Raw genomic sequence first — 70,546 nt, 5'->3', positions numbered from 1 at the left:
TTTTTTTCTTTCTTTTGATGACGATGCACTGCACATGCCTTTTCAATCTTCCTTGGTGGGAAAGGACTTCCCAGATGCCAATGTCTCTAATTGAAAATGATTTTAAAATGCTGCCAACATCAAGGAGGCAGTGTGGCTTTCCAGCTCATTTTAAAACATCTTGAAGAGATTTTCCATTCCTTACCCTTTCCACGTACCACTTGTTTCAATACCCCAGGGCAGGGATATATTCTTTCTTTATTTATTAAAAGAAGGGTTGTGATAAGTTCCACCTGCATCTGGTACTGAAAATCCACCCTACTTGACCTCAAACCTTTTAAAGCATCACATGTTCAAATGGATCACAAGACACACATGGTCTGTTTGCGAGGTCCCTCATGGACCAATTTCTTTGTAGCTTTGCTCCCTGCATTCCTGAATGCGTGTTGTAATTTATTATCATGATAAACATCAGGTTGTAATCATCTTTGAAAAGGGTTCCCATATCTCAGATACTTACACAGAAATTAAGCAGTCCTCCTTCTCTTAGGTGGAATTGTAGAAGGCAACTGGATCTTTACTAACAAGGTTTCTAGCAGAAAAAGTCTGTAGGGTCATCTGTAATAGGAACCAGATGCCTAGCCCATGGAAATTATGTCTTCAGATCTGTTGCAGTATTGCACTGGAAAATACTGTCAGGGTAGAAAGCAGATTCACAAACAGGGAAAACACACACATCTTTGGATGAAGCTCTTTTCTAAGTCCAGAGAATAACAATGATATAGTAGCTTTGTTATTGCTACTACTAATTACAACAACATGGCATGCTCTCTGTCAGAAAATTGCATCATGTTCTGCCCTTGGAGCAGGGTAGGTGCAGTGATTCACTGCCTTCATCTGAAAGCAATGAAGACAGACGTACTCGTGTCATTATTACCCAATATTTTTTTTTCTTCTTTTGGCCTCTCAGTTCCTCACTCTGACATGATAATAGAGCTCCTCGAGCTCAGTACCCTAAGCACAGCACAGCCAGGATCAGCAGTTGTGCTATCCAAGACTGAATCTCTGCCCCAAAGCAAAGGCGTGCTGCCAGAATTTGAGCTCCCATCCTTGTGTCCCTCTGCCGTTCACCCTTTCTGTTTCTGGCTGCTCCAGTACACTCCATTTCCAGTGCTTATCCCTCCCTGCACACAGCAGGGAACATGACAGAGCACTGAGATTTCACTGGTACCTGCCCCAGATTTCAGCACCCAGAGGGAAAGCAGGTGATGACTTGAGTTCCCTACTGCCCACGGCTTGTGTTGGCTGCTAGGGTATCAGGGAATTTTCTAGGTTACGCCCTCCTGGTGCTAGACACAGCTTCGTTTCTGAGAGGAGTACATGCTGTCTCTGCTGCAGACGTGAGATGTTGCATTGTGATTCAGAGCTTGCCTGCCCATGTACAGCAAGGCTTGAAACCTCTGCCTGCACTTCTAACTGCGCCAAACACATACACTCTCCTGATGCCATGTGTGAGCAGCTCAGTGTATCAGCTCAAGCCCATGCTTGCTTTGAGGTGAGGATTTTGTCAGTTAGAGACAGCAGTCACTGTAGTGACACCTAAAATGAAGGATTTTTTTGCTGCAATATTGGACTGCAAGTGAATTAGCTTTGTGGTTTGCATTTGAGACCCTTTCTACTCTTCTAATTTTCCCAAGTTCCTTTCAAGCCACTTTAAAACTAAAGCTGAAGAGTGATATTGGGTTTGAGGTTATTTGCAGAGGAATAAAATATACTTTTAAATGAATCAGGGAGTTTGATGTCAGGTAAATCATAAATGCATAAAATATAACTCGCACCCCAATGGTAATGGATATTTAAACAACAAAGTAAGCTTAAGGCTCTCAATTTTGTAAAGTATCTCAATATATAATAAAGATATTTTTCAGGCTGTTCAAATTTCTCTATTTTCATATGAAACACTTCAAGGAGATTTTAAGGTTATGTTACACATACACAACTAAAATTTTATGTTTTATGTATAATGTCAAGGAAGTTTTAGGTGTTATAAATGAAAGAGTTTCACATTAAAAAAGAAATAGAAAAAAATTAGTAGCTGCGCAATTTCTCAGTTAATGCCAGTTCCCCCAGAGCTCCCGGGCTGAGATCCTGAAAAGACTCTGAGCTGTGTAGAGGAGAGAGCTGCCAAGCCTGCGAGTCCAGAACAAAGAATGTGCAAGCCCTACTTGCGAAGCGGATGGCATTTGTTAGCTCTCTCAGCAAAAGAACAGGGTAATATAAACATTAGCATATGGTTGTAGGATTATGTAATGGTGGAAAGATCAAGAAAAATGCCAAAAGCAATTTAAAAATTGGAGCCTACAGTATTAACCCAGCCACGCTGGTACAGCTGGAATATCACCTGTTTCAAAAGCCCAAAAAGTTCAAGTTAATAATCCCCTGTAATGTATTATTCCTCTGTTTATATGCATGTGGGTTAAATGCTGTACACACATGCACACACATCTTTGGGTTACATGGCAGTAGCAATATCCTGACTTCTCCAAGTTTGAGGACATACTTGAGTCGACACCAGAGTAACAGTAGTGCTTTTGCATATAATTAAGAGTTAAATTGTTCGTTTTCTACCTGCATGTTCTGTGAAAGCAAAGAGCACCCAACTCCCTCAAACAGCCTGTCCATCCTGCTAAGCACAGGGATCTCAGAGACAGCCCCAGTAACTGGCAGTCAGGGTGATGCTTTGCCAGCAGACAGGCATCCCAATGCTGAAAAACAAAGCCATCCAGGTGCATAGCACACATCCACTGAAAATCATAGCATTAGTAAATGTTTGGAGGAGGTAATGTATACCTTCTGCCTCTTCTCCAGGTATACGTGCTTTTCTAGGTTATGTCGTATCTCCACCTCTCTCCCAGTTAGAGCTCAGTGCTCCCTCTTAAGAAGTTTCCTCTCTGTCCCTGGACAGGCATACACAGACCTGGTACTCTCCATGTCTGTCTGTCTGTCCGTCTGTCTCTAAGGATCTGCTCACTCTTCCTTTCTCCCTCCTTCCTTCACTTTGGACACTGTTCTCCAGAAATGTAGGTAGCAAGCCTCCAGCCTCCAAGTCTATGCCACTCTGCACATGTTCCCTCCACTCCTGGCTCTTCTCACAGGTGCCTTTAGAGTTCCTCAACCAAACAGGCTCTGCCCTAGGTGCCTGGAAGTGTCTCGTCCAGAGGAAGAAAGCAAGCATTCCTGGGAAAGAAGGCAGAGAAGGGCATACAAGCATTACCTGCACTCTTGAGGACAGTCCTTCTGTGTTGATGCTTCCAAATCTCTGCCTCCTTGCTCCTCTTCTCCTCACCACCCCCTCTGCATTTCAGCTTGCAATGAGTGACGTGTCCCTCGTCATTTCCCTGCTCTCCACATTTCCACAGCCTTTCCTTGGAGCCTCCTCCAGCTGCACCTCTCCTACCCCTCCCTCCCACTCCTGCAAGCTGGCCATCTCCCCCACACATGGCAGCCTCGTGGGAAGGGAAGCCTCAGCGATGGAGTCCCTTCTGAAAGCAGCCCAGCCCACGAGGACGCCCGTATCTCTTTGCCCCTGGTTCCTTCTGGGCAGCGCTCAACCTCTCCGGCACAGCTGTCTGACTTCTCCGACTAGTCACAGTTTCCACTATGCAGTGCTCCTCTCTGGCTGCTTGAACCCTCCAGCCATCCAGCCATGAATTTGCTCACCACGTTGTTCCTGCCTTTTAACAAACATGCCAATTAATTCCCTGCTGATTAGTTCATTCCCGATGCTCTCTGCCAAATCTATTTCTGGTGGAATAAACAAGGAGGGATGAATCGGCGGCAGGGTTATTATTTTTTTCCCCCCTCCCCCTCTCCCAGGTCTGTGCCTGCCAAAGCAAACAGGCTCAGGTCTGGTCAGTGCTTGATAAAAAGATTCCCAAAGAAATAAATGCAAGGTGTTAATGGGATGATTTTTGTAAAGCAGGAGGTGGGACCCCGAGTCTGGTCCCGTCTCTGTGTCAGACTGACATTTTGCAGTGGTTCGAGGATGTGCAGCCACCACGGTGGTGGCCCTGAGCAGCACACCCAGGCTCATTACTGGACCTACCAAGGCATTGCTTGCAAGTGCCTTGGCCAAATCTGCATTCTTCCTGATATTACTTCTCCAGTATCAGCTGGCAGCAACGCCCTCTCTGCTTCCTGATCAGTCTATTCTTATTTAACTCTGTTTTCCACTGCCAAAACGTCTGCACTCGGCAGTGAGAAAAAAGATCCTTTTCCACAGGGCAAAGGACCGTCCAGCTGCTCAGAATAAAAGCCGACATCCAGAAATGAAGGAGCAAGAGGCTGTGTGCAAGCGTTACGGAGAGGCAGATCCCCAGCTGGAAGGGACTCGGCGATGCAGGTTTACCCAAGGTGAGGAGCCGATTGGCAGGAAAGCTTAGTAGCATCCTTCTGAGCACAGCCTATCAACATCGCTCACCACTAGCATTTAGCCAGCCATTTAATCCCACTCAAGACAGAGTGCCAGCCAGGACTACAGAAAAGGATATCTACATCTCTGACACCAGACAAGGACAGCTCAGACCGCTTCTGCCCACCCCAGTCCCTCTGGCTCTGTGGCAAGGAAATTTCTGCCTGGTTTACAGAGCCTTGCCACTGAAGCAGCGGGATGCTCATTTGCAGAGTTATAAAACACCATTTTTCTAAAGCAGCCCACAATATGAAGGCTTAGCATAGACCAGCCTCAGGAGGAACTGGAAAGCTATTTTGTCAGGGCTCAAACAAGCAAATAAAATGTCCAGGCAACAAGAAAATAACCCAAACAATCATCTGTCTCCAGCTGTTCCCTGTTTAGCACAGGGCAAACACAGTCCGGTCATGCTGCTGTTGTAGCTCCTTGAGAAGAGGAAATGAATTGTTGTGGGACAGGGTGGGATGGGGACAATGGATGAGTGCAAGAAGCTCTCCAGGGTGTCCACATGGACACCAGGGCCCAGCTGAGCTCTGAATGACCCTGGTGGGAAACTCACACAGGCACATCAGTGCAACCTGAAACACCCCAAACACAGCCTGTGCTGGGGAAGGGTGGCAATGTGTGCATGATGTCCTGGTCTCATGCTGGCAGCAGCTCTTGGGGTTTGTGGAGGGAAGGAGGACCCAAGGGAGCTGCAGCACTTCCTTTCTCTGCTGCCTGCCGTGTACCTTCCACATTTCCAGTAATGTGAAAAAGGAGCACTGCCCAGCCCACCAGCACCAATGTGCCATCACTGCAACGAGCTAAGCAGAGATCAGGAATGTTGTTAATACAACCAAGCAACGAGAAACACCCCCCCCCACTTCCCCATTTTTTTTTTTGGAACATCTCTATGACTGTGTTGTAAGCAACCGCAGGGCGTTTAATTTGATCTCCTCTCTGAGGACTGCCACTTTCAGTTGTTTTTCTAAACTCAAGCAGCCTCAGTCTGAAGCTTGCTTATAACATACAAACCGGCTGCTGCATGTCTGTGGGTCTCTCAGGCCACAGAAGAGCTCCAAGACAGTTAAATCCCTCTGGCAAGAGCAACACCTGCAGAAACATTTACATTTATCTCCCTGGACCCTAGTCCAGCCTGCAGCCTTTGGGCAGGTGCAAGCTGAAGGCAAAAGAGGTTTGGATCCCTCCTTCCTGAGGTCCGACAGCCACAGCAAGAGCTGCTCCCACATCAGTGCTCTGGGCATGGGCACCTGCAGCAGCGCTCAGACCTCCCATGCCAAGGCCAGGTGTTTGCACAGGGAGTCCTGGCTGTCAGAGGATGCCTCAAAGACCAATGGGGGCCACAGGTCTGGCTCTGCAGGCCTGCAAATCACTTCAGAGCATGGATTAACCAGGTGTTATCTAGCCAGGCTTGTTAGAGGGAAGAGGGTGACTCCCAAGGGTGCATCAAGATATTTTGCATCAGAAACACCCACCATTTCTGCCCCCATGGCCACACACAGGCACACCACACAGCCTTGGGGCTCCACAAATTAAACATCTGCACAGCTCCAACTATCTTTTGGCCTGTTGATTATGCTGAGGAGGATTCAGGGCTGGAACTGGTTTTAATGCCTGGGCTCATTGAAAAATCTCTCCACATCTGCACTGCTTAAACTTGCCTGAAATACTCTTGCTGTAGGTACCAGAAAAAGTGGAGTGTTTTGCACCTGCTAGGAATGTTATCGCCACTTTTCCTGTTTTGACTTGCTTTTATGGTTTCTTCCTGTTAGCTTTCACTGCTTGATTGCACTTTATTTTGTTGTTTGAACAAAAATTTCCTATCTATTGCAGTGTCTGCTCCCATGTGAGTTCCCCATCCTGGAGAGACTCAGCCAGGTACAGGAGGAACAAGGATGGTGTTCCCAGCCGTGCCCACATAGCCATGGCCAGCCCAGCAAATGAGAAGGGTAGGACAAGAAGAGCAGGTAAAAGCATTAGCTTAGCACACATAGGAGTGCAAAAATACCGGGTATTTCTTCCCTCTGGACAGCTGAGAACAGCTGCTCCAGCTGTTGTGTGCACCTCCCAGCTGGTTCTCCGTACAAGAGTGAGCCAGGCCTCCATCACAGCACAGCTTCCTGGCTACCACAACTGACTGGAGCAAGGGGAGAGATACATCCTTTCTTAAGTCTCCCCTTGTCACCATTTCCTCCACATTCTCTCACAGGTTCTCAGAACTTCCTTAGGTGGGGAGGGTGCCACCAAGAAGCCAAAGGCAGCTGTGCGTCTCTGTCCCCTTCAGCTGCCGAGCACACATTTGATAGCCCCTAAATGGCTGCAGCAGGAACGGGGACTTTCCCCGTGGCTGGCCACGTCAGCTGTGCGTGGCTCCCTCCTTTGGGTGGAGAGGGCTCAGCAGGATCCCTGAGGCAGGCCATGGCGAGTCTGTCTGCATCAGACACCCAAAACACACTGCGTGCTGCAGGCTGGAGCTGTGGGACAGCTGGCTGCCAGGCACCTCCTAGAGAAGACATGACATGAAGGGCCATAAAGTGGCCATAGGGCCTATCAGACCTTGCAACACAGAGTGGCAGAAGGCGATGAAGGCCCATACCTGGCTGGAGAGCAGCTGGTGGAACCTGTGTCGTATCCATTGCTCCAGCTCAGCCAGAGAAACCCACAGATGCAGAACCAGATAGGACATCCTGGTGCCTATGAGACAGGGGTGTAGCACAGAGCTGTCCTTATGGTTGGTGTAAACTCCCAAGCCACAGGGGTGCCTGCTGCCTTCCTGGCAATGAACTAATTTCCTAAAACAGCACTAAGTACCTAGGGCTGCCAACGACCCCACTTCACCACACATGGGAACCTGCATGCTTGTTCTGTAGGGTCAACAGACCAGGGGTGAGCTCAGCAAGGACTCTCCCAACATCACTTTCCTTGCCATGAAATTCACCAACCACTCATGGTCCTCCTGCTCTCACAGCACTACTTGCTTCCTCTAGCCCCAGCTGCCTCTGCACCTACCCTGCAAGAAAGAGTCGGGCCTAGCAGAGCAGCGGGAAGACTGCCATTGCTGCAAAGAGCTCACAGAAGCTACATGTGGCACTATCACTTTTCAGTGGGAAAGATCAAAAGGTCAGCCATCAGCTGCAAAGAGGGAAGAAAATCGGTCCCATTTGGACCCATGCTGAAGGCAGCTGATGTTGGAAATAGACGGCAGGATCAGCAGGGACACACCAGGCCAGCATCTGGCAGCTCCTACAGAGGAAAAAGGGCAGCACTTACCACTGTACAGAAAGGGCAGCACTTCTCACTTGTGGGACATTCAGTGTAGGTTGGTCCGGTGGCTAAAGATGAAGAGAATTGAATAAAAGGACCTCAAGGCAGGAGGGGGATGACACATGGCCAGTCCCCAAAAGAAATAAAGGAGGAGAAAAAAAAACAATATAGCTGCAACCTGGTTGCAGGGTTAGAATGCATTGTCTGGGACTGCTGCACAATGCAGCTGCCGCCGCACATCATTTTCCTGTTGCTGTCCAAGGACATCACCCCTCTCTGTTCACATAGACTGACAGTGAAAAGGTAATGCAAGAGGTGACAGTGAAAAGTCTTCCTACTGGTGTGTCATCCATTTTTGAGTCAAGTGCAAAGTATCCTGCACTGATCATCTTAAGCTTGGATATTGCTACAAATTGTGTAGTCAGATGAATAATGCATACCCAAGCAGCAACTTCAACACACCAGCATTTCAAAGGACATGGGTCAGGTCAGAAATCAGGCATCCAGCAGGGCACAGACAGCTTACCTCAGGCAGGGAGAACCTAAGCAGGACAACAAGTGCCAGTCTGGACAGAGAAGGCTTGCACAAGTGTAATACTGATGAGGGGCTTGCAGCTGCACATTTCCAAGCTTTTTGGCTTGTAACGTTTTTCTAAAAAACAAAAAGCATTGCAAGCCAAAGCTCTCAGAATTCTATGCTTATGTCCCAATATCCCATTTTTCAGCATTTGGCTTCTTCAAACTGCTTTGAAAAAAATAAATAACAATTCATGTAAAAGCAACATTCACATAAATGGATGATTTATTTGCAACTTCAGTTTTATTTTCACAGCTTTTTGATTGATATTAGTACACTTGACAGGTCCAATTTATATGCAAATCAGTTAACATTCACAGTCTAAAGAAGAAAAACTTCATTTTTCATGCTTTGGATATCATTAAACTCTCTGAACACTTTGCTCAGCCAGATGTTCCTCAAATGCATCAGTTTTTGCTGCAGATCACTTGCCCTTGCTATCCATTAGGCTCACAGAGATCTCAGGGATTGGGGAAAGAGACATTTTTGTGGGTATGCATGAATTTAAGAGTGGGTTATGCTGTACCACAAACACACGAGCACTGTAAACTACAGGCTCTTGCAGTGTATGTGTGTGTGCCTGATGTTAGAAGACCACAAATGAGGACAACAGATTTTCCAGTTCCCAGTTCTGGCTGTTTTCTCTTGCGACCTTGCTCCCAAGTCTAATTGGTGCCAGAAGCATTTTCGTAGAAAGAGCTTTTCTGTAGGACAGTTCTTGTCCCTGTATATCACAAGATTTTCTAGCTGAGACTTGAAAAGCATCCAGGATGTCTCCTGTAAATATTGACATAGTTACAGGATCACTATGGCTCCTAAATCAAAAACTGGAGGAGGGGAAATGGCAATATGGAACAGGAGTCTGTACTCAGAAGGACCTAGAAAGGAAGGAAAAAGAGTAACTCTGATGGTTTTTGCAGAGTTTGCCGTCTGGGATTGTCCCACCATGTGCTGTGTTCTCAGGAAAGTCCTGATCTGAAGCCTAATGACATCAATGGAAAAACTTCCAGTGGTACCAAAAGGTTTTGGATCAGGAGCTACTTCTTTTTCCCTCTTTCAAGTTCGTTTCTTAAAAATAAATAAATAAATAAAAAATCTCTTCAACGGTTAAACCACTTGGTGTCTCTCTTCTGCTCCTTCCTTACTGTTATTATCTAAAGTTTCAGGACAGACCTGGTCAGGAAAGGGTGGTATATTGTTTCCAGGAACAGAATAGGGGGAAGGCTGCAGCAGCAGTTGCTGAGAAAACATGATGCAGTCTTTAGGCAGTCGGACTTTCTTTTCTTGTATTTAGCCAGTACTCTTCTCTGACAAAAGAGACAGGCTTGAGAGCTCTCACACAAATCATGACTTGAAGAAGTGCTTGTGTCAGAAGGCCCATGCATGGGGCTGGGAATCAGGGAGCTGGAGCCTTGTGGCTTTGGGGAAACCACAAAAGCCTCCTTGCTCAACTTCCCCATTGTGGGAAGGGGAGACTTCACTCAGGCGCTTGCCTTAGGCTTCGGTGAAGATCGAGGAGAGTTTTGGAAAATGCCTTGGTGGTCATTTGTACAGTAATTAAAAAAAATAAAATGTTCCGAAACAAAACCAAGCCACAAAATAAGATTTCTCCCAACCAAACTCTTCCCAAGAGTGAAGGCACGTGCTTATACTAGGAACAACTCAAAAGACTGGCTCTTGCACAAACCACTTGGGACAAGGAGTGCAGTTTTGCACGCATCTGTGCCCAGCACCCTGTGCGAGCTGCAGAAATGCGGACTGTCCCTGGTCACGGCTCGCTGCCGAAGCCAGGCTCATGCCTCGCAGCACCCCACAGGAGCGAAGAGCCCTGGTCTGGGTGGCTGGGGGGGGTGGGGGCCTCTCTCCGCAGAACTACATTCCCCAGCGTGCCGCAGGAGGGAGCAGGAGGGAGCGAGCATAGCGCCTGCTCACTGCGCTCTCCACCATGGCTACGGTGCTGTCCCGGGCGCTGAAGCTGCCGGGTGAGGGGCCGCGGCCGCGGCCGGCCGGGAGGGAGCGCGGGGCCGGGCCGGGCCGGGCCGGGCCGGGCCGGGATGGGCCGGGGGCAGCCGCGCCCGGTGCCGGGCCTGCTCCCGGCGGCGGCGGGGAAGGGGCCGGGGCGCGGGGCCGCGGGGGCCTCCTGCGGGACTGGCGCTGGGGCTGGGGCTGGCTGCGGGGGGCGTAGGGCTCCAGGCAGCCTCGCAGGGCCCTGCCTGAGGCCCTCCTGCCGGTGTTACCCCAAAAAGGCAGGGTAGGAGTTGGGAACGTGTCGCTGCGGTTAGCCAGGTGGGTGTTCAGAGTCTGCCTCGCTCTTCTGCGTAGTTCCCGGCCGGAGATGTTGAGCGAGATGAAAGGATATGGGAACATAAGGGACTATTGTGCTGGGAGCCAGATCTTCCAAAGATAAGGCAGCCAGCAGCGGTCCAACCATTCTCTTTGGCACGGATATTATAGGTTATCAGGGTGCATTGCTAAACCACGCCTTGAGTTTGCTGGTTGCTGTTGGAAGGACTGGCAGGACTCAGTTGGGGATGCTGCCAAAGCACCTGGCCCCATTACCCCAATGGCAAAGTGCCTTGGTGCCCCTCCCAGCCACGTCTTGCCTTCAGGACAGCCGTGGGACAGAGGCTCCTTCCCAAATCTGCACCCCAATATGACCCCGCAGTGCTCCGGTCCATGAAGCAGCACCCAGGGCAGGCGGTGCTTTCTTCCTCTGTTGGTCCAAGAAGGTCGCAATAACGTCCGCAGGGCCCTTCCTGCCAGCCTTTGGTAACCCATAGCAGTGCTCATTATTTTTGTATTTATATCATGCCTCTCTGGTCTCATTCACACATTCACTTGCTACTCCATTTCTTCCTGGTTTCATGAGACTGTTGTTCATGTCAGTGGGAAGGAATTGATTTTACATGAAGTTTATTTAGGACAAGTGCGAACTGGTGTGTGTGTGCATTGGTGTGTGGCCACTGGGGAACTGTACAGTAACAAGGACAAATCTCTCTTGGGATCTCTGGCACTAGCAAGATCTATTTGAGACCTGCCATTGGGAGGCACTGATTTGGGAAAAGGGCACAGGCCTTGTAGCTGCCGTGAGGAAAATGGTTCTTGTATCAGTCCTTAGGTGAAACTGCATGAATCATATTTTGTTTGTGTGGTTAACTCCTGAAAAATGCAGCTCTCAACAGCAGTGAAAAAGCAGAAAGCCTATTGCTAGAACTGTTTTTTTCTGCTGCATCTCATTAAATTAATTACATCAGTATGTGGCAACTTACTTCCCTACGGGCTTAGAGATATGTCTGCAGTACCCAATGACTGGTGCCTGCCAACTGCAAAAAAACAAAAGAATAAACAGAAGCCTGAAGCGAGTACAAAGAATACTGGAACCAGTGTGTCATCATTGGAATAATGCGCTGAAAATTGCACTTGTCTGAAGTCCAAGGTTTACTCTTTTCACTCTAAAGCGGATGCAAAAAAAAAGCATTTCCAGTAAGTCAAAAAAAGAAAAATATATGACAATTTAATGTCTTTCAAGGCATCAGCACTAGCAATGAATATTACATTATGAGCGGGACCCGATTTAACACGGATCACCTCACAGGTGCTTCCTTTCCAAGCTGTAGCACAATTCATCTTTTCTTCTATGGGAGGTCACATTCTACTGCTGCAGCAGTCACAAGAGCAGCCTATGCAAAAAGTACTGTCAGGCAAATGCACAGTGGATTTTCAAATTCATAAAGTGCATTTTGGAGTCCTGCTGCCCTTGAAAGTTAACAAGTTTGGGGCATTTTTTCTCTCTTCTGCCTTGGAAAATCTCCTTCTTTGGTATTTACTTTTTCTACCAGTGATTGCAAAAAAAAAAAGTTGGTGGTATCATGACTGATAATTTATCTGCAGACCACAACCAGCAGTTCCTCTGATTGTTTGTAACCACAGACCACTGACTGGGAACCTCTGTTTTATCATTAGTGTCATGGAGAAAAAAAAAAAAACACGAATACCAGTTAGGTGAGGTCAGAAGAGAAGCTGTTCATTTACAATAGCCACAGGTGAGTATGCAGAGCAGTAGAGAAGCTGACTGCTGAGGAGAATGCTGTCCCAGTAGAGTGGATGCAGTTTATATACACTTAGAGATGCTGTGCCAAAGGTAGATAACAGGATGTGAGTTACACAAGTCTCTTACATGGACAAGGCCCCAGAACTGCTGCAGGCTCGTCTGGCGTCTGTTTTATTTAGTGCAGGATCGTGAGGGTTACACATTGATTATTGTTTCAGGAGATAGGGTGAGGTCAAGAAGAGTTTGATCAAGAAGCTGTCTCCAGCCTTAACATTTTTCATTGCACAGTGGAAAGCTGAAAACTTCAAAGGAATATTGGATTTTCTGACAGCTTATCACTGTCAAACACTTCTATCTAACACTATCACTTATCGAACAGCGGCAGCTTTAGCAATCTCGTGATGGACAAACTGTCTTCCCCCTGCCTGAGCCTTGGAGCTGACCAAAAAGGAAAGAATTTCACTTCAGGAGCACTTCCTAGTAAATCGTAGTTCTCTAAATGATGTGAGAGTGGCCTTGTTTTCACAAACCCTACTTCCATTTAGGTCTCTCTGTGCTTTTCTGTTTAAAAGTCTTGGAGCGATCAGTGGAAGCCTGGTGTGGCATCCTTCCTTCCCACGGCAAGTGACCTAAAACTCAGGTGAAGAGTCACATTCCTTCTGCTCTCTCTCAAGCCAGGTGAATCCAGAGTTACTTATTCACTGCACTACAGAACAGCCTCAGGAGGCTGGGCTGAGCATGTGTACACCAGCTCTCCAGATGTGTTCCCAAAGCACTGGCAGATCATTTGTTAGGGTATTTTTGGAGCAGTGGGAGATGAGCATGTGAATCCTCTGAGGTTAGATACACAATTGGGTTTCCTATGGCCTAGGTAAGTGCTCCAGCAGGTCTTGTTAAAGGGCAGTATCTTCCCTCCTTGTGGCTAAAAAAAACACTCAGCAGGGCATTTTCTGCCTGCCCTTAGTGTGCCTTGTGAGAGTCTCAATTAATCTTTCTTTACCTGTACAGTAGCTGTTCTCTAACATCTGACAAGCGGATTGGGATTCTTACCTGGTTCTCAGCAGGAACGGTGTTCCTGTTGCAGAACCTCTGTGGTGGCTGACACGACTGTCGATGTTCCCAGCATCTCGGTCCCAGGCAGCGCAAGGAGTGGGTGAGCCATAGTTTCAAGGTCCTTTCTGTTTCCTAGAGATCCAAAGCGAAACCGTAATAGATAAAGCTCATTCCTGCCAATACTTTTAGTTGCTCCAAGGATGAGCAGTAAATTTTAGTCTTCTGGGTCCACTGTCTGGAATTAAAATAACTAAGCAAATCGCAGTCTATCTGAAGTGTAAGCATGCTGTCGGGCTGTTGTACTCAAAGTACACAGGGTCCAAAATCGGGAGCAGTCTGCTTAACATCAGAACTGTCCACCTTTGACTTCCCAGGCCAAATATTTGAAATACCACTTACTCTTGGGTCAGCTGCATTTACTTTTAATACCACTGTGACCTGGATCGAACTGGCACATCTGGATTTGTAGTGTGATGCTGTAAATACCCTGCCAGCGAGTCCTCTGTGGAATTCCTTGGTTTTGCTGAATTCTCTTCTAGCAGCTTAGCACAACCTACTGCATAGACGTCTGGGAAATTCACACTGCTCTCTCAGTGCAACCTCCAAGCAGAGAGCTGTGTGCCGCTGAGGTCAGGCCAAGACTTTCCCTGAAATGCACACACTGTGAGTGCATGTTGTTTCAGGGCAGAACGATGGCAAACAGTGCAGTGTCTCACAGGGATACACAGTCCCATAGGAACGCAGTATTTTTTAGCTGAGTGCTCTACCACTTTTTGAGTGGGTATGTGCACCAGGGTGTTTTAATGGGAGTCCTATGCGGAAGCACGTGGTTCAGAAAGGAAGGGTCTGATTTAGACGTATGACCTGGTTGGATTATTTCCCTCTGATCAGTATGGGTGGCTTGCCCTGGCTGCTCCTCGTACTGTGGGGCTTTTGACCTGTATTGGGATTGACAGTTTTTCTTAAATCCTAAAGTTGACACCAAACACCATTTATAAGTAGTACAGAAAGGAGAAATGAAGATCCTTTCATGGGGTCAAGAAGTGAGAAAGAAATGAGATCCATATGCTGCAAAATAGATTCTGGTGTGTTGCACTAACTAAATGTTACAGGACCTGTTTAACTGCAGGTCTGCCTTTTACAGGAAAACTAGAAGTAAGGCATATTATCTTATGCAGTAAGAATAACCATGAGAGTCCTTAAATTTCCGCTCAGTAGAGCCTTACTGTTATATTGGTGCCTGAGAATGGTTACAGCGTGTGTTTTTTTTGCCTGCTATTTATGCCTTGCATGTATCCCTTCAAGCATCTCCAGGCACAAGTTAGCTCTTGTCTCAGGTCGGCTTTAGGCAAAGGGAAATGAGATAGATATCTGGGATAACAAGATCCCAGCTTGGAATTGGAGAGAGAAAGAAACAGACCGAAACCCTTTAAACATCCAAGCAGTGGCCATGGCTCCGTGCCCAGCCGGGTGGCCCGGGGCAGCTCCCTGAGACGCGCTCCTCCACTCGTAGCCCAGAGCCCAAGGCTGCGTGATCTTGCCTGCCCCGGTGGACAGATGGCCCTGGCCTTATGCCAGCAGGTAGCACCGGGCTCTGCACCTGCCCTCATTGCGCTCCCTGCGGCTGGCAAGGGCTTAGGGGAGAAGTCATCCATGTGTCAGGCATCTGTGGCGCAGGGGCAGGAGCTGGGAAGGCACCGAGAGCTTAGCTAGTTTCTTCTACCACCACCTGAAGGCATCAGCGCTATGGTATCTATCTCAGCAAGGCCAGGCACAACTGTCAGCTGAGGTGGGGGCAGGAACAGAGCAGGAGCACTGGTTTCCCACTGTAGGGGCTGGCTGAGCCATGCGGAGAAGGTGGCGTCCTAAAGGAGCATCCCTGATCCCTTCAGATACTAGGATATACCGACCCAGCAGGCCAAAATCACTTACTTTGCCCTAATCTTCACGGAGTTGATACCCATTTTTACCAGCAGTGAAGAGAAACCTTTCACAGTGCTCCATCCCAGCCAAGACCCTTCCATCCCTCACGAAGCAGGACAGCAAATACAGCACACCAGAAGGCAGCAGTGCTGCTTGGACCGGGCAGAAGGAGCAGGGGAAAAATGAGTTGCAGACGAAGGCCCCCTTGGAGGACATAGCCTACAAGTGAAGAGGGGCTGTGTCAGGATTAGGGTTTGGCAAATGCTAAAGGAGTTCAGTCTGAAGTCAAGAGAGTGCTGCAGTTTAGGTACTCGGAGGACTAAGCACGATTCATGTCCGTGTAGCTCACTACCAAACAGGAAAGTATACATGCATACTTGTATCTGTATATGTGTATAGATATTATATATATATATGCCTTTCTCTTGGGGAAATAAACTGTTGGCGTCACTTCTCCTGCAGCTGCTACTCTGAAACCTGGACAGACCCTGTCTTCTCTCTCACAACTCTCACTGGGATCTCAGCTGGCTCACTGTAGCCTTTTCTCCACTGAAATCCTGAAAAAGCAAGGAGCTAATGCTTTGTTGTCTATCTCCGTTTCTCCTCAGGAAAGAAGAGCCCGGACCTTGGGGAGTACGATCCCCTCACTCAGGCTGATAGTGATGAAAGTGAAGATGACCTCGTACTCAACATACAGAAAAATGGGGGTGTCAAGAATGGGAAGAGCCCCCCTGAGGAGGTGCAGGATCCTGACTCCGATGTGGAGGTTGGGATGACAAAGCAGCGCACGTCAGAAAGCGCGCCCGAGGGTTATCCTGCAGAGGCGGCTGGGAGTTTGGAGCAGAAGGCTGCTCCCTCCCTCATGCCATACCTGCGCACAGCGGTCTTTTTGCTCACTGTGGTGATCTCAATGATTCTTGTTTTGGTGTGCGCATTTCTCATTCCCTGTCCCCCTAGAGATTTGCATAACACCTGGAACCGCAACCTAGGTCAGGGAACAGGTGAGAAAGCCCCAGGAACAGCGTCTGGCGTGGGGGAGGTGGCAGCTCCCAGGCTGGGCATCGGCGGGAGAGACCTATCTGGGAGAGCCAGCTCAGAGCAGAGACCCTTCCTCACCACTGCAGATGCTCCAAGGTAATAGACAGGCAGCTCTGCCCTGCTTGTTCTTCAAGCTGAGGCCTGTGAAATCTGGCATCAGTAGATAACAGTACCACAAAATCTTGTTTCTGTCGACACCAAAAAGCATTTTGACTCTTCTCCCATCCTACCTTTTTGTCTGGATGGTGCGGTCTGTTTCACATAGAGATGGCCCAGCCCACCTTAAAACATAGTCCCTCCCTCTCTAGACCCTGGGTTGTACCAGCACCTCCACCCTGAAGTGTGTGGGAGTGTTTGGGAAGAGACGATAGAAGTCTTTGTGTCTCCTGACTGGCTCAACTAACCTTATTTCTTTTGTCTTGCCCTGCTTGAATCTTTAAATCAACAGTTGGGATCTTTTGTCAACTTACACAGGCCACTGGTAACATTTCTGAAGTATCTCCCATTCTGACCTCTGAAGTGAAGTAACAGTAGTTTGTGAAATAATTTCTGCCAGGTCTAGATATGTCTCTCCCTCCTTGCTTTCTGCCCCTGGCTTCCAAATCTAAGTCCTTCATAAGATGTGTGTCTCCCACATCACCTCAGAAAGTGAAGTGGGAAACAGATATCTTTTTCTGTCAGTTCCTGTATTTTTGACTTTCCTTCCTCTGACTCAGATGCTACATTTCTGCTTTTCCATGCAGTGAAAGATCTAGCTGTGGTGGGAGCTGTCTGGCATTACTGCTTCCCTAGCAGACTCCATGAGTCTGTTTTTTGTGCCAGCCTTCTGCTCCCAGTGTGAAGAGTGGGCTGAGTGGCTGCTTTGTCAACAGCACGGTGGTTCTCTGTGACTGTTGCAGGTGGAGTGTTATCCCCACTGGAGCTGTGTGATGTGAACGGCGATGGGCTTCCTGACATCCTCATCGTCTTCACAGCCTTGATGAATGCTAGTGTCATGGGTAAGCACCACAGTTCCTTCCACTCCCCTTTCCGTACTTGTCAGTACAAACCTTGGTATATTCATCTAACGCATGGGAAGAGTTTATACCACTACAAATCCACCTTGTTGTTTCTTTCATTAACATGGCTTCTGTTCTGTGGCTGTGCTTTGTCATGCTGTTCATAATTTTCCTTGCAAGCCTCTGCTCCAGTACCTGTTCTCAGCCAGTCAGTCATCTATTTCCCCTCATCTCATCTTGGGGCAAGTCCATCTCTTTGTCCTGTATTTGTGCACAGTTGGCTTGAGGGCAGAGATAAAGCAATCAGAAAGCACTGCACTGCAAATAGCAATTAGAAATAAGGTGGGTTTTTTTCCCCCTTTGCTACTTCTCAAAGCTCTTCACTAAAAAGCTCCGTTTCTCTACCTTCATTTTACAGACAGGGAGGTGGACGCAGCTTGACAAAGATCGCAGACAGGATTCAGTAGTAGAGTCTGGATTTTTTCCTGATCCATGATCTGGTCTCCTGGCCATTGCTAAGGGTAGCTGGCAATAGGAACAGTGATGACAGACTGACTGCTTGAGCGCTCTGATTCTTCTGAGCTAGCTCACTGCTTGCCAACAGGGAGCATTATGGATGTTCTTCCCTGGAGCTACTCTGATTCCCTGTCTTCCCTGGGGCCAAAGAGGGCTGTACAAACTTATTTTATTGCAGTGATACTGTTGTTTTTAGAGCAGCTGTAGGTTGGTGTTGCAGGAAATAGCCCCACCTTGCTGTCTTTTTCTCCAGATCCCTGCACATCCCTGCTAGGCTCCAAATGTTAATTCATGTACAATAAACTGGCTGATGGTAGGGAAGCTTCTGTGCCTGACTGTTCAGCAGGGATCACCCTTCTTCCTTCTGGTGGCTGCTTAGAATAGGTTCTGGTGGACCAAGCTGTGACATTGTTAGATATTTATCCAGCTTATACACACAGCAGCTGTGAGCTGCATCGAAGAATTAGGTGTTCTAGATCCCTGCCAACCCAACAAAAAGAATTGATCCTGAGGCAACCCTTTAGCATGAGCCGTATGATTTTCAGTTTGAGAAGAGGGTAAGTTTAGATTTAGAGGGTGGGCTCAGACTTGTTTTTAGCCAGTGGCCCAATTACGCCCTCCATGTAGTCAGGCTGAGTTTTGCCAGTAAGATGGGAGCCAACAGGAACTGTTGTTATCTTGAAATGTATGGGAGTTCATCTTAAGTTGTGATATGAATGTCCAGGGTGGAGATTACAGTAACCACAATTGTATCTGAGGAGAGGCTGAGCTAAAAGTTTTTGGCATTTGCAATCAGAGCCAACAGTCTATTGAAACAGCATAGGACGCCTTTTCTCGCTATTATTTTGTGCTAACTGGTGAGTTAGGAAAAGACCCCGAGTAACACCAATTTGTTGCATTCAATCTGTTTTTTCACATCAACAATGACAAAAAGTTGGAAAACAAAGGAAAAAGCTCCCAGATTGTCAGTCACTTTATGGTGCCCCAGAATTACAGACAGCCCAGTCCTTCCACGAGGTGGCAGCTGCCTAAGGAGGCACTTAAGGCATCCCCTCAGTGGTATCCATTGGCTTGAGGAAGAGGGGATCGAAAGGATTAGTCTGGTTTGACAGCAATATGTTTCACACCAGGAAGTCAGCACAGCTCAGCAGGTTGGCCCCAAGAGGAGCTTGGTTCCTCTGTGCCCACCTGACCACAGTTCTTGCAGTGAGTTCAGGTCACTGCTAGGCTCTGCAGGCAGAGAGACTAATCCAGAGGGTGGGATCTGACCTTTCCTTTAAGGCAGTGTGGAGATAGCTGGCTTGAGCCACTCAGCTTCAGGAGATAGAGCTGGAACTTAAGCACGAGGACCAAAGACACTATGAGGATAGCCTTTGAAGCCAAGGGATTTCTCTCTCTCTCTCCTGTCTCTTCCAGGTGTCTCTAGGCCCTCTGTGACTGTGGTGGCCCTTTCTGGTATGAACGGCAGCACCCTGTGGTCCATCCAACTTCCAGAGGAGACTCGGAGTGTGCAGTGCAAAGGGCTGTCTCTGGGGTCACCAGCAGAGCCCACCTGCCTTGTGACAGGAACATCTAAATTCCTCAGCCTTCTCAGCGCTTCCACAGGTAGAGGCAACTACTAGCATGTTAGAAAGATGCTGCTGCTTTTTCCTTTCCTTTGAAGGGCCAATAAGCATGAGTGATTTAGTGTTGGCACTTTGTGCTGGCTGTTATCTAGTGACGCACAGGAAAGGGTGAAAACACTAATAAGTTTCTAGTTACAAAGGGTGAGAGAGACTTCAGACCATTGCCACTCTCTGGTAGCATCTCCATCCTACCATCTCGGAACATTTCAAAGTGTTAATCTTGTCTGTTGATCTGTAATAGCTGCATGGCATAAAGGATATGTAAGGTCTGTTTTCATCTACACTGAGCTGTTAGTACAGCTCTGCACCTATGTAGCAGCACTGGAAAGCTGAGCACCAGTCCTGGAGAAGTTACATAGAGGCATATGCTACAGCTAGTAAACCCACCAGAGAAATTAGGCCCATAGAAAAATTGATTAAATATGAATGGATATTGCATTTTTAATCACTTGGTCATGTACATCTCCATTCTCTGATTGCTGCTTGTTCAGCCACATTAATTCACTGACAGAAATATTGATAGGTAGCTATAGGAGAATGATTTTGGAATCAGAACAGAGCATGGAGAGAGACAAGAAACTTTGGGTTTAAGTGACAGATTCAGTCAATGAGCAGCAGTACTTACCTTTCAAATATTTTTAGGGACCAGATCATGTGCACAGGTCTGTGTTTGCATCATGAGGACCATAGGCTGTCTCCTTTACCAGCAGTAGTAGTGTTAATAATGTGAACTAGTGTTTGCAGGTCTGGCCTTTGGTTTCCTTTGTCATGCAGGGATGAACTATATCCTACACAGCAGCAGCAGCAGCAAAGCATTTTTAAACTGATTTGAAAAATGGAAGTGCTGGCAAAAGACTTACGGAGAAGTAAAAGCATCACATTTCATTATGCCTTTTTTGGTTGTTTATCTGCCAATTTGCAAATCAGGTTTTACTGAGTTTCCAGCTGGGTCCATGCTGGACTGCTGAACCATTTGACATCACGTCTGCTAACATGCTTTCACCCTGAGGTGGAGTGAGCGTGCTATGCTGGAGTGGCTATTTGCTGCTGGGAATTCAACTGAAACACAGATTTGCACTTTGAATATCAGAACTGCCCATCTGTTCCCTTTCCTGGCATCCACCTACAGGCTTTACTGCTTGCTGAGGAAAACAACTGCAGTCCTGCAGACCAGCACTCCTGTTTAGGTTCTCCTTCCACGAGTGAACCTCAAATATTCCCTGCTATTTCAGGAAGCTTGTTGGGCTCAGGTCTGTGTAGAGAGATGCAGAGAAGGAAGCGCAGCAGGACGAAGGCATGTCTCAAAGTCAATCTGAAGAAGTGCCAGGGGAAGAACTTTGCTTCCCACTGCATGTTGCCCCAGTCTGTGTGCTTGTCTTCCCTTTTCTCCAGGAACGGGGAAAACAAGCTCTCTTGTTCTGTCCTTCTCATAGGTTTTGAGGAGCTCTCTGGGGATGCCCACTGCTTCCCCAAGTGCTGTAGGTCTCTTTCATCCTTTTCTTCCCACAGGCAAGACCATCTGGACACTGAACTCCATCCACCTTTCTGATGGGATCCTGGCTGCACCGGCTGCAATTCTTCCAGATGTAGATGGAGATGGTGTTAGGGATATTGTTGTTCTAGCTCTCAAGGAGACACAGGTACAGCATGTCCCTGCTACAGGTCTGAAAGGACCTTAACTACTTAGAGGAAGAACAGGGACCCTTGACATGGAAAGGTTATAACAGGAGATACAAGAGCTCCTAATTGTTGTTCCTTTAGATTTCTCTGAAAAGCACCTTCTTTCTTTCACTGGCTCAGAGCAGTGAGATCAAGCAATAATGACACTACCTGCATTTCTTATCAGCTGTGAATGAACAGAAGGGTCATTATTCACTCCTGGCTGAGACTTGAGAACTATCTTTTTCTGCACAGTGAATGCTTGTTTTGAAGTGAGTGTTTAGCAGCATTGTAGGAAGTCATGTTGAGTTAGATCCCTGGAGAAAGGAGCACTCAGCTTATCCAGAGGTAATAAGTACTTGTGTGATAAATTTAAGTGCAGATTTCCTCTATGCTCATCCCCATGATTCTAGCATTGCTGTTGTTAGAGGAGTCTGTTTTTTTGAAGTCTCTTCCATCTTTGATGCTTTTGCAGACAAGAGAAAACCATGAATGTGAGACTCCCAGGAAGCCAAACTAAGCAGAGACACTACTAGTTAGACCTTGCTGTGGAGTGAAGGGGCAGCAGAGCTTCATGCTGTGGGCACCAGGGAAGATTCTGAGAGTACAAATGCATGAAATCACTGCCAGAAATCTCTACATCTCTCTCTTTGCAGCCTGATGTGTTTTTCGTCTTGGTGTCAGGAAAGACCGGGACTGCTTTGGGTGGGCCTGTGAAGTACAACATCAATGGAGAAGGGAAAGTGATTGGCCCTCAAGTCCATATCACCAGCCGGGGAGCCATCTACATCCTGTTTGGTTTTGGTAAGACACACCTAGCCTCTTCAGTACTTCACATTACTGAGAAAACATTCTTTTTACCTAAAGTTGCTCAGTGGCCCTGGGATGTCTGCACCATACCTTGCAATGTAAAATCTGGAAGCAGAGAGCATGAGAAAGAGTCTCACTGCCATGATGTGAAAGAGTACCAATGCCTGTTCGGCTGGAATATCTTGGAGTTTCCCGAAGCCAGCTCTACCAGTGGCACATTGTTCCAAGGAACTCTCAGCTCTTTTTTTGCTTTCTGCTTTGTGTGGCCTTTTACCACAACTACAGTGGTCCAAAGGACCCTCTGTACTATCACACAATTAACCTTTGCAGGCATGACTTCATGTTTACGCTTCCTGGCAGGTAATGTCCAAGCAGTTGCCCTGAGGGATATCTTTACCCAAGCCAGAAACCGGGACAGCTTTCCTGCAATGCTGCAGCAGGAGGAGCCGGAGTGGGAAAAACGCAGATCTGTAAACCTGTCAGAGCTCATTGACATTTACAGGTAGGAGATAAACTGGTCATCTTGCTTCTGCTGGAAGAGGTAGAGGAGGGTGAGCACCTTTTAGTGCTCCTGGAGACGTTCCCTCCTACTTCAGTGTTGTTCTCCTTTTCAGTGCCTCCTTGACAACAGCACTCTAGAGTACATGGTTTCCTCCCTATCCTGTGGTTGTCCTAGGAAAAGAAATGCAAAGTATGATAAAATGGACTCCTTTGCTTCTCCTGCTCCTTGTACCTTTCTTCTGCCTCCTGTGCATTTCTGGAGGGAAAAAAAGGAGTGTTTCCAGCTAATAGAGTCCTTCTGGGAAGCCTAGTCCCTGTACAGCGTTGTGGGCCTGGATTTCACAGCCCCTTCTCTGTTACTGGCAAATTGTGGTCAGGGTCAGCCCGGTTAGGAATAAAGGGAGGAAACAAATGTGAGCCTCCACAGTTTGTGCTTTTTATAGTAACTCAAGATGTTCAGAAGAGCCTAGACCTGAATTTAGCCTGCTTAAGTAAGAAACCCACAACAGGAAGCTAAGCTCCATCACTGGGGAAAAGATGGGCTTCTCCAAGAATAGTTCAAATCTTAAGTAGGATGAATTGTTAAGTGGACAAGCAGGTAATGCTGAGATGCAGAAATACAAGCCTAGGAATCTTCTTTCTGCTTTCCATTTGTCCCAGTGGGGGTGTTGAATTCCTGCAGATGATGAAGACACCTGACACAAACTGCAGCAACCTGCTCATCACCAGCAAAGAGGGCTTGATCCTACTACAGGGACAGGACCTGGAGCCCCGTTGGACTTTGGACATGCAGAATATCAGCAGGTTACGTACTGGGAACATTTTTCTTTCCTATATCTTTCTGTACCGTTTCCTGCCTTTCACCTTCAAGTACATGTTTTCCTTGGAAAGCAATCAAGTCCAGAAAAAAACAAAGTCCACAGGGAAATCTAAGAACTGGAGGCATGTGGATACATTGCTGTGCAAACAAGGAGGGCAAAGGAAGCAAAGAGCAGAAGGCATGAAATCTTCTGAGATGTGTGCTCACATATGAAGGGCTTGATTCAGATACCCAGCACTGATGTCATGACTACTGTGGCACTGAAGCTCAGGGGACTACCGGTGTGTGATTCAGTCCATCTGCTGTCCGCAGCTGCCAGTTGCCAGCTCAGTGGAGAGGAGCAGGTGCATTGGCATGTTAGCATCCAAGTCTTTAGAGAAGGTGTCTGAATATGGCCCACAGATATTAATATTCCTTGAAAGCTGAAAGTCAGCACTCTGATGGTAGTCAGTCTATACTAAATGTTAACCTTAAAACAATATTGCTCATCTTATTATTTCACACATATTAGATCTAGCAAATAGCTTAATTTATATGTTGATAATAACCAGCAATTTCAGCTTGCCCCATATTAAATGTATGCAAAGGGCAGTTGGGCACAGTTCAAGGAAATCATGTGGGAAACAGATTGCTTGCTCTGCTGTCTGGAGGAAAGAAAGCAGCTCTCATTGCAGTGTCACCTCTCAGCTCAGTGTTACCTGTCAAGAGCATCTTGAGGGCTGGTGGGTGACATAAGCAGTGGCTTTAGGGAATGGCTTATGGCTAGTTGATCTTGCTGTGGGGTAAGGTGGTGGACTAAAAATATTTTTGGCCTAGAGTCTGCAGACTTCTGGATGTGTCTGGAATCTAGTTCAAAGAGTAAATGTATGCTGACTAAACAAAATCAGTTCAAAGATGCTGTAAAAGCAAGAATACTGAAGAAATTTCTAAATGGAAAAATTGTAGGGGTTTGAATCAAGAAGGGTTGAAAACTGCTTTTCCTGTTCCATTCTCAGAATCACAGAATAGTTGAGAATAGAAGGCACCTCTGAAGATCATCTAATCCAACCCCTCTTCTCAAGCAGGTTCAGCTACACCAGGTTGCTCTGGGCTGTGTGCAGTTGGGTTTTAAATAGCTCTGAGGATGGAGACTTTGCAACCTCTCTGGGCAACTTGTATTTCAGGTTGCTGCACTCCAGCCCTGTTTTTTCTGTTTCTGTGATGTCCCAAGGGACAGAGTACAGTGTGTGTACAGAAGCTGCCAGATAGGTCATTGAAAATTAATGAAAGCAATTCTTATTCAAGGCCACTGTGCTAAAGTTCTGGTCTGTCTGTTTTCTCAGAGTTAAGGGAGATAAAATCTAGTAGGTTGAATATAGTGTGGAGAAGCATTTATTTAAGAGGGTATTTTTTATAGGACTTAGAAGTTCTGCCTAAGCAACACAGGGTGGGGAACCAATTCAGTTCAGAGGTGTCGTAAGAGATTCAGTCTCAAACTGTGATTCTGTGAAACCCGGGTCATCATCAGCCATAGTGTACAGAACCAGCTGAGAGCTCCCCTTTACCTGGGTAAACCTGCCTCAAGCTCCATCTTGCTCCAGCCAAGCTGACTAACTCCAGCCTTTTGGGAACATTCTCTGATAAAAACAGCCTGGCTGTTGCAAGTGTGCTGCATTTCCAAAGACCTTTTGACAAGATCCCTGGAAGACCCTAAAGGAGAACCAGTAGTCATAAAACAAGAGTGAAGTTCAGAGACCATGAAATTGAGTAAGCAGTTGAAAATTGTGTTGTAAATGGATGTTTCAGATGAGAGAGGATTAATAGCAGGTTGCTGAGGGGATTACTGTTGGGCAGGAGTAATTACCAGCCTTCTGGTTCATTTGAGAAAGTGCCCACGGGATTTTTCAGTTGATGGTAGCGTCTGAAATACATTTGCTTGTCTACGTTCGGTTTGTGGGATCAGTCACTGACTGTAGCCCTTAAGGGACATGAGATGTGTCATCTCAGGAGAGAGTTTAAGTCAATGCCCATAGGATAGAACTACCTACTACTTCTTTTTGATACAGGAGAGTTTTCAAGCTATAGGAGTATCCCACAATACTGCCTTGAAAGCATTGGTTGTGGTTGCCAAAGGTGTCTGTAAAGTGAATTACATCGTTTGAAGCATTAAGTATAAATAGTGAAGCCACTGCTGTACTATGGCATTGCTGTTCAGGAGCCATTCTAGTGTGCATGTTTTAAAGTGGAAGCTGAAAAATTTGGAGAAAAGGGCTGGAAAAGTGCTTTAGCATGGAAGATTTCAGTTAGTGGGCTTAGATGATCAAAGAGAAGCCTGAGAGGTGAGTTCATATGTGCATATAAGTCACAGGAACTAACAGACGTTTTAATCTTGCCATAGCAAGAACAAGTGCCTTGGAGCAGAAGCCACTCATGTTCAAGAAAATGAAAATGCAGGCATGTTTCTACGGATGGGATTAATCATTAGAACTGACTGTCAAAAGAAGTGATGAATTTATCTCTTCTTTGTATTTCTGTAGCAAGCCTCAGGGCTAGGTAGATCTAGTCAGACGCAGCCTACTGATACTTGGTTAATTGGATGAAATAGAGTAATCTGTCATAAATAAGAGGAGGGAGGGCATGGTGTGATCATATCACCCTAAAATCTATGATTATATGATTTAAAGGAATCATTTATGCTTCTTAGAACCTTATGTCTAGCTGTGCTGAATTTAAGAATGGCAGAGCTGAGACTCAGAAAGCCAAAGGCAAGTAAGACAGTTAGAGAAGAGTTATAATGAGAGACATTCAAGTAGTAGTGGTATGTTGCCCAGAAGGGAAAGGATGAGAGGGGGCTTCGTTTAAACTCCTGAAGGTTATAAAAAGGCTTGTAAAACCACCAGCAGTAAGAAAGCAAGGAATCATGAGCTGACATTAATGGTGGGGATGTTAAGAGCAACTTTACACAGCTAAGGCAGGCTGGGAAATTCACTTTGAGCAGGAGATCAAATCTGCTGATGAATTTTGAAAGGGTTAGGAATTTTTTAATGACCGTAACAAAACTACAAGTTCTCATGGTAGGGAAAGGGTCATAGAGTCTTGGGTCGTAGACAGCCCTGCAAGGGTTGCCCCACACACAGACAACTCTGAAGAATGGCTAACAAGCACAATGGGCTGCTTGATCATTTTTCACTTTTCTGATCCACCAACAAATGATTCCTGCCTGTAAGAACAGTTCTCAGTGGATGAAAGATTTTACTTAGTATTGCAAATCCTGCCTCTGTAAGAGGCAGAATGGACTATGAAAGCAATTCCTGCTTTTCTGACATAGGGCTGAGTGTTTCTTTGTCCAAATTTACAGCCAGCCTGTGCCGGGTTACTTCAGTGCTGATCAAACTCTGGACTTCATGCTGCAAGCACTGACTGGAGATGGGAACAAAAAGGTAAAACAAGAGGAGGCAAAGAGGGCAGTAGCAACATAGTGAGGGAGGCTGGGTTGAAAAGGGCAGTCATTACCTGCTCCTAGCTGTTCCCATATCTGTGGCTGACACTGGTCATTGCGTGGCCACAGTCATGAGAGGGCACAGCACAGGCCGTGCCAGTGGAAGGAGGCTCCCTCTGTGACAACATCTGAGCACCCACTGATGCTATATCTCTTTCCCTGTCTTGAGGTGGTGGTGATAGATGGCAAATCTGGCATCCCTGTTTGGAACCAGGAACTCCCATGGCAGAAGCAGCAACTTGATGCACTATCAGTCATGACTTTGGACAAGAAATCTGTTTTTCTCTTCTGGGCTGATGAAGCACAGCCCGTGCTACAAAGCCTGGTGAGCAGCCATTCTTTCTTCACTTTGAGGCTTGTCTGTGAGGCACATGCAATTTCTGGCTTTTATTCCTAATGTAATTTGACTTTAAACCTGCTATATGAGACTGCTAGGGACATCTTTTCCTCTTGTTTTGACAGTCAGACCTCTCTGAGCCTGCACACAGGAGCTTATATGTGTTATAAGCCAAATTATACACCAAAAAGTTTCATTGACTTAAAGCTCATTTTCTCAAAACCAAAATTTTCTATGTAAATTTCACCTTTTTTCTGCAACCTTGGGATTTTCTTACTGCAAATTTGTTCCCTGCCCCTGAGAGCTTCTTCTCAACATGCAGGCACACAACTCAGCATGGAAACCCCAACTCTCAGACTGTAGCTTGGTCCATAAGGATGGCTTTCACAGAGCCAAATCTCAACTTTACCAAACGTAGTCTGGGGGAGCAAGTTCTGTTTCAGAAAGAAAACTTTCCAGGCTTTCAGCTCTGCAAAACCATTAATTTTTTGATTCTCTGAACCAAATGAAGTTAGTGCAGTGTCAGAAAACTTCTTTATTTCTTTGGTAACACTAGATTTCTTTTTGATAGCCATCTGTAACATTTCTGTCCATTTCATTCCAACAGCAACCTGGTCCCAGATCTGAACGCCCAGGGCTGCACCATCTTTATCTCCTCCATCCTGTTTTTCCTACAGTCCTTTTGGACCTCACCAATGTAACAGACAAAGTCATTGCTTCAGCAAGTGAGTACAAATGGAGGAGAGACTGCATATGCTAAAAGAAATAAGAGGATGGGAGAGGCAGCTGTGAGAAACAATGTGGTATCGTTTTGCCTATAGTAAATGTAGCATCTGTGATCCACCACACATAAGCTAGCAATGGGAAATCAGTTTGCTGTTCCTCCTGAAGGAAGGCTCTGTACAACCTCCACTTTGCACATAAAAGACCCACCAAGTTTCATTTACACGTTTAAACATGGGAAAGTCAGAGTTTGATTTCATGTATGTTTTGTACCAGAGAAGTTCCCTTGCTTTCCATGGAGCTGTTTATTATTTAAGGCAGTGCATGAAGAATCACTATGGAACTTCTTTGTTACCTCAGATACACTTCTGCCTTTGTTAGCTGTCTTCTCCTGCTCTCTGGAATAGCAGCTGTGTTGCTGTTTCCACTTTCTTTTTGAAAGTGAGAATCCAAAATATTTAATATATAAATTTTAGGGAACAGTGGATCTAGATTTAATGTCTATGCAAGGTCATGCAGTCCCTGTTGGATTTCCTTGCTTTTCTAAAATAGCTCAATCAACAGCCAACTTGTTGGGCATGGCAGGATGTGGGATAAAAAATCAGTTCATGTAGGACTGAGTCCAGTTGACCAGGAAGCAGGAAGAAGATGCTACATAGCAGTATGTTTAACCACAGTTATATCAAAAACCACAGCTTGGTCAAAAATAAATAGAAATCATTTTAGAGGGGCTTATTAGAAACTGGGATTTCTGAGATCTGTACAGATCGTTCTGTGGTGGCTGGAGTGAACTGACTTGCCCATGCTTTACCAATTTCCCATTCTGTATAGGTAACAATATCTGCTAATAGGACTGGGAAGGGATGCTCTATTCAAGTGAACTACATTAATTAAATGTGTACATCCCATATGTCAAACTCAAAACCAGCACCTGGAACCAAAAACTTCCATTTCTGATCTCCATTTCAGTTTATTTCCATATAAATTTTTTAACTTAAAATTGTTTGCCCTAATGAACACATGCACATGCAATTGGAAAATCAGAATATACTCTCAGTCCAGTGGATGTTTTGTCTGAGTAAAGAGGAAGATTTCTTTTGGGAGAAGCATAATTTTACTCCATGCCAATATTTTCTCTCCCTTTTCTGATGGGCCAGTTGGAATTAATGATCTCCAGAAGGATGCATTTCACATCACTGTGACAACAACTGCAACCTCTGAAAAACAGCCAGGATTTCTCTCAGTCAGCAAGCTGGGCCTGAAGTGGGCCATGATGACTCAAGGTCGAATGGTGTGGCTAAAGGATTCCACCACTCCCAAAATCAGCCGTGGAGAAGTGAGGCGATTTCTTGCCCGGCTAAAATTTGTTGACTTTCCTCACAAGGTGAGATTGTGCACGAATCTCTGATGAAATCCAGGTTGTTGAGGACGTCTGATCTCTTTTGTACAGACACATTTAGGTGCTCTTTATGGGGCGGGTTGCAAATTGACTGCAAGATGACCACCTGCCCCTTTGGGCATAAGCTGGCCAGAGTATGAGGCCAAGCTTTACTTTTGACAGTTGGACAAGGAGAGGGATCTTAAAAAGAACCAGGGATGGTAATCATAAGGGACTGAGGGACTCACAGAGGGAATGGAGAAATAGAACAGAGATTCCTTGTTTTGACATGGGCACACATCAGTCCTCTCTTTAGTGGTGCCCAGGTTCAGTTGCTGTCCCATGAATTACCAGTTCTCTCTACCAGACTGGATGATAATGGATTTTGGCTTTGTTTTTGTTTCCCTTTCCTTTTCCAGCTCTAGCGTAGTGGTTCCTCAGATTTTGGCTGGACCTATGGCCTGCATGGGGAATAGAGGAAGCTGCTCTGTGGATCTTCAGGAAAAGATGCTGTGTAGAGGGAATGGGGGCTAAAAGCACTTCGCCTTTCTTCAGCTCTCTGGGGAATGCTGCTGGAGGCAGGTTTGTCCCAGGCAAACCTGTCCTGTACCAGAGGAACCTTGTTCAGCGTCTCCCCCTCCATATGCTGTTCTTGCATGCTTCCTTCCAGGTAACATGGAAATGTGAATTTAGAGCTTATATACATACATATATATACAACTAGGTTATATATATATGGAAAACTGTTGTTTTCCAGTTATATATATGTGTATGTATCAATTTATACAATACATGTATATTTTTTGTATGTTTAATTTATCAACAGATTTAGGACACTCCTTTTTATGTCCAAACAGTATTCCCAGGCAGACAAACAAGCTCTAGGCCTAAGGTGGGCTATGATGACTCAAGGCAAGTGGTGTGGGTAAAGGACGCATCTATTTTAATGTTTATATTTTTAGAAAGAAGCCTCCGTCTGGCTCCTGCAGGGCAAGTCTTGTCTACAGCCTTTCCTGTGCTCTCAGTCCTCTTCTCCATTCTGTTGCCAACCTCGCAAACAAACTAGCTCTTTTACTGAATTATCTGATCTAGAGAAAGATGGCTGCAATAGCATTTCCCAGCCTTTGCACTTGTGTATTTCTTTTCCGAGTCCCAAGTTCAAAACAAGTTCATGTGGGTGACGTAGAAGCAAAAGGTTCATATGTCATTTCTACCTCCTGTTCATCCATCCTTAAGCTTTTTATGAACCTGAAGTGTCACTGTAATGCCATACTGCAGTCCAGTGGGCTGAGTCCCCCCTTGAAAAGCATTGCAGCCCTTTTGGGATAGACTCTCAGCAGATCCCTGCTGGTACTGTAAAGATCACAATAGATCCAGTTGCAGAGAAGCTGATTCTCACACCACTGCTTCAGGTTTTAGAGGCTTAGACAGAGAAGCAGAGATGGAAAGCTTTTTTGTGCACTTGACCCCTATTCTGGGCTCAGCTTGACCGTTCTCCTGCCAGCCCAGCTCTGTGTGCAGTTCTAGAAGGAGCAGACTGTCCCCAGGGCACGTTTGCTCTCTGTACATTTAGTGCTTTGAACTGTGCCTGTGAGTGTTCCATCAGTCTCCTGCGTTGTAGTTGAAGAGCATCTACATGAAGCTTCCTGCAACAGAAATGACCATATATAAATTGGCCACTTTGGTGCCCCAGTAGCTCCCAACAATGTGGGACAACAGCATGTTGCCTGTTTCCTAAATATGCCTTTCTAGGCCTGACCTTTGACATTAGGCAGAGCCAGCCTGAGGTGAGAACTGCAAATGGCTCTTCTGTCCTCCTGCTGGCATGTAACCATTCCTGCCTCCCCACACTTTCCTCTGAGTGGTGCGGTGATGGCAGGACTTTGATCCTCCCTCCACATGGGCACTGCTACCATGGGTTTACTCTCCTGTGCTCTTGACACCTCTTCTTGTGATGTCACCCTCTCTTCTCCCTCGCTGCATCTCTGTGCAAAGCTTCCAGGATAGCTCTTCAGGATTAGCTGCAAACCCCAGGGCTGGTCCTTGGGCCCTTCTCTCCTAATGTCAGACCCTGAGAACAGTTTATATATGTTTAATGGTATTTTTGTGTAAATAGCTTTGTATATATTAGCACAACTGTAGCAACAGCTCTAGGCCTGGCGTTTTCCTCCAGACAGAGGTTAGTATTTATAATATTCAGTTAGTTAATACAGATGCATAATAGGGACTAAAAGCGTGAGGATCAGTAACATAAGAAGATTAAACAGGAGTGCACCTTTCCTCCTGTCTAGCCACCACCTTGCTGGGAAAGGTGAGGCATCTGTTACCTGTAGTTATTCTCCTGAGGTTCTTCCTGAGAGAACTGATATTTGAGTGCAGTGACACTAGCTCCTCCATAATGTGAATTCACCCCACCCGCACACACACGTCCCCACTGTGAATAAAGAGTCTGTCTGTATATTGTTGGGAAAATGTATTTGAACTGTGAACTGCAGTGGAGCAAATAAATACTGTGTACAGCATCAGTGTGTCATGTGAACCACCATTTCACTTTTGAGGGATTACGTGTTTGCTTGATATGGAGCCTGTTGGTATTATTTTTACAGTAGGGGAAAAGGGGCCTGGTGTAAAGAAACAAGCAAAAAAGGAAAAAGTCCAGACAAGAGTCTTAAAGGTTGTGGGGAAGCACAATAGAAAGAGACAGACAGGAAAGTATCTCAGAATGGGAGCTGGAGGGGGCAAAACAAGGAGGGGGAGTATATGGGAGTCGTTACAGATAGGAAAGAGAAAGAGAGAGGTATTTGAAAGCAACCCCCCATTCTTCAGCAGCACTTGTAACCTGGGGATGGGGAGAGGTGACTGGGCCTGGAAATGAAGAATAGAGTGTTCAGAGAGGACTGCAGCAAATCAGTATGGGCACCCATGCCCAACTCCTCAGCACTGAACCAAGGGGGGTTGCTGGAATGGCAATGCGACACCACCCAAAGAGGCCCACCACTACAATTTGCCAGCTGGATTGCACTGAATGTATCTATTCTGTAGTGCAGTACTGTCGGGATTAGGACACCTGCCTCAATTCTGTCGGACAATGCTTGGGTACAGCTGGCACAGACAACATGTACCCCCATTTTCATCCTTCCCAGCTTAGGACACCCTTCAAGTTGTGGTCAGAGAGGACCCACGCTGCTCCTGTTGGCACTGCTGTTGCCCTGTCCCAGTGCCCACCTTGGCTTCTCGCTCCCTGAACATTAGAGGAAGGAAGAGCTCCCCAAGAACTTGCTAACAGTGTTGTTAGTGTTTGGTTCAGAGCTCTTTGCCTCCCAAGCCCCACTGCTCTGCCCCAGTGCACTGATCCTTAACAGCGATCTTCCCCGATCGTCTGCCCCAAGACCTCATCCAGCTCCAGCTCTGGTTCTCGCTGTAGCACTTTCTGCTGCAGCTCAGAGTAGAAGTCAACTCCCTCAGACACCGAATGGAGGGGCTTGTCTCGGGGCTCGTAGTAGCTGCTTATTTGCTGTTGTATGAAGTACTGCTGGTGCTGAGGCTGATCCTTGAAGCTTGCTTCGTAGCCCTTGGTGTGGTTCCGTTTGAACTCCAGCACTGTCTTGGTGTAGGTGTTGAGAGTGGTGACAGCAGAGGCCATGCAGCAGGTAAAGGAGGCCCAGGCCATGCTACAGGAGAGAGAGAAGAATAACACATGCCATGAACTGAACTGCATGCACCATGATGCACCCCGATTTGCCAGGCAGAAGCTGCTGGGCAAATGATCTAGCTGCTGAATGAGAAAGACCAGAGGTGTCAGGCTTATAACATTACAGTGCTTCAGTGCTATCCCACCACCAATCCTTCTCCTTAGAGTCGTGGGTTAAATACTGGTCATCCTTGTCACTGGGAGGAAGGGTTATGGGGAAAATAAAAAGGGCAACAGGAAAGGCTACAACTGGTCAGAGCAGGGCAGCACAGCTTGGAAGCAAGCTCTGTAAAGCAGGGCTGCTCAGTGTCTTCCTGGACACAAGGCATATGTACCTGAGCATGATCAGATGGCCATGCTGACATTTGATGTCCACAGCTGGCATGTGACAATGGAGCATTTACATCTTAAAAATCAACGTGGTCATCATCAGTACAGCATTGCAAACTGAATCAGTACCTTCCATGGACATTGCAGGCCTTATCCAACTGTTTTTCAAGTCAATTATGGTATATCAGCTGTGGCTGGCTTCTTTAGCCTTCAGAGAAAATAATCCTGAGCCACTGGCTTTTTATATCTGCTCTTCCTGGTTATAGTGCTCAAATCTTTAACCATGTGTTTAGACAGGAATAGGCCTTTTGGACCTTGCTCAGTGAAGATGTCAAACCAACGTGCAATTTTATTTAAACTGCAGAAAAGCAGGGCGTGTTTAAGAGCAACATCACAGGTGTGACTGTGGCCTCCATACATAGGGAAGAGCTGAGACTAAACAGGGCAAACCAGCACAGGGACAGGCCTGATTAGTCAGCAGGGTAGAAGGTAATTGTTGAGGTGTGACTCCATTGTTTTACGAGTCCTTGGTAGCTACTCATTAAAGTAACTCAGCAACTATTTGTTAAAGCAGGGGATGAGACAAAGACAGGAGATTTAGCAGTGTGAGAACTATGGTACACCTGTCTTTGGAAGCACAAACAGTCTAGAAGAGGAAGAGGGTTTGGGCAAGGTATGGTATGGCTAAAGACCAAGTGAAGATGGTTTTAGAGCTCACATACTAGAAAGCCCAGCCGTAGTCCCATGAGTGTGGTCTCCAGTCTTCTGGTCCCAGATTAACCGTGGCTTGGAAGACTTGAGTGTACATCATGTGTGCCACCATCCCAAGGAGACCTGATAGAAGGAGACAGGAAAGAAAGGAAGCTATGGCAGGAGCCTGAGCTGCATTCTTCAGCCTTGTGTGGGAGGGCGGCACTCCTGCTGCTGTGCATGGCCAGAAGCTGGAACACTACCTCTGCAAGGTTGCATCTACACCGTCATCTCCTTGAAGTTCCCCATCACTGTTTCTCCCTGCTCATGTTCTCTTTAGCCACATGCTTTTTACTGCCCTTTTCACTCTGATTCTCATCAGCTGAGGTGAGTGAATGTGAGAGGCTCTCAGTGTTTTATGGTTTTTTTTCTGCCCATACGTGCCTGTCTTGCTGCCGTGCCTTAGGGTAACACACTTACCTGACAGCACTGAGGAGACAGCAGCAAAGGCATTGAGCTTCAGTCCACAGACAGGATTGCCGGTATGCAGCATTTCCACCATCAGGAGGATGAAGCTGATGAGCAGCAGGCTGATGTACAGCATCTCTGACCCCAGTGACAGCCACAGGATTCCTGCCAGGAATCAGAAACCCCTCATATCAGTGCCAGGTGGCTTGTTTGAGGGAGAGTACTCCCCCTTCACAACCCAAACCTGAAAGGATGTCTGTTGGAAAGAAGAGAGAGAAGGAAATCAACCAGCCCCCAATAGCAATCCCCCCAGCTTGTGAGCAAGGGCTTGAAAGATGCTGAAGGGGACAGAGAATCTGCCACAGAAGATGGCTTGACTGCAAAAGATGAGAAGACCTAAAATAGCTATCTGTATATAAGCCAGCATTATTCACAAACAGCAACGAAGAAGCCATGGGAGGAAAGATGGAGGCAATACCACTGAATATTAGCACAAGACCTAGCAGTCATAGGCTGGCCATAAACATCTCAGCTGGCCGTTGAAAGGTTCTTAACCATTAGTGCAGTGACATACAGAGCAGATTTATAATCACAACAATGGAACAAAATTAATTTCAATCTGGAGCTCAACTGGTTAAGAAAAGAACTGCATTGCATGTCCGTGGTGATAGCTGGGACCTGGGACTCTGGAATTCACAAAGCCCCTAGCAGGCCTGTATTTCTCACTGAAACCTCAATTAAATTGAAAATGCATTCCTGGGGGTGGGTACCCAGCTGGAACAGTAACATTCATCACCCACCCTGCTGCTTAAATGGAGAGCAGGTAATATTCGTGCTGGGTTTATCAGTGGGACATGGGTGATAGCACAGTTCTTAGCATGGCTCACTGTGTGCCAGGACGTGGAGCTGAATGAGGAAAGGCTCTCTGTAACGCTGGGCTCTGGAAGAGCATGGGATTCGCTGAAAAAGACAAATGAAGCAGCACTGTGAGCACTACTGTTAGCAACTGTTAATGGCCTTAGAGGAGCCATTCCACTGGGGAAAACGAATGTGAAGAAACCCTCATTAGTGGGGTACTGACTCGACTCCTTAACATCATTAGTCCCATAGAGTCTCCCAGCTCTTCAACAGCAACTGATGGGATGCGTTCCCAGCTTAGAGGAGCTGCTCCGCAGGCCCAGGCCATCCTGAGGTGTTACCGTGTGCAGGAAGGGGTGAAGGCAGGTGATGGAGCTGTTACACTGTGAGTGTCACTCAAAGTGATCTTCCAATTAATTTTGAAGAGCTCAATGTCTTACAGAACAGGGACTTCCTTTCAGATTTGTGTTGAAATTAGGCAAGGAGCAGTAGGAGGAGTGTTAGGGGGGACAGACAGAAAGATTTACAAAGACACGTACTCTGGTTGCATAAACCTATTCTCTTAGGCAAACTGGCTATAAGGAAGACACTGGAAGCACTAGAGCCAGAGACCTGGCCAGGTAACGGACCACAAGATGGTGAGAAAGCAGAAAAATGAATTACTGCTCCCTGTGAACTGAGCAGCTTCTGCTAAATGCAAAAGTAATTCTTATTGCAGTCAAGTCATTCATTTATGACAAAATGGAGATCTATGTGACTTCAAAATGATCTTGTAACATCATCATCATTTGATTACTGTAAAATGCTGTTTCCAAAAAGAATAAGTGTGAGACATTATTCTGCCATGCCGTTCTGCTGATACTGACCCAGGTTAATGTGCACAGTGACTCCACAGCGCATCACTCACACTGGACTCCAAGACTGTGAATGCACGGGGCTTTACAAAAGCAGGTCGTCATTCTTTGCCATGGTTTTTATAACAGGGGAAGCAAGGCAGAGAAAGAAGATGAGCTCCCCAAAAGCACTCGTCTCCCTGGTGGTTGTTGCGATACCCCAGCTCTCTCAGATACCTTGCTCTCACAGCTTAACCACTGGTACCTGCACCCCAGGCCTTTCCCCTCAAGTGTGAATGTCCTCTGAAATAACATGCCTCCAGTCTCCAGCTCCGGGAGCAGTTAGCAACCCCACACCACTTGAAAAGCTTTTGTTAAGAATCCTAAATGAAGTTTCCATCACGTGTGCACATACATCCAGGTATACTGAAGTTTCCCCCAGGATAATTTGAAGCATCTGGGAGGAAATCCTTTGATTTTTAGCATCCATGAGGCCAGGATTTCACACCTGACTTCGGGGACCCACCCTGCTGTCCTCACGGAGATGAAGTTTTGCAGGTCACTTGTCCCAGGGGGATGGTGCACTGGACAGCTATGGCGCGATACAGGGATTTGCTCTTACCTCTCTCTGCTGGTGGGGAAAGCTCAATAAAGCTACGGCATTTCTCCTCTGAAACACAAAAACAAGGGTATTAGTTTGTAAAACACTGTAGGGTAAGGCAAAAGAAAACCTCTCCCCCTCTCTCTCACTTCACTGCATAGCTCCAGTCATCTCTCCAGTCATCTGAGCTTACCCACCAGACCTTCTCACTTCTGCTCCCTTTCTGACCATCTTTTCATACCTTCACTGGGGCATGGCAGGAGAAGGCAATCTCTTAGGCAGTGTCTCCACCTCTCTCTAGGAGGTGGCCGTTCTAGAAAAACTTCAGCAATCTGTAAATGGTACAAGCCTCTGGTAAATATATAAATCTGTTGCTACATATTCACCACATTGCTACAAGACTTTGATGACTGTTGTTCAGGCCAATTAAGGTGTAGCTTATAACACACCACAGACCCAGCACTGCTGCTGAGTACATGCACTCTCACTCACCTCAGTCTCAAGCAAAGCAATTTACAACACTGATTTCCCAAGAAGAAGAAGAAAAAATCTCTTTCCTGTGAAGTTCTCCTGTGACAGAGAATCACACAGAAGTCAAGTCTTCTGTCCTCACATTTTAGGAATGCTATTTAGACAAATGGTGCTTGTGTTTGCTTTGGCTTTTTATAGTGGCCAGATGCAAACTGTTATCTCAGCTGAGGGTCCACCATTATTATCTGTAAGTCTTTCTTAGCACTACTCTATATTGCATTTGAGGGTTCTGTCCTCTACATGGCATGGTATTTTCTCCCAGAAATACCAGCCTGCAGGTTTTTTTTTTTTTTGTAAGAATCTCATTTTCTTGATTTCTATCCCCAATTCTAATCTCTCCCAATCCCCTATATTACTTCTATCATCCATGGCTCTCAGGATGCTACCCAGTTTAGTGCCATCTGCAGTCTTCATTAACTTGCTGTTTGCTACTTCACCTAGAACTTTAATGAGGTTATTCAGTAATCTAAAGCTGATCCTGAGATTAGCCTGAATAATGAAATCCTTTCTCCAGCTCAACTCAAACTCCTTTTGCTGATCATAGCCCCTTTTTTAGTTGTTGTTGTTGTCTCCGCACTTGCTTCCAAGACCCACAACAGTGGGTGGCTTGTAGTCAATTCAGAGGAAGCTGGGGACCAAGGCTGGCTTTGCACTCTACCCCATGCTCTGCTGCAATCCAGATGTAACCTGCTCTCAGCATTCCTTTAGGCATTGGGGTTATTCCAGGACTGCCTGGTGGCCAGACAATTCTTTCAGAGAAAGCTGTCAAATTATGTAGTCCCATTTCCATAAGCACCATGGAAACACACTCCAGCCCAAACCAGTCCCAAATAAACACACCTCCTTCCACAGCATATCTGGAAATGCTCATAACAAAGCGATCGCCTCACTAGGACATGAGAGTTTCAAGCACTTTCCTGCTCCTGTCCCTCTTCTGCCTGCTTTTATTCATCTCTATTTACTTATGTAATTTTCAAACTCTGACAGCAACAGATAAGAAAGCAAGAAATGCTATACTAGAATGGTTGGTCAGTTTAAAGAAGATGAGATGCTTATGTTTGGGGAGAACTGAAGGGAGGGCAGTAGGCTCAGGGGAATGGGCTTGATGAAAGCAACTTTCATCATTGCATCTTTAGTTACAAATCTCTCTGTTGGCCACCTTCTGGGTCAGTTCTGATCCCCAATGTGTGAACCAGGCTGTAAACAGCATCTATGCACTGCAGAGTATCCACCTGTACTGGTGTGGCACTGATTCCTGCAGAAGGACTTCAGCAGGGCTTGGCAGAAGCAAATCAAGGGTGAACGGAGACACCAAGGGGTCTAGGACAGGCTGCATGACCAGCCCCTGGCACTCCAGGGCCTACTGTGACAGCCACAAATAGTCAAAAATCACAAGTCAAATGTATCACAATATCACAAAAATTATTAAAAATGACAATACTGCAGCTCTAATCCTCAGGTCAATTTGCATCCTAATTTTGGTTCCTCTATGGTCAGATCCTCAAGGTTTTCCCTGCGTCTATAACGTAATACTTCCTTTTCTCTTTATTGTTTTGCATTTGTTTAAGAAAAGCCCAGTCCCTGTTCAATTCATGTAACTCCTCAGTTTGGTGATTTAAGGAGAATGCCAACAACTGCAGTCCTCACTGTTGTCAGCTACATACTGACAACACTGAATAAAATCACCGTGCTTGAATTTCCCAGGGGATGTGCACAAATGAGCCCTTTAGAGCATGAACTGAGCTTTGTGTAGGAATGGAGCTCTGGGGAAGGGGAAAGGAGGCCCACTCCAGTTCACATCAGGATGAACGGTGCCACCACAAAGCCACTGCCACCACTTTCACTTTGCATCCCATATTCCAGACAGAAGGGCACACCAGAGACAGGAATTGTCCCTTGCCACCCTCTGTAAACGTCTCAACGAAGGACAGAAATACAATGACAGTGCGCAGGGCTGGTGCCATCTAGGAAAATGAAGATGGCTTTTCTCCCAAGCATTGTCAGCCTCTGCCTTTCATTTCCAAACTCCTGTGGAATAAAATCAAGGGAAGAAGCTGTGTCTGGCTGGGCAAGACACTACCTGGCCCTTCCATGCTCTCTTCACAGGAAAGCCACATCCCCGTGTGGAAGTATCTGAAGGCAAAGCGGTCATCCCCAGTCTCCCAGCTGTAGTGCACCACATCCTGGGATGAAGCATTGCTAGCACCTGCATCGGGTGGCATGGGGACACCAATGCACTTGGTGGCTTTACTCTTCCCACACAAAGGCTTGGGCACTTTCTGGGTCCCAGTGCACCAGTAGCTGCCGAGCAAGGCGGTGGTGGAGAGGCTGAGAGCCAGCAGGTTCAGGATGACTGCCAGGAAAGCACGGCGCCATGGCAACACCTTCAGCAGCTCCATCTGCAACACACAAACGGAGGGACTGTCACGCCAGCCATTTGTCCCACCTAGTGTTACGAACCCTAGCTCTTCCCAGGGGGTACGTGTGGGGTGGGGATATGTGTAGGAGAGGCACTCTGCCCTCCCCACGATGTCCCAACATCTCACCCAGCAAGGAAGGACGATTTCCTAAAAGCCAGGGCGACAGAGCAATAGCTCAGTTTCAACCATTTCAAAATACACCGAATATGTGTACTGGGGAAGATTGGGTGACCCAGTGGATCTACTATGGCTGAGTGCACCAGTGTGTGTGAGCACAAGCAACGTGCAAGGGGTGATCATGTTCACTCCATCTCGGAGAGGGTAAGGAAAAGCTGTTAACCAGCTTCCCCAGAATGTCGTGTGTTTCCATTAGATGGGGCATGATGAATGCTTTGTCCAACTAAGTGAGAACTCTTGTTGCCAAGTGTCCCAAAACACTTCTTCCAGCACCGTTCATACTGTACCTAGGGAGGCAGGTAGGATATTGATTTCATAGTAGGGAAAGGCAGGGAAATGTTCCCAGATCCCAGGGAAGGTCACACTTCAAAACTGACCTGCCCAAGAGAGACACCCAGGTATTCACACCCAGCAGCTTGAGTTCAAGCCACAGAGCAGCACCTCCCCCCTGAAGCAAGCACTGCTCTGCACATCAGAAATTTGGTAGGGCTGGTGGATGACAGTGTCTCTGCTTTCATACCAAGTGCGAAAAGTTGTTTTTTCTAAGAGTGAATGTTGTCACAAACACTCTTCCCAGTTTCATCTCATCAAAATAAGGAATTCTGAAAGCAGGTTGTATACCAGGGTCCTTTGGTCTTTCTCACTCAGAGAGAACCTTAAGATTTTAAGGTTCCTGCAAAACCCTGCACTGACTTCTGAGAACCCCATCTTATCACGCCATGGATTGATTAGATGTCATCTACCCACACATCAACTTTCATGTAATCAACGCATACCTCTTCCCACATGGCACTCCCTATGTTTGGCACAACTTCATCCAGCTACTCCCACCCTTTCCTATTTATGACTCTTAAAATCTATTTGGCCATGAATAGATTCAGTTTGTACAGACATTGCCTGCTGCTGGGCCTCTTCACATAACTTCTGTTGACTCACCCAACATTGAATGTGTGAGAAAGGCCCAGCACACTGTGGACACCACTATAAATAAATGATAAATAAATGATTGCATTGTTTGTGACAGTCTTACAGGATACAGCCAAAAGCAGTGCAGTTAGAAGCATTTGTTCTAATCAGCAAGCTCAGAAATGTGGTCAATAAAGATGGTGCTGAAACTCTGCTTGGAAGACAGGACTCGATTAGCATCTCATCGCAATGAAAAAACAGTGCCTAATCCAGAACATTCTCATCAAAGGCAAGAAAATACCCGGCTCCTGAGAAACTCCTACATTGTCTTATGCTCTGGCTTCTTTTGTCTCTTCTTCAGAGCATTTCTTTCTTTCAGCAACGGAGATGCTGCACCCTGGAGATGGTACTGTCTCAGTGATACAATAACAAATGACTTCCATGATCTGAAGGCATGCTGGGTACAATCAACTTTCATAGAGTGGATATTTGCCAGGAACACACTATTATATGAAGCTTTCTGGCTAAGGTTGGTGGTAAATTCATTTCAGAAAGGTTGTTCAGCAGAAAATTTGGCTTATGACTTAAAAGGAAATTATAGATAAAATTGCCTCAGAAAAATGATTTTTCATCTGAAAATAGAAGCCTTCATTGCACAGTTTCAGTTTTTCATCAATTCTTGATTATATTTTCTGTCACCAGGTTTCAGTTTGCTCATACTTTCACTGAAAATAATCTTTCCTCTCATAATATTGACACACACCCAAAAAAAATCTTCTAATTTAAATCTTCAATAGTGGGAAAAATATTCTCTCCATTTGATTTGTATTAGTAGGTCAAAGGCCATATCATTTCAGAACAAGTGATAAGGGGAGAGGAGAGGAGAGGAGAGGAGAGGACTAGTCAGAAGAAGGAACTGGATCAAGGATGCCGAGGATGTAGGAGACAAGAAGCAGATCTGGAATACTTCCTGATGAGAATACTTTCAGAAAAGTTTCATTCCATAAAAGCCAAACACTTACTGACAATAACTGACCACAATATCTAGATAGCCCCAAAAGGAAAGAGGGTTGAATTTACCTTACCAGGAAGTCCTTGAAGTCCTGTTAATTTGGAGGAGTAATACAGAAATAGAACTCACGCTTTGTCTTCTGTTTTTCTCATCTCTAAATTTTCCAAGAAACCAAACTGCTCTAAACCCTCTTTCTCTTTCGTCTCCTCCCCTCCTCCCTTGCCCACCCCTCTCCCCATGCTTATAAAATGCTATCCCTCCAGCCAGCAGCTGTTTTGTGGAAAATGGTCATTTTATAATCCACAATGCAATCACAGCACAGCTGTTCTGGGAGATTATATGGAAAGTGCTTGGTGCTGTGGGCTGGGATTAAATGCAAAAGGGTGACCTGCATTCACTGAGTAAAAAGTTTCAGTAAAACATGAAAAAATCCCAGCCATCTCTGTGCACTGGATCTTTGGGAGCTTGAATGGAACAAGCTGCAGCTCTCTGACTGGTGCTGCAGGGAACGCATGACCTTAGCTCAGAAATTACCAACACGCTTGGCATCAGTTAGCCCCTTGCCCTGTGCACAGCCTCAGTAGATGACAAAGACCACAAGCCCCCAGCCCTAGGATATCTTCCTGGCCAGAGCTGCCAATCATAGAAAGGGGAGAAATCGGGTGAAGAAAGTTCCTGCAACCGCATCTGCTCTGAGGACTGCGGTTTCAGACCCTAAAGAGATGTCAGTCCAGCCCTTCCCTTGGGCACTGGAGTTTTAATGAAAAAAGAAGCCCATTAGCAGAACCAGTGCTGAGTGACAGACTGGCACTGTGGCATCACAGGGACAGAGGTGTGTGAAACAGTGACAAGTCAAACAAGCCCAGTACTCAAAGGATGCTGTCCCTCATAGTGGCAGCTTTTAGCAAGGCATAAAGTTTACCAGGAATCTCAGCTCCCAGAAGCTTCACATCGGATGAATTTGGGAAGCTAGTAAGGGACACCAGAAGATTCACATTCACTCAAGTCACCTCTGAGCTCTTATCCTAAAAGTGTAAAGGTCCTACAATACTTGAGGGCTTTGCAACAGCTTGTTTGGCATCAGAACAGCAAGTAAGAATGGCATCACCTCTCATGAGAAAGAGCAGTCGCTAGAGGACATGGAGCTGCTTCACACCGAATCAAAGTGCAAGGGAGAGGAGCATCCCAAAGGTGCACACCGCACCATGCCCACAGGGCCCCACAGCTTTGCTCAGTGCTGGGGTGAGGTTCCTACCACTGCAGGAAGGGAGCAAGGCAGGAGGTGCCCCACGGCTCTGCTGGGATGGAGGAAACCAGCGGTCCAGCTACTCTCATCCCCTGCATCTAGCACCAGAGGTAGGTGTACAAATAGCTCTGGGTGCAGCACAGCCCGGGGCAGCCCCTGTATGGCACAGGCAACAGAGAGAGCTGAGAGGTTCAGGAGCCTGCGCATGGGCAGTGCTGTCACAGGCTCCTGACCCTCCCTGCCCTCAGCAGTACAGCTGGGAGCTGTGTGGTTATTTTAATCCTAGCCACTGCATAAGCTCCTCTAATATAGATAATCATCTCTAAGATGGGCCAACTGAAAGTAATGCTGAATGTTTTCATGCTTCATAGGCTGTCTGCAGGTTTTTTGATTAATAGGAAGGCTCTGTTCAACACAGATGTACTTAATTTACTGAAGGAGGTATAGTAACAGCTGGTGCTGTTTAAAAAGGGAGTGGTAATATTTTTTCATTGTTCATTCTCTCTGCAACTGGACACCTTAAGTTTGGCTTCTAAATGCTCAGTTTGGCTTCTAAATGCTCAAAACAAAACAAAAACTGGTTTTCAAGCTCAAAAATACATAAAATTAATCTCACTACTGATAGTCCCTAATGTTAACATGTTCTTAATTTTAAGCATGATGAATGTCTCGTTAAAATCCAGGATGCTATGTCACTTTCTAAAGCTAAGATCGTGGCATATATATTGATGAAAAGAGACTGGATTTAGATTTATATGGATAAGAATTCAGGTTTAGAAAACAAATTTATCAGAATTGTGCTATGCTTTCAAAAATATATCAGACTTAGTATTCTGAATAATGGCAAATATTTATCCTTCCAGAAGATGGCAATATTACTCTAGTCTTCTTTTTGGGAGTCTGATGCTCACGTGTGCGCTGGGGGGAAGTAACACCCAAGTTTAGACTTCTATTCCTTCCCTTTTTTTTTCCTCTCTTTTTTTTTTCCATTGCTATGAACAAACTCTCTTTCCCTCACTTGAGGATGTGGGGGGTGTCTCCTTCTCTTTCAGTTATCTGAACACGAGAGACTTTTGAAATCAATGGGGAAAGAAAAAAAAGCGGAATAAATGGAGAAGCTTAGCAGGTCATTTGCTCCACCTTCTGCCCTGCACAAAACTATTCTTTCTAATATATTTTCCAGTATTTTGTCAAGTACCATATTAACTTTCTCAGCATGTTTCCATTCCCAGATTATTGTGCTCACCTCATAGAACATCAACACCAGAGCACATTTCCTGATGTTCAACAAACTTCCCTTAGCAAAATTTTATGTTATTTCTTTTAAAACCTGCATTCCTACCTCGCCTAAATCTGATCAACTAGGGACAGGAAAACATAACTCTGTCTGTCTTTCACCCTACTGTGCCTTGCAGTTTTCTCCTCTTTGTATCTGGCATTTCCCACCATAGCTTGGCTTCACTAGAGGTTTTGGATGTCTCTTTCCCTTTGAACTCAGCAGCAGCCAGTCCCTGGTGACTCGTTTAAAGTTCACTCATTGAAGTGAATGCCCATAGCAGTTGGTTTCCTGTGCTATCAGCCAAGTGCTTGGCTTATGGAAACAAAATGAGGAAACAGAATGTACAGCACAATCTTAGCACAACACCTCTGTGGAGATTGCCAAATCTACAAAAGCTTGAGGGTTTAGAAGTGATGCATTTTCATCCTGTCTGTACCACATATGTGCGTAAGTGCCACAAATCGTTTATGCCCCTATCACTTAGGGCGTAAGTGCCCAACAGTGACACCCTCAGCTCCCAGGGATGTTGGTGGGAAAGGAGGCCAAGAAGCCCTTACCAGATAGGGCCCAATAACTGCAATACTTAACTGGCAGATCTCAAGAGGCACATGGCTTCATAGCCTTCCATGCAGCTCTCCTCCCCCAGGGTGCCAGGGATCATACGCTGTCCTGACAGCAGCTCTTCAGCCATCCTGAAGAAGAAGACAGAGGAGAAAGAATTACACCCATAAAGTCGCTATTTACACCCATAAAGTTGCTCTTTGAAACCTGGACAAAGGCATGCTCATACTCACCCCTCATTCCACACATTCTTCGCACATGACACTTCCGTGCTCCGTCCACCCACCGCTCCTGTTTTTGCTGTTTTTACAGGAAGACGGTCCAGCACTGCAGTCCCCTCCCTTGCTGCCACACAGAGAGCAGGATGTCTCTGGGTGGCAGTGACACTGAGAGAGCCAGACTTCTCTAAGCCAGTGACAGACTGCAAATGCCAGATTTCTTCCTGAGCTCTGAATAATTCCACTCAGATTGTAACCTTTATTTAGCTGTTTGCATGATGCATTAACTCTTGCTCTGCAAATGACCTCACCAGGCATTTTTTTTCAGTCAAAGCACATTTAAAGGTGAATTCTGTTTTTAAACATGAACAGCTTACATTGCTAGACAGCACGTCTGTGGCAGAACAGACATAAAGATTGAATTGGAACAAGTAAATTCATCTTAAAAATGAACAAACAAGCTTGCCATCATTTTGAACTTAACTTATTTTTCCCCCCAGACAAGTCTTAGTTGGCTAGATTTTTTTCTATTTAATCTGTATTATTTGAAACATTCAAAAATCATATAGAAGTAGACATAGAAAAAAGTAAGATGCAACAACACAGACTTTGAGGATTCACTTAAAGATCCTAAATGCCACAATTTTTAGATTTGCAGTATAAGACTAGTTAAAGGGAGGTTGCTTTTCACAGAGTACTTAAACTTGGGCTATTTTAGGATGTGTTTAGCTGAGCACACATAAAAAAAAAATGTTTTTTTTATTAAATTTAGTCAACTGCAAACTATAAGCAGACAAGAAAAAGACAACTTTTTATAGACATCTGTAAGGACATTAAATAAGATCCAGTCCTAGAACAGGGGCCGTACCACCCAAGTATATAACATCTTACCTTACCCACTGCTCACTATCTTCATCAGCTCTTCTGAGACATCCAGTGAAATATTACAAGGTGAGCATGGATTCACCCCACTTCTTTCTTTCTTTTTGACTAAACATGTAACAGTCAAGAAATTCTACGAGATCTTACCAGATGCTTTGAAATGTAGCAAGTTTGTCATTTTATTGATGGGTTAATTCTTTTCTCAGCTTGCTAATTCATCACAGTTGTAGAACCAGCAGGGCGTCCACCTCTGCAGAATGCGTCTTTATAATCTGGAAATTATAAAATTCCCCTTTATGAAAATTGTTGCCAGTTTTAAATCTACCAGTTATGGGATCTCAGTTTGTTCCTGTACAGAATCACAAACACCCAGACTCAATGGCTGTCATGGGCTCTTTTTTTATTTATTATCAAGACAGACCACTACAACAACAGTCTGATCTCCTCTGTAACAGAAACCAAAGAACTTCAATCATTTCTAGTGAAACACAGAGCTTCTGCTGGAGCTACAGCACATATTTTATAAAGCTACCTCATACCGTGCAACAGGATATGATGGGAAACCCGTCACATCCTTAAAGAAGTCGTTCCAATGGTTAGTTAACCTCATTCTTAAAACTTTGTCCTTGATTTGCAATCACAGCGTGTCTGCTTTGGTTTTCCCACCTCATCAGGCTGCTCCAACACACAAATAAATAGCCGGTGAAATGATTTCCTAAAAATGTTATTGCAGGAGTCACAAATCAATGCATTTCATTAGAGGCACACAGTGTGATCTAATAAGCTGGCTGACAGCCCAAATTCCTGGTTCTGTACTTGGCTGTGACACATAATTTTCCCTTCTTATAGGCCAAGTCATTAGTGGTACGTTTACACTGCAGTCAAAGCAGTGGCAGGGATGAGGAGTAAACATTTGGTGCTTGTTTTAATTTGGTGTTGCTAGCAATTTCACTCCAGCAGTAAGGAGCACAATGTAGGATACAAACCTCAGTCCAGAGAGAGAGTAAATTAAGCTGTGCTGAATTCCACATTGCAACGGCTAGACGGATAGGTCAAAAATAGCTTGCTTCTCTACGTTAAAAAGTTGGGTCTTCACAGTCATTCCTATGGACACAAATCTATAGCACAGCTGATCCTCATTGATGTTGGAATAAGCATAAAGCTGGTGGGAAAGAGACACTATTTTGATAATGAAAAATCTCAGGGATCTAAAATTAGTATGTTCACAGAGTGCACTGCATATGTAGGTGATCTTGGTTTCAAAGTAGTATTTAATGCCAATTTTAAAGCAAAAAAAAATATATTGAAACAGTACAGTTGAAATATATTGCATTTGGGTTTCATGTATGGAAATGGGTAAGTCAAAGCAATAGTTCTGGGCTTTGATTTATATTTTCCTGCATTTCACTATGGTGAATCAGAATGAGAGCCAGAGGAAGCCTCCAAAGATCACCTAATCAGTCCATCTGTATCAACATGATGTAGGCACCCTGAAGACCTTCAAGCCTACGGTTAACATTTTTGGTAAGGCAGATACTTCTACATCCTGGATTAAAATCAATCTATTCCTTTATAATATCTTAATTTCAACCTAATCAAAATATCCAACAGAAAATTTTACCATCTCTGCTAAATGCCTAAGGTCTCCGTCCCACATATGAATTATTTACTCACATGGATTGTCCCCTGGAGGTCACTGAAGCTACATGGTTTACTAAAGTTATACTCATGAGCTAGTACTTGAGGAACCAATGCTTCAAAGGCAGACTCTAAGCTAGCAGGAGAGGTTTGGAAATCAAAAAGAGTGAGTAAGACAGAGAGTTAGCTTTTTTGAGGTGAGGCGTGGGAGGTGTTTTCGTTCTTTAGCTATTAAAAACTCCTTGCTTTGGCATTCGAAAAGAGAAAAAAGAAAAAAAGAGAGAGAGAGAGAGAGAGAGAGAGAACTGGGAAGGGAAGGATTCATGAATAAGGAGGCAGCATGGCAAGAGGCACAGTGACCTGGGCAGCCAGAAGGCACAAGGGAGTTTCTCAGGCTGGTTTCCCTGACAGAACAGCGTTGGCAGTAAGTGGAGGTCAGAGGAGCTGAGGTCAAAGATGCTGGTCTAAAGGGAATAATAAAAGCACCCTTCTTTAGAGCTTTGAGTGGAGGTTTTATTACAGAGCGTGCTTTGAAAGCAACAGTGCTAAATATTGAAATTCGATGTTTTATGTTTCTGGACCTGGTAATAATCCAGGATTCAGGCCTGAGGGCTTCTCTTTTCCCCAGACTTAATGAGGATTTCAGCTCCCTTTCCATCCCCTCGTGGTGCTTTGGAGCTACCTCTTCACAGATGGTCCTGCCGCTGAGCACCATCCTGTGCTCATGCCTCCTGCACGCTGTGCCAGGAGCACGGCAAGGCTGCCTGCACACTGGGCAGGGTACCGGGCCCGGACGCAGGGCAGTGGTGGCACAAGCTTGAGCCCCCAGCCCCGCACCATGGCAGGCCTGGGGGCAGCAGGCAGTGCTGTTTGAAGGCCCCCAGGGGAGAAGCAGAGCTCGGTGACCAGCACTCTCTTGTGTGCACTTCCCCACCAGCAGCATGGGCCTCAGGGCCCAGCTGCAGCACGGGGCGCCCAGGCTTCCCCATGCGTCCAGGGGGAAGGGAGTTCCCCGCTGGTGGAAACGGAAACGAGAAGTATTTTGGAGACAGCATATGAAGAGCTTGGGCGTCTCCCTCTTCTCTCCTGCATTTTTCTCCCCTCCTTACAGCCAGATTTCCGGGTGCCAGAGCTCCCCCCCTGCCCTCCCGACAAGCCCAGCAGCAGCATGAGCAAGGCCGCTGCCTCCTGCTCCTCCTGGGCCAGGGCAGGCTGGGGCGAGGTGCCCTGCAGCCATTGCCCGGCCCTACATGCAAGTGCAGGGCAACCCGGGGCCCTCGGCGTTACTATTTCCATCAGTCACGCTGTTAAAAAAAAATAAAAATACAACTAATAAACAACCGTCCTTCCCCTTTGTTTCTGAGTAGGCTCAAGCTGCAATTACTCAAAGGCTCGTTATTTAGCCAGATACGGGGCGTGGATTTTGTGATAGATGGCACAGGGTGCCTTCCTGACAGGAAAAAAAAAAAAAAAAAAAGTGATTTATTTTAGAGGGAGATGTTGCTAAGAGGGGCACTTTTTTAACAGAAAACGTCACTGAGTTGTGGCTTTTTTTTTTTTTTTTAATATGGATAAAACAGAGTATTCCCTTGCCAGCCTTGCTCTCAGAAACAGCTAAGTGGTTTTGACTGAAATTAAAAACAAAACCAAAAAGAACCCAATAAAACAGCTGAAACAGACGTGAGCTAGGAGATGTTGGCTCTGAGTTTGGCAAAGTCAAAAGCAACCGAAGCCAAATCTTGTGATGGGTTATGTCAAGTGACTATAATAAAGAGGCAATGCTACTAGCAATGTCTTGCATGTTCTGCACACCATTAACATATTATTTCACCATTAGCTTTTCCTATGTAGCCAAGGATTATAATTGCTGAGCTTTACAGCTAAGTATTAAGCGTTGTGGCTGAACAGCTTGACAAAACACAAATTATTTGCCATCACCTGAACAGAGTAAGCATGAAGGAAGGAGAGCATTTTGCTAGCGTGCAACCAAGGGCAGAGCTTAGAGAAATTAGGTCAGGCAGAATGGAAAGAAAACTTCAGAAATCAGAAACCTCTTCCAAAGAGAGAAACGTAGTTGTCTGTGGAACAGTCTCTCATGGGAAGCAATGGATGCCCAGTGCTTAAGTCATACGCAACCAGACTGGATAATGCACTGGAAAATGTACTGTAGGCAAGAATTTTGCAGAAACTGGGCTGAACAAGAATGTGAGAAGATGGACTGGATGAGCTAGCAAGATTTTCCCTGTAATTTCTTTTCTTTTCTTTTCTTTTCTTTTCTTTTCTTCTCTTCTCTTCTCTTCTCTTCTCTTCTCTTCTCTTCTCTTCTCTTCTCTTCTCTTCTCTTCTCTTTTTTCTTTTCTTTTCTTTTCTTTTCTTTTCTTTTCTTTTCTTTTCTTTTCTTTTCTTTTCTTTTTTCTTTTTTCTTTTCTTTTCTTTTCTTTTCTTTTCTTTTCTTTTCTTTTCTTTTCTTTTCTTTTCTTTTTTCTTCTCTTCTCTTCTCTTCTCTTCTCTTCTCTTCTCTTCTCTTTTTCTTTTTCCTTTCCTTTCCTTTCCTTTCCTTTCCTTTCCTTTCCTTTCCTTTCCTTTCCTTTCCTTTCCTTTCCTTTCCTTTCCTTTCCTTTCCTTTCCTTTCCTTTCCTTTCCTTTCCTTTCCTTTTTCCTTTAACTTTTCCTTTTTCCTTTAACTTTTCCTTTTTCCTTTTCCTTTTCCTTTTCCTTTTCCTTTTCCTTTTCCTTTTCCTTTTCCTTTTCCTTTTCCTTTTCCTTTTCCTTTTCCTTTTCCTTTTCCTTTTCCTTTTCCTTTTCCTTTTCCTCTTATTGGCTGTAGTTGGCATTGCTTGAAATTCCTTCACAGGAGTTGCAGAATCTCTGAACGAGGCAAAAGATAGGACTGGAGAAGGAGAGGTGGGTGTGTTCCTTGGATGACACAGGAAAAAAAATAGAAGAAGCCTGCAGCCTTGCAGAGGCTGTGGAACTAGAAAGACTGGCTGGAGAGAACAGGAGGGAAAACAGCTCAGAGGAGCTGCTCCCTCTGGGCTGATACTTGTGCAGCTGAGCTACACTAAGAACACCCTGAGTGAGGACTATGGGTTAGGAAAATGGTGAAGAGGGCAGTCTTGAGAGAATTGTGACCATAATTAAACAAGTTGTGGTCACTTGTTGTCAGTCTGCAGCACTGGGCAAGAAGTAGGAAGACTTGGCTCTAGCTCTCTGCCTGATTTTTAAGTTAACAGAACATTTGATTGGGGCTTCTCTCCCACCCTCTTTCTAAAGCAAAAAAGAGTTTTCTGTTTTGCATTGTTTTTAAATCATTTTTCTAAGATTTGGTTTAAAACAGATGGCAGAGCTGCTCTTTCGCTCCCTCATTAACCCAGTGCTGGACACAACAAACGTCCTATTCCGATTTGTCCTGAGGCCTCACACACATCTTTAACTTTGCGTCACACTTTCAAAATCCCTAACAGTTCAGCTTATGGCTGGATGCAGTCATAGGTCAGCTGTTCCGCTCTAATGAGACTCAAAGCAGGTCACTGGTCCACACTACAACCCTTTACTGCTCTTGTAAGTCTACCTGTGATTCAATCCTAAGGATGCCCTGGCTCTAAAAGCGGGCACCTGAAGTCCAAAGCAATTCTCAATCAACCCCAGAAAAGTAAATCTGTCCTGCTGTACTTTGACTATTCCAGCCTTGAAGCACTTTCTGGTTTGGGCTAAAGCAGCAGTCCAGAATAACACTTCCCTCTGTGATCATCATGCTCTGGGTTTGGGCAGACGGCAATGTTTGAAGAGCAGTATTTCTAAGATTCTCAATAAAACCATTCTGGAATTTACTGGTGTTTCCTTCCACTTCCAGTCTATTACAGACCTAAATGTTTGCTTCACAGCTTTGTTGGAAAATTAAACTATGGAATGATTGAAACTCCCCACAATCCTTTGTAGCCACTTTTACAGCTAGTTTAACCTCAACACTGAAGATCTGGAGAGTGTTCTTTTAAAGGCTCAACTGAAGTCCTCCAGAAGCTTTGAGATCCTTTGGGATGGAAGAGCTACTGAAGTCTTTTTGTTGTTTCTAAAGAAAAACACATGGATCACAAATCAAAGCTGGTGAGGCACAGTGAGGCCCAGACTGCACCAAGTGGTGTCTTGGGGCTGTATCTTGTCATACCGAAGCAGGAATGTTAGAGGAGCTGTACCTCCAATCTGGCCTTCTGTATTGTATTTTCTCATGGGAAGATCCCTGTACTACTCCTTCTCCACCTCCTCACTCCCAGGCTTTCAGGGGCCCTGACTCAGACACCCAGTTCACTAGCGCACAGCCAAAATGTGCATCCAGGGAAAGTGACGTGAGACCTGCAGGATCTCAGCCAGCTTATTCCATCACTGCTTGGAAAACAGCCATGGTTTGGAATGCCTACATCCACCCCCAAAAAGCTTCTCTCTCTTATTCTAAGCCCCCACAGCCACCCTTGGCTTCCAGGTTATGTGTAGGCGCTGAGACTTCCCACAGAAGAGAGCAGAAGGGAATGCAGCTTCCATCTCCTAACCTGGAGGTGGAGAGATTTAATGAAGCACTTTCCACACAGCTTAGGGCTCCTAGCAGAGGTGATGGAGAACAATAAGCCTCCTTCTGATCCTAAAGACTTTCTCACAGAGACTTTCCCTATAGTCATCATACCCTTCAGGGACACAGGTTCACCTGCTGGACACGGCAGAAGCCTGATCTAACCCTCTGCACATCATTCACCTTCAGGCTCTCTCCTGCTCACACAGAGGCCATGGCTTCTGTTACATCCCTGTCTTTTTAGAATGACATCCAAGCTGAACTGAAAGACTTTGAATGGTGAGGAGCTTATGTTCCTAAACTGTCCCCCTGGCTAACCAGCCTCGCAACTTGGAGTGCACACCCTTTTTCTAGATGGATTTCAACTGCCAGCCACTGAAATGACTTCTGTATTAGTAAGCTAAACAGTTCAGGCCATGCACTCAAACACTGGCATGCAATTTGTTGCATTGTTAAACTGTTAGTGTGCTTCCTGGCAAGTTTTGGCTTGTGCCAGCTATTACTCTCCTAACAACAGCAGGGCAAAGTTTGATACCACATATCAGGGCATCATTCCCAGCAGGTGGTTTGGGCAAGGCTGTCTTCTTTGGGGGAGAAGAAATTTTATTCAGAGGGATGCTATGCCACTTGCCCTCAGGTTAGGAGAACTGGCACTGGATCACTTTATTTACTAGTGTAGGTGTAACCTAGATTTCAACAAGACCTTTTCTGCCAGCATTGTTTACTATTAGAAATCTCTCTCCCAAGTGAAGTATTTGTAGACTGCGATTAAGTCGATTCTTAACTTTCTCTTATATAAACTATATTTTGAGTCCTTTCCAGTTTTCAGCATCCTTTGAGAACTACAAACAGGAAAATGGAAGACTGGCTTCCATTACTCCAGCATGACCTCAACAACCATGTCTGTACTCCAGGTCCATCCCAGCTTCCTCTCCCTTTTATAAGCACAGCAATAAGGCAACAGACTCTCCCTGTCCTCACCTGTGTACCTCATTTCCAGGGTCAGAAATCCTACAGGATAATTGCACAATACACTAGTTTGGTGCCTGATATGAACTCGCAGGGAACTAAGAGTTTGCAGGACGCCAAGTTTACTCTTCTGTACTCTTCTGCTATTCAGGCTAGATATAGTTGTTAGTGGGACTGAAAAAAAGGAAAATGTCCCTCTTGCTATTCTACCAATACATTTAGCAGTGATGATGTTCCTAAACTGTTTTTTGTTGGTTGGTTGGTTGGTTGCTTCTGTTTGTTTGTTTGTTTGTTTTGTTTGTTTGTTTTTGTTTTTGTTTTGTTTTGTTTTTGGGGGGGGGGTTCTGAAGATTATTTTCCATGAATTCCATATCCTCCATAGTGACACTGTGTTCCAAGCTTTCCTAGTTCCCTGCTGCATCCTACGCGCACTGTTACAAGAAGGTAGCCCTTGTGTTTCATTGTTGAAATGCCCTCAGGAGATCCAGCTCTGCTTGCACAATTTGAGCTGACCTTGCTGTTTTTCCCATCCCCACTATTATTTGTGCGACATGCAAATATTTTCATCAATGGCCTGACATTTTCCTAACAAATGAGTTCAGTACCATCAGGCTAAAATTTTAGCCCCATATCAACATTAATGGCTGTATTTGCTGATTTCCCCTGGCAGGTACTTTCTGAAGTTTAACCTTGACAAGCTTTCAAGCTGTACAATAGAGGTGGTGTTGATTGTCTGTGCCTGTAACACTGCCATCCACAAGAAAGTTTTTGTATCACAGCCCACTTACTCTCAGTTGCTATGGTCTTGATTGTTCTGTTGTAAAGCAAAAATAACTGTACTACAAACGAAAAGATGTTTTTGTGTAAGCCATTGCTTCTGAGCACAGTTCCAAGCTCAGCTATACAGATCTACAGAAATGCCACTCAACCACTTCATCTCTGAACTTTACGAGTACAGCAAGGCTCAGTCATCCCTGTCTGAAGGGACGTTGGGGGAACTGAGCCAGAGAGCCACTACAGGGCACGCACTGAGAGAAGTTACGTGACCACGTAGACAGTGTCACCCTGTTACTACATCTGCTCTCATGACTCGGGGATACACTGATGCAAGCATTGCAGTGTTGCAAAGCAAACATTACAGCCTCACCAGCCCTCTGGTGTGACACAGCTGTCACAGTGCTGCCGCACAATTGTCACCAGCTTGCTAAGCAACCTTGAAAACAAGGCAGCGGCCTGTCAGTGTACAGAAGGTCACAAGGCCAGATTTTCAGCAGCAACCTCCAGGACTTCTTCTGTAGAGCTCCCCTTGGCTGAGCAGCTGAGGAAACAGAGATGTTCACCAGCAAGCAGTATTTGCATGGATAATTAAAAAATAATAATAATCACAGAATCACAGAATCACAGAATCATCTAGGTTGGAAGAGACCTCCAAGATCACCCAGTCCAACCTCTGACCTAACACTAACAAGTCCTCCACTAAACCATATCACTAAGCTCTACATCCAAACATCTTTTAAAGACCTCCAGGGATGGTGACTCAACCTCTTCCCTGGGCAGCCTATTCCAATGCCTAACAACAGACACAGACACAGACACAGATTTCTAGGTTGGAAGAGACCTCAAGATCATCGAGTCCAACCTCCGACCTAACACTAAGTACTCCACTAAACCATATCGCTAAGCTCTACATCTAAACGTCTTTTAAAGACCTCCAGGGATGGCGACTCCACCACCTCCCTGGGCAGCCCGTTCCAATGCTTAATAACCCTTTCGGTAAAGAAGTTCTTCCTAACATCCAGCCTAAAACTCCCCTGTCGCAACTTTAATAATAATAATAATAATAATAATAATAAGTTGGGGGTAAGGAATGAAAGCCTCATCCTGCTTTGCAAGCACAAGTGCAGCCTGCAACTCTGAATGTGAATTTCCCAGCCATCAGAATGAATATTCCTCCATATCTGTCCCTTTCTTCTGCTCCGTGCTTTTTTCCCTCTCCATTGCACTCTCTAAGCCAGAGGTGAAGTTTTAGAAGTTAAATCTACCCCCTCTGGTAAACACCATACATGCCACCTTAGGATCTCATTGTCAGCCCTTGAAAAATGACTGGTAACCTCCACTGGGGCACTGCTGCTTATAGGGACAGCTCTTTCCTTCAGCAAAGAGCTAAGTGGCATTAAGTGTGGAGCATTAGATAAAGTCAAGAAGGCAAGAGACTTATTGTGCTAACTCTTATCTCCAGAAACACCTTTGACATGCAGAATGTTTGTTCACAGTGATTACCTGGGTGGAGAGGTTATTGTTGCTTAAATTATTTACTTTTAAAACCCCAGCTATTTGCCTCACCCTCCTCATGCTGCCCTGTGCACCTGAGCTCTAACACACCTCAGCATAGCTGGGGAACACCAGGAAGGACTATAAAGAGTGCTAGGAGGGTGGCTCCTCAGGGACACATCTGACGAAAGATATGAGACTTCCAGCGGGGCCAGTCATCAGCACAAGAGAGCAAAAAAGGTGTCACCTGCCTCTGCCGTAAGGGCTGCTGGGCAGGAGTCCCAGAGGAGCAGAGGGATCAGGTGAACACCAAGCCTAGCAAGAAGGCATCTCCTCCTTCCCCACTCCCTGACCCTGCCAGATAAGAGGACGGAGTGAGTTTCCGCTAATTGAACAAATACAGCTTTAAAGGCCTCGTGCACGGTGCACAGGATGGATATGCGCTCTCCCATCCCTGTGGGTGTGAAGTAGGTCTGGCTCCCTCTTCCCAATGCTTTGCGCATCTCAGAGACTCTTGCACTATTCCTTAACAACTGGCTGAAGGGAATGAGAAGCAGAAATGAATGGAAGGACATGGTTTCAGATATCCTGGTGACTTTGCTACCACCAGTGCATTGAAAAGAAACTCCTTTGGGTGCAGAAGAGAGATGCAAAAGCAGCACTGGGTTACTGCTTGGAAAGAGTCTGTGTTCCCTGAGGTCACTGGCTACACTCACATTGTTTTTTTATGGTGGAGGGTTACACCCACACTCTTTGCCCTGGCCAAAGCAAGTTCGTTTCCTGGCCTGGAGTGTGTTCTGTGTCCAGGCCAGTTCTGGAGACCAGGAGCGATAGGCTAGGCTTCCATTACTGGGCTTCTCTTGGGAAGCTATTCCACACATTAACAAAAGTCAATTGCAAAGATATCCTGATATTCAGATGAAAATTTCCTTTCACTCAAAGCCTTTCCATTACTCCAGTTATTTTCTCTTGGAGCTTCTCCCTTAAGCAGTGTATTCCACTCACCTCCATCCTCCCAAGATAAAATATCTTCAGTGTCTGAAAGCTCAGCTTTTCAGAACTGCCTGTCCCATCCCTGCCCTACCCTGGTTCACCCTCCTGTCAAAAGGAAGCATGCTGCTTGCCATGCTGGGAGCAAGAGCCAGATTTTCAGAAGTGATAGGAAGCCACAATTCCAGTGCAATCTCTGGGAGCAGCAGCTCCATCTCTAGCTGCCCACAGCAAGTGAAGAGCCTGCAGTCCAGGTATGACCGGCCTGGTTGCCTCTAGAGGCAGCTCTCACGGCTCCTCAAAACAGCCATGCAGTCACCAGCAATAAAGCAACCAAGGTGGAAACATGAACATCACAGGCCTAGAAATATTTCCCAAAATATCCACACTGAATAGTGTATGAAAAGCAAACAGTCTGGCCTTTGCATTTTGAAACAGGGACCCAGATCTCTGTGGTGGCCACGTTAGTGATCACTACTGCATTTCAGCATCACGTTTACCTCTAAGTATAGCAGTGGCTCATTATATTTCTGGACAGCACCCAGCACGTTGGGGCCCTAGCCTCTGGGCATTGCCATAGTGCAGATAACAGTACTAACAATTAATAATACTGTCTTGTTTCCTCAAACTGATAGAATAAGGAGTCGGTAAGAGTATTAAGCACTGTGTTTGTCTTTCCTACCCGTGTAAATTTAATCCCAGTGCTACAAAGGTATTCCTTTGGGTATATGAAGCCTTAGGGACAATTCAGCTCACAGCACAACCAACCATATTCCCCAAAATACATGCCTATTCCAGATCTTTTGACGACTGTATCATACAAAGAACAATTCCAGCATGATAAAAGAAAAAAAACAAAACAAAACAAAACAAAAAGGCCACATTTTCCCTGAAGCTATTAAACCCTTGTTTCCTTTGCAGACCACTCAGGAAAATAGTCACAACACCTGAGTCAAACTCAGGTAGCAGATAGGCTGCATATGGCTCAGATACATGCAGACCATTATACTACATTACGTAGGGCAGCCTAAAAAGACAAGTCTTTATGAAATGTGCCATGGCTTAAGCCACTCTTGTTCAGTGGTTTATTACTATCCTCTCAGCTTGTGTGAGCTGAAGGGTGCCTGTAGTAGTGTGAAGTAAAACAGGACAGCATCAATCACTTGCTGCGGTAGTTAACTTTTAAAGAGGTGAATGCATACCTTTAATGTCTCAGGGGTTCAGAATTAGAAAATTAGTACAACTCTTTTATAAGATATTCCCCCACCTCTGATGTGCATGCACCTACACATGCGGCTATTCTTCTCGTAATCAGGCCCACTTACTTTCAGGGTAAAAGTTCACCAACCAGCCAAGAACAGTTCCCAGATTATACTACTGTACAAGAACATAGCCTTGCTAGCCTGCTTAGGTTTGCAGCATAAGAAGCAACATCAGGAAGGGTGTTTCCAGGCAAGCAAGCATGCAATGAGAGTGCAACAAAGCCTCAGTGTGAGGCTAGAAGTAAAGGCAGCTGGACCCAGCTGGGTCCCAGAGACCCAGCACATTGTACATCGCCTGAGGCTGTTGCACAGCCAGAACAGTGAGTTCCCCTATGAATGGGCTGTGCTACAAGGCATGGGGAGCAGCTGACGTTATCAGAACATAAAAGCGGACAGAATCTCATCGGGAAACAAACAGGACACCTCCTCACCTCTTTTTATTTAGGGAAAAGACACACCTGCTTCCTCTGTGACAGGCCTGAAAGACCTCAGCAGCAGCTCATTGATCTTTGTCCTATTAGTCACGACAGGGGCAATTATGATAATGATGAGTGTGGTTGCTAGCATTGTAAACCACTCAGTAATGCAGTCACAGACGAAAGCATATACGGGCTAAGCAAACACTGAGATAACAAGCAAATCTCTGTTCCAAAGTATTTAAAATGGAATTATGAATTATCCACCTTCCTGGTAAGCAGGGGTCAGATTATGTTACAGGAATTTATTCTGACTGGGCAGGGGAACGTGAAAGAATAAAACTTCAGTGGTGAAAGAGTCACGTGGAAGCTGGGTGAACTGCTCGACAGACAAAATGCAGCCCACAGGCCACCAGCTGGACAGTTCAAACACAATCAGTTGTGGATCTTGGAACCTACAAAGTGCTTCAGACAGATTCATTTAACTGTTGCTGTGCATGTTTAACACCATAGAAAAAATAAAGTCCCCTGAGCTTTACGTTACTTTTGCTTTCAAAGTGGAGATTTGGAGAACTTTAAGCTAGGAAGCCCTAAACCAAATAACAATTGCCTTGTGGGGAAAAATGTCTGCAATCTTGAGGTCTGGCACTTTCAGAAGGATGTAGGGGTCACAGGCTGCTTCACTGACTCCCTTCACAAAGCCCCTTTCTGCCATGCATGCACAGAGTATTTAGACAGAAGGTTACATGGGTTGGATTTCAAAGCAAGGAATGTCAGAAGAGATCTTCCAGCCGTGAATGGCCTCCAGATGTGGGTTGTTCTTCTCCAGGCGAGGGGGAAGGGATGAGAACGCCTTGCGTTTGTCTCACAAAATTAAATGGAAAAACATTGTCTACTGAGTAGGCTGGGCAGGGAGAGAAGGTGGAGTCAGAAACTGGGCAGCACAGAACAGAAAAGCAGAACCACAGCTTAGACGGTTTGGCACACATATTGTCCTAAAAGCTGTAGTCTCCGAGCTGGTCATTAAAAAACACAGCAGATATCAGTAAATGGACATGGAAAGCACTGAATAAACCAAAAGGCAATTTTATTTGCAGAAAGTATATTTTTCCCCTCCCAGAGCTCAGCCAGGATCTTAAGTTGTGAAACACCCATGGAGAGGCTGCTCAGGAGGCTGTGGCCAGGACTGCGTGATGGTTGAAACTGTGCTAAGCCACAACCAGCACGTTTCTGTTGCCAGCACCCAACAGTCTTGTATTTGTACCTAGCTATCTTTTCGTCCGAAAAGATTGTCTGTGGATGGTCTCCTTCCAGCTGATTCATGCAAAATTACTCTCCTCGACTAATATTTGGCCCCAAGCAATGGATCTGTGCAAGCTGGAAAGACAGCATCCCTGGGGACAAATTTTACTCTCAGTTATTTCTGCAAATGTTCTGCTCATGGTTGCAAATACACAGAATCCAGATTTCATTGCTGATATGGAACTTGACATTTCCTGCTTGGACAGGTGTGACTGTTGGATCAGACAGCCAGAGCATAGGAAACCAGAGCATTTGTTCAGCAAGGGAAGACTAAGTCTGTCTTCTATCTCCTAAATGTCTAAGGGCATCTACTGCCCTGTCAGAGCTAGTAGGGAAAACAATGCTTTTCTCGTTTTAATAACATGACCACAGTGTTTGCTCACTTTCACTCACATGGCCCTGTTTCTTGTTTATGGTGTGGCCTAGCACACCAGTGCAACAAACATTAGGAATGTCCACAAGAGATGTCAGCTGTCTGTCTGCAGTCTTCTCCAGCTCATTGGCTCACTTTCCACCTCTCCTGCAATATCTGACCAGCTGTCAGATAATAATTTGGGAAATGACTGCAGGGGAAAATAAATAAATAAATAAATTGGGAAAAAAGGGGAAAAAAAAAAAGAGAGAAAGAGAGAGAGAGATTTACTAAAAATATAATACCTGTAGTAGCCCAGACCAAAGACCCAGCATTTCTTCTCTAGCTGCCACCAGGTGTTAAGGAAATAATATAACAATGAGAGAAAGGGTGAACTACATCCCAGTACTCCTCACCCTCCATCAGCCTGCTGTTTAGGACACTTCTGATGCAAACCTAGTGTTTGTGCTGTTGCATTCAGCAGTCATGAAAGAAAATATGCTGCATAGTTGCGCCTAACCTGCTCCTGCTTCTACAACATTCTGTGGCAATGAGCTCCATTATTTCTTGATGCCTGCGTGGAAAATTACATAGCTTGTTTGTTTTAAACCTGTTCCCTGATCATTTTATCAGGTGCCGTTAGTTTTTGTGATATGAGACTGCATGAATGTTAGTTCTCTGTTAAGTTCTCCATACCATTCATGATTCCCTTTCCGGCATCTATTTTCCAAGGTTACAAATCTATGCCTATCCAGAATCTGTCTCCTATTTCTGATAATTGTTGATGTCCTCTCCATTCTTGCTAGTGTTTCTCTAAGCTCTTCAAAGAAGTGACCAGAACCACTTGCAACTTTCAAACTTTCAGTACAGACAGACATATTCATGTTCTTTCCTTCTTCCGTACTCACTCTTCACATTTCTGTTTGCCTTTTTGACCTCCGCAGAGCCTTAAGACAGTTTTCAGCAAGCTGTCTGCAACAATTCCAAGGTCTCTTTCTCTGCTGGCAGTAGCTGACTGAGAGCTGCTTGGTGTATTTGCACAGTCAGGTTGTTTTCCTCCTTGTGGAATTCCCTTGCATTTGCTGCCACTGAATTTCATCTGTCAGGGAGTGCCTCATCCCTTCATGCCAGGAAATTTTCTGCAACCCTTTGCAGTCAGCTTTAAATTGCCTCTCTGGAATAATTGTGGGGCACAACTAAACTGTTAACTTGCTGTTCACGTTCCTCTCCAGACCATTACAAGTGTGTTGAATAGCACTATTGCTAGCACAGAGCCCTTGGAGGTAGTTCTGATGAGCTCTTTATTGAGACTGACCACTTGAAGGGCTCAGGTTGATGCTTGTTTTGTTACTTGCAGTCCCATCTGGCAGAGCTCCCCACAGCTCCCTCCCATCTTTGAGAGTGGCCCAGTGCACAGGACTGCCTGGCACCAGCCTTTGGCAGACGCAGTGTGTGAGGACACTCTTGCTGATATCCAGACCTAACCCTTTTAATGTCCTGGAACTTCAATTCAGCAAACACGGGGATGGCTGAAAATGAACACAGACACTTAGTTTCTGTACTGCTGAGTTCCAGGTTATGTGAGGACTACATGGAAAAAATCTCTGAGTTAAAGCATGGGAAGGGTTGGGACTATTCACATCAGTGGAGAACAGGGTGCAGATCTGCACCATTCCCTCGCACATCTCCTCTGCTCCCTTGGCTTGCCTCATGCCTGATGTGCCCCTTCCCTTTCTCAACAGCTGGCAGTGGCAGGCAAAGATGCCCTGGGCAAGTTTCCACCCGCTGTGAACAAGCCTGCACACAGAAGGATCCTCCTCGAGCCATCCATCAAGAGTGGGATGGATCAGAAAACACATCAATGGGCCAAGTGTGGGCACAGCACACTCTCCACCCTCTCCTGCCAAACCACAGGCTCTCTGAGCCAGAATCGCTCAGAGCTTTGTCACCCTGATACTCTCCTCTGAAACACCCCAGCTCCTCCACATCCAGCCCCTCAGACTCCCCTAGCTCAGCTGGGATTCTGACCTGAAAAATCTGCCTTCTGCCCCTGAATTTGCAGCAGTAAATAACACCGTGGTCATGTGGCCCATGCTTCAGGTGCCACACTGTCTCCGAGGTGAGAGGGGCCACCTCGGGGGAAAGTATCCCAGGCATGAAATGCCTCTGTGGTCCTTGAGACAGGAATTCCTCTCACACACGTGTGTTGTGTCCCCACCCCACTCCTCCATTCCCCCCACTGCTCAGTGCAGCTGAAACCCAGCAGCAACACCGGCGGACAGGTTTAGTCACTGCACCACCTGAGTATCGATTAGACCTGCAGGTGGAAAACAAGTGATCAAAGCCAAGGTGTCAGCTTTGCCAGAGGATTCTCCCTGGCTCCCAGTCTGGGCCCGGTGCCAGCCCTTACCCTGTTGTGTTTCAGCATCCCGGCTCTTCCCATGGCAGCCTGGCAGGTGTTTATTCAGGCAGAGGCATTTCACTTCACATGTCTTCAGCTTTCATGGAAGGCAGAGAAATTCCAGAGCTGCCTCCCTGAGCAGCACAGAGCAACCCAACACTGCTGACAGCTGGGACAGGCAGAAAACAACAGCCTCTTTGTGTCTAGGTCAGACCCTCCGCTACTTGTTACTGCCCGCTGACATTTCCCTACACAGCAAAAGGATTTTAAATTACAGCTACAACCTGGCCTTTCTTGTGTTAAGGGCTCAGCTTTACAAATAGCATGTGGCACCCAGCAAGGCACAGGCTGGTCAGCTGCCTTCAGCATTGGGAGTGGGACAACCAGCAGCTGCTGCTTGTGAGTGCAGTGGATAGCGCTGGTTTCCAGGAAAGAGAAAGGCCGGGATTTCATGTCTCCAGTGCACCCACATATTCGGCTCCCTCGAAAGGAGACATCGGAGACAGCAGTAAAACCTCTCTGAGAAAGGGAGGTGAAGGTCAGCTACCAAAGTCTTTGCAGCTTCCTTGTTCATTGCTGTTTCCACCCTGCTTTCACTCTGCCATCACTTGTTTTGGTGGCTGTGACATGCAGATGTCTCTGTTAACTGTCAGAGCTCCATCATGCCCAGTATTTGGCCCATGGCATGGAGACAGTCTCTACACTGAGCTATGAAGGTGGAAGCATGGAACTGGAACAAATGGGTGGAAGACAGCTCAAAGAACCTCCATAAGCAGCCCACAGCATTCACTGCCTGGTCAGAGCTGGTTTGCCAAGACACACTGCTGCTTCTGTCACATGGAGCCTGTCCTTGCTGCAAAACTTGGAGGGGCCGAAGGAGATTGGGACCTCTCTTCCCCTCCACCCTGACTGCTTTTCTTACAGAGAAAAGGACTCTACAGCCAGGTGATACCTGTCATAACAGCTGCTCTGCAAGTGGTCCACAAAGCCAAAAGGCCTCCTTCTACATCATGTGTGGAAAACATCACCGCTTTAAGGAGTATAACTTAGCACATAGGTGCTCCTAACACGTGGCTTACTGCCTGTATAGCCACAGTAACAGAAATAGGGTGTCCAAGTTGCCCATCACTTTGCTGGCATATCGCTCACCTTGACACACACAGAGCAGCACTGTGAAGAGGATCAGACCCTGCACTCAGAAGGCTTTTGCCCTGTTCTTCTGGAAGGGTTGAAGTTGATGGTGCCTCTCATCCCCCTGTCTTTTACCCTGTCACAGTACACTCAATATTCACAGCCAACCTGGCCACTGCAAATTTATTGTTGGAGGTTATTCAGCCCATGTCTCATTTTGCTCTGCTTCATCCTCTAGTCCAATTAGGACCAGTTGTGAAAAGTAGACCCACGCTCTTGCATATCACAGAAGACGCAGCATTTGTTCTCTGAAAGGTAGTACCTGCAGCTTTGGGGTTACCCTTAAGCTTCCATCAAAGGTTCAAAAATCCCTTCAAATAGCCACATCCTCTTAAAGATTTCTTCTCCCCACCTCCAAGAGTCCTCCTTCACCTGAGAGCTCTCTTTAACAGTTGCTCACATACTTTGCTTCAATTCATTCATTCTCATTTTCTGTCCAGATGACCATGCATCCTACAGGAATGGCAGTACCCAGACATACCTATCGAATTCAAGAAAGCCTTTTGTGCCATTGAGATACTTGGCTGATTGTCATTCCACGCTCATAAAGCATGATTCTTTATAAGCACACTTGCAGTCAAAAAGCCCAGGATTTTCTGTGTTAATCATCCTCAGAGCCAGGCAATGTGGTGAATGCTCCCTTTTTCCTCCTCCTTATCTAGCTCATGTCTTCTCCCATGCTTCCAGCATGGAGCTGCGCAGGAATGTAGTGCCTCTGTTAGAAGGTTAACAGTATTTTTGGCTGCATTAAGCAAAGTATCACCAGCAGGTCAAGAGGGGTGATCCTTCCCTTCTACTCAGCATTGGTGAGGCCACACCTGGGGTGCTGGGCCCAGCTCTGGGCTGCCAGTACAAGAGAGACATGGATATACAAGGGAGAGCCCAACAGAGGGCCACCAAAATGATGAAGGGACTGGAGCACCTCTCCTGTGAGGACAGGCTGAGAGCTGGGGCTGTTCAGCCTGGGGGAGAGGAGGCTCAGTGGGGATCTCATCAATGTCTATATCTAAATATCTGATGGGAGGATGCAAAGAGGACAGAGCCAGGCTCTTCCCAGTGGTGCCCAGTGCCAAGACACGAGGCAAGAGGCACAAACTGGAACACAGGAGGTTGCCTGTGAACAGCAGGAAGCACTTTATTGTGCAGGTGACTGAGCACTGGAAGAGGTTGCCCGAAGAGATTGTGGAGATCTCCCTGGAGATCTTCAAAGGCCACCTGGGCATGGTCCTGGTCCATGTGCTGTAGGTGTCCCTGATTGAGCAGGGGGGTTGGACAAGATGACATCCTGAGGTCCTTCCAACCTCAGCCATTCTGTGACTATGTGATACTGTGTCTTCTACTTTGGAAGTGTCACAGACAGCCAGGCAACTCCTCAGTCCCACAGTGCTGCTGGGACTAGAGCGATTCCTTGTCATAGGACTTGAGGCAAATCCTTTCAGCAATGAAAACTTTCAGCCTTTGCTGTCATTACCACTGACGACCTCTCAGAGTAAAATATGGCTCTGAAATTTGTGTGTGTGAGAGGGATATCTGCAACTCAAGATCTCTAAATGACATTGTCTGCCTGTTCCCCTACTAAGTGCTGTATCACATTGCAAACTCTTCTCCAGCTCTGCTGTCCTTGTTAAGTTGCTTCCAATTTTCTTTCTTTTGCAAGTTCCAAAGACTCCCGCCCTTTGAATAGCTAAGTTTGGGTTTATTTTCCCCCAGATAATAGGTTTGCATTTTTCCAGTTTGAATCTTGCGTTATTATTTCCTGCCCATATCCTGCCTCAAACACAAGGGAGCCACGAATGTGGTGACTGTACATTACAAAAGGAGAAGGAATGGAGTCATGAACATTTTTGTGTTTGTGAATGCACAAGGCACAGAAAGGGAGCACGTGTGTACGAGGGGAAGCAAAGCATAATTTATGTTCCCTCTGAAAAGACCAATGGACAGCTGGCAAGAAGCAGGGAAGCAGGGAGCAAAGAAGAAGGGAGACCTTAGTTTGATGCTCAGTCTCTGTACTGAGGTGACAGGATTTTCCCCCTCACAAGTTCTTGCTTTACCACCACTTTCTTTACACAGTGGTGCTGTTTTAATCCCTGATTTAAAATCAGAAAGACTGCCATGGGGTCGATGCAAGTTGTTCCAGTTCTGTGCTGCTACAGCTAAGCTCAGAAGGTGGCCCACAGTGTAACATGTATGGATATTTCCTCTTTCAGAAGGGAACCGTGCATCTGCAGACATAGGAATCATTTCCCTCTTTGTCAAGGAATGAAAAAGGCAACCTAGAGATCCTCCCCTCCCTTTCGCCATGCAGCAGCAGCATGAGAGAGAGGAATTCCCAGCCTCCTGCCTGCCCTCTGCACTTTGCTCAGGGACATGGAGCTCAGAGGCACTTTCCTTGTTGGCCTTATCACCCACCGTGTTCATCCTCTCTGCCCTGCTCTGACCCAGTCAATGCCCAATCTGTCTTTACTTCTCAGCTACACTTCCCTGTTTTCCTTCTCCTCCCTCCTCACCACACGTTCAACTTTGTGCTTTTCCCCTCCTGCCATCCCTTCCCCTCACCCCAAGACCAATACGGATACCACTGCCATTCCAAGCAAGCCTTCCCTGGGCTTTTCCTTTGGTTTAGTTGAGTAAGCAGTCTGCGGGCTTGGATTACTCATGTGCCAGTTGCCTTGCAGTCTCTACTGTTTCTTATCTTTCTAGGCTAGCACTTTCCCTCTTGCATACGTGTAGGGCCAGCGATATTACAATGCTACTTAAATAAGTGATATTGCAGAGAGTGAGAGGCAAGTACACTTACCCTTGATGCACCCTCCAAGATCTTATCTCTGTCTGCAGAGGGAGAATCCTAGGACCTTCCCAGGACACCAACACCTACGCTAAGAAGAAAGTCCAACAAACCTTCTGTGGAGCTGACAGCAGCAGAGAGCACATGGGAGCAGTGCATAATGTTCCATTATCAAATGTCCCATAACCAAACCTCATCCACAGCACAAATGGCACTGCCCCTTAGCTCAGGTCTGTTTCTACAGCCAATGACACAATAGCAGTCCATGGTCATGCAGCTAATTCCTTTTGTCAGCACTGAGTGAAAGGAAAAAAATAAAGCACTCTCAACTCATGCCATTTCTTGGTGCTTGCAGGATTTTATTTTTTTCTCCACCAACACAGTAAAACCTGTTGGTGCACAGTGTGTACTGTCAATACAGCAGCCACAGAAGGCAGAAGTAGAAAAGAGCCAGGAGAAGGAAAAAACAACAAAGAAAACCTCCTTGGCTGCCAGAATGGATGAGAGAGACCTTCATGAGCAGGTGGAAAATACCACCAGCCACTACCTCTTTGATGTGGAATGGGAGAGGTTCTTGGGGAAAGTGACAGCTCAGGGCTGCTGGGGCTGAGGTACCATTTGCACATTACAACCAAATGTCTTCAGCTGCCGTGTTTCCAATGTAATAAAGGGAAGAGACTGAGGCAGAAGTTAGAGGAAGGGAAAACAGATGGGGCATGCTGTTCCCCCGCTCTCACAAAAGCAGGAGAGGACTTCATTTCAGATGGCTTTCATCTTACCACACCCTCTTTTACTCCAGAACATGGAAGAAAGTTACATTTTCCCTGCTTCAAGTCTCTACTTCCAGCACCAGCCATCTCACACTACCTCTTCCAGATGTTTAACACCTCCATCTGAGGATCACAACCAGCCCATCCAACAGCTCCTGGAAAGGCAGAGCACTTCTGAGCTAACTGATCCACTGAGAGCTAGTCCAAACCCCTCGGCCAGTTACGAGTGAATTACCATTTATTCAGTCTGGCAGAATCTACAGACCTGCTGCAGAGACCACAATGTGCATGTCAGTACTTCAAGACAGTGTGAGATGCCAGTCCATCCACTGCATGGAGGAATCAACCCATCCTCATCCCCCCTCTCCAACATGAGAATGAAGCGTATGGCCTGTCTCACATGCGGGGACAAAACTGAACTTTAATCACTATGAAAAGTATGGAAGGAATGCTCTCCTTATCTCATGTCCTTCTTTTTTATTTTATTTTTTAATTCCTGTTAAGAAACATGGACAACTTTAGGGCTTCCCAGATATGGTAGGTGGGATGCAGGGAATGCATTATGACATTGAACCCATCTGTAATGCTTTACTCCTAGGGGGAACTACAGCAAGTCCTCAGCATCAAAGCTTTCTGCCATACTGCTCAAACACTACAAACTCAGGGCATTTTGAACACTGTACCTATCACCTGCTTTCAAAAGGTCAGTCAGACTAGCAGCCCTAGCTGATTTTAGAAAAATTTGATACGGATTTTTCCATAGGTTTTGTTCTTCAAGCAGTTTACTGAAGAATTTGGGCCAAAAAGAGTAAAAATACAAAATCAGCTGAGTACAGGGCAAGTTACATCTGTTCACTGCTGACTGCAATCCATTCTTTTCTTGTACCACTGAGCTTGTAAAGTCATCTTCCCTAAGTGCTGGAAATCTAGCATCCTTAGGGGGACAGGAGCATGACAACAAACATTAGAGAAATGACCAAAACCATAAAGGTGTGAATTCCAATATCTGTTTCCTCAGAGCACAGCAAAGCTATAAATAGGGGAACCATCTCCCTCTCCTCCCCAGTGGATGAATGCTTCCATTTGAAGCCCTGCAGGGTCATGCGTGACAAATGCAGTTTATCATAGGGCTCTGAGATGTATCATATGTCTCTGCAAGTTACTGTATCACACGGATAACCCCAGGATACACACACAAACACATCAGTTACACCATCAGAGAGCAGTATGAAACTTGCTGGTTTCTATTTTTTTAAACCCGCACATGAGCTCAGGCTCAGCCCCACCTTCTCCATGTCATGACAAGCAGAGAAGTAGCGAACAGCATGGAGCATATCAATTCCACCTGTCTCGCAGCCAGCCAGCAGGATGTTTCACAGAGCAAATAACACATCTAAGAGAGAGGAAAGGGTTAAATATTTTCAGATTGAAAGCCATGCTGTTTAGACTGGGGGGAGTTATTATGCAATGTGTGTTTGCAGATGGTTATCCAGACAAACTCACTTGTATAGCACATGTATGTCCTGTTGAATTCATACTAGAAAGCATTGCAGAGAGCATGGGAACTCTGCTACCATGGCCTATTTACCCTGGCACCCCTCTCTCTAGAAATGATCTCTTCTGGATGCTTCCAGCTGAGCCTGACCATGCCTTCCCCATAGCTAACTCCACACTTCATCTCCTCCTCCTCCATTCCTCCTTTGATCTGGGCTTGTCAAAGTTTAATGTTTGTCTTTCTTATCTAATGTCAGTGTAGATGCTCTTCTCGTTACACCAAGGACTATGGGTCGTACACATTAGTGATGTCTGCAGATGTATGGCAAAATAAGCAGACATATAGCAGCTGCAAGCTATTTGTTTGGGAAGAGCTTCAGCAAAGGCTTGGCATGCATGGGAAAGCTTCACCCTCTCATTGCCCATGGAAATGCCAATCCAGATTCCCACAGCTTAAGTTCTCATGGCTTTGACCTGACCGCCTCCTATTAGTCGGCATTCAGAAAGTCCTGTGAAATGAGTGATGCTTAGGTCAAGGGACACCATGAATTATGGGGTGTGCATCTTAGGCAATTCAACCTTCACATGTCAAACTGGCAGCACGTTTTACACTTTAGATCCCGTGATGAGACTTTTCACGTCACGGTTTCCATTGCAACCTCCCTTATGAAAACCACACACCCTAAAGGGAGAAGTTGCCAGAGGTACACAGAAAGACCAGCCTCTGGCTGGTTCTCCCTCACGCATACAGAAAGGCTCATTGAGCTAGCGCTTCATCCACAGACAAACAGTGACAGAAAACAGGACAAATGTCATCAACTTGAAATATTCTCCTGCCTTCACCTATCAGTAGGAACTTCTCTTAATTATACCCTGTCTTATCCCTCTCCAGAAAGACGGGTGGATGCAAGGATGGAAATATCCCAAAGAGCTACTGATCTGCTCAGCGGAACTCGAGCTGTTCCCTGACCTCATCATACCCTGACATTAGGGGGACACTTTTGCTTAAACCATCATCTTGCTCCCAAGGAGGAGCAGTTATCTGCACCTTTGTTTGCTTGACATTCACTGTTACCCTCCCTCACACCTAGCTCGACAGGTAGAGCAACAGGGATGAAGCCAATTGCTGGTAGCGTAGCAGTGTTCCTCCAGGGCCACAGTCACAGCATATGTGACCTCGCTGGTTATGTTTCTTTACTCTTCTGGCCAGGCACCAATTTTTCCAGAAGGAGAGCTAGGAAGAAGCACTCCTGTGGGCAAGCTGCTGCTGACGCCGCAGAATGCTGCTACCTCCCTGCAAAGAGCCTGATGCTGGCCATTGCCTGGCACAGCTAGAGAGCAACTTGTACAAAATGAGTTTGCTCTCTCTGGACAAAGATGTTTTGCCAGTCATGGGCCACTTCACACTCAATTTCTTAGCAGAATTCACTATCATCGCCCCGTGTGAGTGTGTTTTAGATGCAGGTGTTTGGGCTGTTGGGTCTCAGATGAGCACTTCTGCAGCAAGTTACCCTGGGGCAAGTGGGCAGTCACTTGTGAGCAGCTCTGGGGCAAAGAGCAAACCAATCACCACCAAACTCTGGTAAGTGGACCAGAGGGGCTACTTTATGACCACCTGGTCCAGAATTTTGTGTGGAGCTTAGCATCCCTCACTCCAATAAACTCTGCTGGGAGACCAGGGAGGGGCAAATGGGCAGTGCAGCTCAATGCAAATGCCAGCTCCTTCTGCCGGGTAAGCGAATGTATTTTGCTTTCCATAGATATCATATTCATGTATATCACCGAAAAAACACATTCTAACCCATATGTAATAAACATAGTTAGGTTTATTACATCCTTGGGGAACAAAATTCTGTCTTTATTTTCCATCGGTGGCAAATTTCCCATGGAACTGTCTGGGCATAAAGTCTTTGCCCACCATATGTGTCATATTTGTTGCTGTTTCATCCACAGATCTGTTTTTAAGTTGGTTGTTATAGTCTAAAATTAGACTGGGACAAGACACATACCAATAACACTAGAGAGGATGAATAATCTGAAAAATAGCAAAGTTTATTAATCTGTGTAGTCTTCAAAGAAGAAAGCTTTCTTTTTGAATAGAAGCAATGCAGTGTCCTCCTCACTAAAGAGAGAAAAAACTTTGCCAGTTATTTTATCAGTAACTGCTCATCTCTTTCTGGGCCTCTGCAAAGGAAGGCTTGGTTCCTTACAGTAGCAGATCACTAACTCTATCACAA

At 45.8% G+C, this 70,546-nt stretch overlaps 2 protein-coding genes across 11 annotated transcripts; one reads left to right on the top strand and one right to left on the bottom strand.

Annotated features, from left to right (window-relative positions):
* The first annotated feature begins 10,050 nt into the window (after nt 1–10,050).
* FAM234B (family with sequence similarity 234 member B) lies at nt 10,051–31,726 on the top strand. 3 transcript variants are annotated; one of them, XM_035544353.2, is made up of 13 exons: nt 10,051–10,276; nt 15,930–16,322; nt 17,259–17,357; nt 19,290–19,478; nt 21,008–21,138; nt 21,814–21,961; nt 22,328–22,469; nt 23,129–23,272; nt 26,626–26,707; nt 26,936–27,091; nt 27,711–27,828; nt 28,984–29,210; nt 29,624–31,726. In XM_035544353.2, exons 1-13 carry the CDS (start codon nt 10,240–10,242, stop codon nt 29,627–29,629), a joined length of 1,872 nt encoding a protein of 623 aa, XP_035400246.1. In that variant the 5' UTR covers nt 10,051–10,239; the 3' UTR covers nt 29,630–31,726. The 3 variants fall into 3 exon arrangements, with proteins under 3 accessions (XP_035400246.1, XP_050564100.1, XP_050564101.1); XM_050708143.1 differs by having other exon boundaries at nt 10,198–10,276; nt 21,814–22,469; XM_050708144.1 differs by having other exon boundaries at nt 10,208–10,276; nt 28,984–31,726.
* Nucleotides 31,665–46,392, bottom strand: GSG1 (germ cell associated 1). 8 transcript variants are annotated; one of them, XM_050708152.1, is made up of 8 exons: nt 46,055–46,392; nt 45,041–45,152; nt 44,837–44,938; nt 39,413–39,608; nt 36,697–36,744; nt 34,396–34,548; nt 33,948–34,059; nt 31,665–32,875 (listed from the first exon to the last, which is right to left on the bottom strand). In XM_050708152.1, exons 4-8 carry the CDS (start codon nt 39,603–39,605, stop codon nt 32,560–32,562), a joined length of 822 nt encoding a protein of 273 aa, XP_050564109.1. In that variant the 5' UTR covers nt 39,606–39,608; nt 44,837–44,938; nt 45,041–45,152; nt 46,055–46,392; the 3' UTR covers nt 31,665–32,559. The 8 variants fall into 8 exon arrangements, with proteins under 8 accessions (XP_050564109.1, XP_050564102.1, XP_050564105.1 ...); XM_050708145.1 differs by having other exon boundaries at nt 39,287–39,608; nt 46,055–46,391; XM_050708148.1 differs by lacking the exon at nt 46,055–46,392 and adding an exon at nt 45,917–46,054 and having other exon boundaries at nt 39,287–39,608.
* Nucleotides 46,393–70,546: the final 24,154 nt, after the last annotated feature.

This window comes from Cygnus atratus, chromosome 1 (genome assembly GCF_013377495.2).
Source record: "Cygnus atratus isolate AKBS03 ecotype Queensland, Australia chromosome 1, CAtr_DNAZoo_HiC_assembly, whole genome shotgun sequence".
Taxonomy (NCBI): Eukaryota; Metazoa; Chordata; class Aves; order Anseriformes; family Anatidae; genus Cygnus; species Cygnus atratus.
Note: the sequence above shows the minus strand (reverse complement) of the source record. Positions and strands in the feature narration are given on the sequence as shown.

Bases quoted from the DNA above. Each gene is read 5' to 3' on its own strand.
- FAM234B (XM_050708143.1), top strand. From the start codon at position 10,240: ATGGCTACGGTGCTGTCCCGGGCGCTGAAGCTGCCGG. The intron at 16,323-17,258 runs GTGAGAAAGCCC...TGACTGTTGCAG, and splicing joins CAACCTAGGTCAGGGAACAG to GTGGAGTGTTATCCCCACTG. The intron at 21,139-21,813 runs GTACAGCATGTC...CTCTCTTTGCAG, and splicing joins TAGCTCTCAAGGAGACACAG to CCTGATGTGTTTTTCGTCTT.
- GSG1 (XM_050708145.1), bottom strand. From the start codon at position 39,605: ATGGAGCTGCTGAAGGTGTTGCCATGGCGCCGTGCTTTCCTGGCAGTC. The intron at 34,549-36,696 runs GTAAGAGCAAAT...GATTCCTGGCAG, and splicing joins TTCCCCACCAGCAGAGAGAG to GAATCCTGTGGCTGTCACTG. The intron at 34,060-34,395 runs GTAAGTGTGTTA...TCCTTCTATCAG, and splicing joins TGTCTCCTCAGTGCTGTCAG to GTCTCCTTGGGATGGTGGCA.